Source organism: Hydra vulgaris, chromosome 04, assembly GCF_038396675.1.
Source record: "Hydra vulgaris chromosome 04, alternate assembly HydraT2T_AEP".
Classification (NCBI taxonomy): Eukaryota; Metazoa; Cnidaria; class Hydrozoa; order Anthoathecata; family Hydridae; genus Hydra; species Hydra vulgaris.
Genome location: NC_088923.1, coordinates 28,591,521 through 28,663,609, shown reverse-complemented (window position 1 = coordinate 28,663,609; position 72,089 = coordinate 28,591,521). Strand labels below are relative to the sequence as shown.

The 72,089-nt window shown below is 28.8% G+C and overlaps 6 protein-coding genes across 7 annotated transcripts in view; 1 reads left to right on the top strand and 5 right to left on the bottom strand.

The window, feature by feature from the left end:
- Positions 1 to 3,795, top strand: part of LOC100211029 (V-type proton ATPase subunit H) — a 44,067-nt gene extending 40,272 nt beyond the window's left edge. The window contains exon 14 of the mRNA XM_065795991.1: positions 3,587 to 3,795. Within this exon, the coding sequence (XP_065652063.1) occupies positions 3,587 to 3,620 (34 nt within the window). The 3' untranslated portion in view covers positions 3,621 to 3,795. The remainder of the gene's footprint in view (positions 1 to 3,586) is intronic.
- A 5,406-nt stretch (positions 3,796 to 9,201) lies between these two features.
- LOC136079326 (uncharacterized) lies at positions 9,202 to 10,701 on the bottom strand. Its single transcript, XM_065795059.1, has one exon. The coding sequence runs from the start codon at positions 10,699 to 10,701 to the stop codon at positions 9,202 to 9,204; it is 1,500 nt and encodes a 499-aa protein (XP_065651131.1).
- Positions 10,702 to 10,732: 31 nt separating this feature from the next.
- Positions 10,733 to 11,773, bottom strand: LOC136079325 (serum response factor-binding protein 1-like). Its single transcript, XM_065795058.1, has one exon. The coding sequence runs from the start codon at positions 11,771 to 11,773 to the stop codon at positions 10,733 to 10,735; it is 1,041 nt and encodes a 346-aa protein (XP_065651130.1).
- A 1,129-nt stretch (positions 11,774 to 12,902) lies between these two features.
- On the bottom strand, positions 12,903 to 13,901 carry LOC136079324 (uncharacterized). The gene has a single exon (XM_065795057.1). The coding sequence runs from the start codon at positions 13,899 to 13,901 to the stop codon at positions 12,903 to 12,905; it is 999 nt and encodes a 332-aa protein (XP_065651129.1).
- Positions 13,902 to 14,410: 509 nt separating this feature from the next.
- LOC136079323 (uncharacterized) lies at positions 14,411 to 15,349 on the bottom strand. The gene has a single exon (XM_065795056.1). The coding sequence runs from the start codon at positions 15,347 to 15,349 to the stop codon at positions 14,411 to 14,413; it is 939 nt and encodes a 312-aa protein (XP_065651128.1).
- A 14,765-nt stretch (positions 15,350 to 30,114) lies between these two features.
- Positions 30,115 to 68,483, bottom strand: LOC100214596 (girdin). Of its 2 annotated transcripts, none has more exons than XM_065795989.1 (11): positions 67,934 to 68,483; positions 63,752 to 63,816; positions 61,815 to 61,968; positions 53,268 to 53,510; positions 48,748 to 49,155; positions 39,128 to 39,342; positions 33,909 to 34,538; positions 33,447 to 33,818; positions 33,137 to 33,361; positions 31,931 to 32,851; positions 30,115 to 30,798 (listed from the first exon to the last, which is right to left on the bottom strand). In XM_065795989.1, exons 1-11 carry the CDS (start codon positions 68,223 to 68,225, stop codon positions 30,679 to 30,681), a joined length of 3,645 nt encoding a protein of 1,214 aa, XP_065652061.1. In that variant the 5' UTR covers positions 68,226 to 68,483; the 3' UTR covers positions 30,115 to 30,678. The 2 variants fall into 2 exon arrangements, with proteins under 2 accessions (XP_065652061.1, XP_065652062.1); XM_065795990.1 differs by having other exon boundaries at positions 31,943 to 32,851.
- Between the last annotated feature and the right edge of the window lie 3,606 nt (positions 68,484 to 72,089).

Sequence of the window (72,089 nt, the reverse complement as noted above, 5' to 3'; positions counted from 1 at the left end):
ATAAAATTAAAATAAAACTAATAATTTAAGATTATGTATAAACGGACATATTTCCAATTGCAGAACTGGCTTATCAACTGATCGATTTTTTTCTCAAATTATTATGGGTTGCATAGACAGCTGGGCTACTTTTAATGGCACGAAACTTAACCATTTAAAAAGTAAAACATTATCTAAAGAAAGTCATCACCCTAATCAAGTGCAGAATATTAAAAAATGTTTGTTTAGTAATATTTATGTGTTCTTTGTATTGCCAGTACTTTATATTAGGTTGCTAGCCAGCACAATGGCCCCGCGATATCACAGAATTCCCAATGGGTTTAAAATTCCCAAAATCCAATGACTTTTTTTTTTTTAAATAACAGGACAATTTTAATAAAAATTCTCAATATTTTGTAGAACAATAACAATAAATATTACCAATATCACAAAAACAAAGAAAAAAATTTATTCCTGGCCAACACCCTGTGTATACTAGTGTGATGCCAGTACTGTTCTTACTTAAATCTAACTTACTTAAATTTAACTTCATAGAATGAAATTCTTGGTATAAAATGTAACAAAAAGTTTAAGATTCATTTATATGCATTTTTAAATAGAAAAATTTAGCAAAATAAAATATATATACTTTTACTTGGATAATAACTGTAAACATATCATTAAATATAAATTATTAATCAGTTAAATATTGTCAAGTTATTTATTAGATACAAATATAAAATGTCAAGTAGTATTTAAGCTACATCATACTTCCTGTCTTGCATCATGTCAATCTCAAATGTCTAAAACAGAAGAGTTTGCACTATAATAAAGTTGTAAATCGCAAATTTATATGAGTTCTAACTTGTTGTAGGAATTTGCCAAAGAACAAATACGCCATCTTAAGTGATTTTTGTAATAATTTACTATTAAAAGTTAGAACTACATCCTTTAAATATAAATAGACTTTTGATTTACACACATTTTGCTACAAGTATCCCTTTCAATGAATTGTATTTTATTTTTTCATCAAAGTTTTCAATTTCATATTAATATTATCAAAAAAAAAGTTCTTTAAAAATAGGTTAACCTGGATCTCAGATGAAGTGAGTTAACCTGGACCTCAGATGGAGTTAGTTAACCTGGATCTCAGATGATGTGAGTTAACCTGGCTCTCAGATAAAGTGAGTTAACCTGGATTTTAGATGAAGTGAAATTAACCTCGATCTCAGATGAAGTGAGTTGACCTGGATCTCAGATGAAGTGAGTTAACCTGGATCTCAGATGAAGTGAGTTAACCTGGATCTCAGATGAAGTGAGTTGACCTGGATCTCAGATGAAGTGAGTTAACCTGGATCTCAGATGAAGTGAGTTAACCTGGATCTCAGATGAAGTGAGTTAACCTGGATCTCAGATGAAGTGAGTTAACCTGGATCTCAGATGAAGTGAAGTTATATAAAAATGTTAAAGAGATTTTTTTTTTAATTTCCTGTTAAATCATGATATTTTAGGATACTATGACTTTATCCTCAGTCAAAATTTTAAGTAAAAACCAGTTCTACTAATGTTCTTTGAAAAATCTTGAAAATAAAACTTGAAATAACCTTAGATTAAAGGTTAAGAAATTTGGAGTTAATTCTAGGTTTCCTAACATTTTCATGTCTGGCCAAAAAATTTGTGATTTCTGGTTATCAAGATTAAAATCATCAACAGTTGATTAATTATTTTCTGAAATGAAGTCTTAATAAGGGGTTTAAGTTTGACAAAGAAAGGTTTTTGACATTTCTGCTAAAACCTTGAAAAGGATATTCTTACTTATTTATTACTTATTTTCACAATGCCAAGTTGTAAGAAATTGAATCTGTAAAAAAATGATTGTTGGTTTATCAATGTCTACAATACCTTGTTTTGTTCTTTGTTTTGCAACTTCAGTTGTTGAATCATGGAAAGTACTCAGCATCAGGTACTCAGAATCCGTCGCTTGTCCTGCTATGCCAAAACCATAACAATGGAAGAGTATACATATGCAGAAACTTCATGCTTCTTTAATTTGAGTTGTTTTATATCTTCAGGTAACTGTTTTCTATTTTTCATAATTGTCCCTGTAGTTTGTATGTTCATTTTGAGGAGCTCTTATGCAAGAGGAAAACTAGTATATAATCTGTCAGTGAATAAGTGATAACCACTACCTTGGGTAGCCTCTAAAAGCTCATCACACAAATGCAACACGATTCGACTTATAAACTGCATCATAGGTCTTGCCAAACTTTCAATAGTGCAATAACCATAATATGGTTCAAAGAAACTAATATAACCTGTTTCATTATTGGCTAAAACAAAAACATGAATGTCCCACTTTGTGGGTTTTGTGGATTGTACATGCGAAATGCAACTCTACCTTTGAATCCTAGGTACTTTCATCAATTGCAATGTTACGAGATGGGACAAAATTTCCAAAACAGGAACTTTTCATTTCTGATACAACACGATGCACTTTCCTTGCACATCTATTCAATTCATTAGATGGATTTGATGGTGAGGATACGTGCAGCATCCAATGCATCTGAAGAAACCAATTTCGAGAGAAAACTGCTGAAAAAATGACATGTAGTTCAGCCAATCACAAGAAAAATGTTTTATACTTTATTTTTCATTCAGAGCCATATTTAAAATAGTACCAAAGTAAGCATGAGTTTCTTCATATGTCATATCTTTCCATTTATGCCAAATAGAATTTGATTCCAAATCGTAATTTTCAATTTTTGACTTAGCATAACGATTAGTTTCGGTTACAATATCTGCAAGTAACTCGTCAGTAAAAAATAACTTGAAAAAATCTAGTTCACGTGTTAAGTTAATTGATTGCTGAGAGCCTACATTTGCTACTGTGAATAGCAATGCTTCAAATGCTGGAGTATCTTGCACTACTTTTGTCCATCCTATGTTCAAAGCAGGTCAATTATCATCAATTTCATTTAGTTCAATATCTTTCTCTGATTCTGATTCAGTCTCAGATTCACTAAAAGTGTATTCACTGTCGGTTTCAGGACTTGTTTCATCCAATGCCTTCAATACTTCTTCAGTTGTGTAACGTTTCCTTGCCATTTGTATATAAATTTTTATAAAAATTTAGTATAAGTAGGGTTAGACGATTAAAAAATGTTACTGAAAAGCACTAAGTTGAAAACACACTATAATATTACCAATTGAACCTAGTAAATTGTCCAAGTAAGCTTAAATAGATATTTTTTTCTATATAAACATCAACATAGTAGATGTCCCGTGGCACGGGACATTAGACCGAAACAACAATTTCATGATGTACCGTCACGCGAAACATTAGACCACAAAGGGTTAATGAAAAGACCTATTTATAAAATTTAAAAGTTCGAACTATTAGGAGAAAAAAGTTCGAACTTGAACGTTGAAATTTTTGCGTAAAGTTAGAACGTTCGAACTTCAACATGTTCGAACTTGAACACGTTCGAACAGTTTGTTTTTTTTATTAATTTTACATTTTATAATATATTTGTTTTCAACTTTCAATTTTTTATAGATTTTAAAATTTGACATTTGTAAATCGTTTTAATTTTTTTTTTTTTTTCAGGGAATTTCTTGGAAAACAAGTCAAAATCGAGTGAAAACATTTAATTTATTTATTTTATTTTTTTTGTACATTTTGAATTGTATTTTTATTCGCAAAATCTACAAAACGTTAAAAATGGTGATGTTTGCCATTTAAAAAATGGTGATGGTCATCATTTTAAACGTTTCATTTCAAGGAGAAAAAAATCTGAAAAATTATTTTAATTAAAATGCAGTTTTTCTTTAGTTTTTTAGAAAATTTGATTAATTTAGTTAATATAGATATATATTATTGTGTTTCCTCTTTAGAAAGAATCAGTAAAAATATATGTTTCCTCATTAAAGAATCATTAAAAATGTAAAACGCAACCACAGAAACGCAAAATATTAAAAAAGATAATATATAAATAAAAAATATTTAAAAGAACTTAGAGACAGAAACTTAATTATAACAACCAGACCCAAATGCCAACGTCATTATTTTGCAATTACAGCCTCGCTCCTTCTTTTTTTTTTTTTTTTTTTTAATTTTACGTTTGATTTAACTTTTATGTATGAATGGGGCATCCACAAAGTACGTACGCAATAAAACCCTTCTCCCTTAGATTAGGGTAATTTGAGCATCTTATTTATATGTATATAATTATTTGAACTTACTAAAAGCTATAACGTTTCTTATAAGAAACGCTCAAATTATTATGCTCAAATTACCGAGATCCTCGGTAATTTGAGCATACCACACACAGAAATTTTTTGGTATGCTCAAATTACCGAGATCCTCAGTAATTTGAGCATACCACACACATTAGAAATCTTTTGGTATGCTCAAATTACTGAAATCCTCGGTAATTTGAGCATTTTCATTCCATATAAAAAATTTGTGGCGCGAAGTTTTGATGTCGAACTATAGATAGTGATTTTTTTCTAAAGAAAAGTTAGCTAAGAAATCCGTTCCGTTTTTTTTCGGAAAACAATCGATGGGAACATTCATTTTTGTTTTATTTAAAGATACCATTTTTGTGCGATACGAGTATGCTCAAATTACCAAGTGTTTTTTGGTGAAATTACCTAGTTTAAAGTTCAAAGATTGTAGCAGTTATAATTGCTTTTGGAATAAAAGTAATAAATTTAATATTGCAACAATACCGAATATCTTTCCGTAGTTTAATTTCAAAAAATTTGGATTTTTATAGTTGACAAGTTTTAATAGAATTGAATAAGTTTTTTTTTTTTTTTTTTTTTGGCGTAAAAACAAAGTAGTGGAGCAAAAATAATAAATTTTTTTTTTTTTTTTTTTTTTTTTTTTGTTAATAAAAAACTACATAAATATATATTTTAAAAAAGCAATCAAATTATCGAAAATAATAAATGTAAAAAAAAGTTTTTTTTTTACATTTAATATTTTCGATATTTACATACAAATTATTTTTATATCAGTTTCGGTTCTAGCGCTGTTTTGTTCGCAACGATAAGAAATATTTTTGACTCCCAGTTAAAGTTGTATAAAAAAAAAAGAAAATAGAAATGAATCGGCATGTAATTTAATCCATTCAAATAAATGAGATAATTCTGTGTTTGAATTTATTTTTATTTTTTCATATTTATATTCGTTCAGTTTTTATTTCATAATTTCGATCAGTGGGGGAATGATAGGGTGTGTGGTTTGACCCGGTTTTACTCTATTATTTCAATAAAATGTGGGTATTTTAATGATAGGTTTTGTTAATAAAGAATCATTATATTCCATAAATTAGTTTTAATCGTTAGGTTAGCAATTTTACTCAATATTTTTTTTGAGTTAAAAGTGCTGGTATTACCAAGTTGCCTTGTATTACCAAGTTGTAAATTGAGCACTCTTGCTACTTTAATAAAACCTTCTTTTTTTGAAGAAAAATCTTTGGGTGCCCAAAAATCTAATTGGATCATAAGTAGTCATCCCTAAAGATTGTTTATTCACAAAAATTTTGGGTCCAGCATAATTGTTTTTAAAAGTATTCGAATTTTCGCTTATAGTGCTCATTATACACTAACCTACCCTACTTTTAAATAATATATTTACAACATTTTATCCAATATTTTTAGACACATTTAAACCGTCAAAGATTATTAGTAACTATTATAAACTCAAAAGGTAAATACCTAAAAACATACAATAAAATATACATGTGTACAGTCAAATTATAAAATTTGCAGTTTATTTCAATTTGCTTATCAAAAAACATCACATCTAGATTAGTTGATCTGTATAAGCTCTTCAGCTTAGATAAATAATCTAGAAGAAAATCGCAATAACATTTTTGAATTTAGAAAAAATCAAAGTTAAAAGTTGGTTCTTTTTACGTTTTAAATTTTATCAAGTTTTATATATACAAAAATTATATTTTGTTTTGCGCCTTATGTGATGTTAAAATATCTCTTTTAATAGTTTAAATTAGTCTTTTTAAAAGTGTTAATCTTTCATCTTTTTTTTATTATATTTAAGTATTATGTTATTCTTTTTAGAAACTTTTTAGTCTCAAAAGCGCAAATCTTTTTTAAAAATTTAAAATACCTGAAAATAGCATGAATCCCAGGAAAAACCTGGAAAACTGAAGGAAAATAATTTTTAAACATTTTACAAATTAGCAAAATATTTATAGGAGTATCTTCCTATCAAATCAAGTTCTAAATATAAATTTCGATTAACATGCGCAAAGTGAATAGAAATTTTCAGAGGCTGAACTTACAAAAAACGTCATTGAACAATCTTATAGTAAACCATGCTCAAAGGTTGAAACAAAAAATCAAGTTTAAAATGTAAATTTCAATTATCGTGAACAATGTGAAAATAAAGTTTCATATGCAGAAGCTACAAAAAACGTCATTCAACAATCTTGCGGTAAGCCATTGTCAAACGTTGGAATAAAAAAACCTTTGCAAATACCTAGGCTCACAACCAATCAACCTCATGTACTTCCGATATAAACAAATTCAAAAATTCCAAAAATACAATAAACGATGTCGATGATCCAAATAATTTTATTTTAGTTGGTAGAAATAAAAGACCTTTCCAGTCAAGAAACAAATTTTTCCTCGGAAAAAAACATAAAATTGTCCAGCCTGTTTTCGGCACTAAAATTTCAGAAAAAAAAGCAATAGTTGGCCAAAGAATAGTTCGTTAATTTGAACTTTTTGTCAATCAAATGAAGAGGGTTTAAAACTCTATATAAAAAACTCTCTCAGCCATATCAGTTAATTTAAACAAAGAAAATCAATACAACAGATATTAAAAAGTTTCAATTAACAGCTCTGACAAAACAAAATATTCAACCCTGCTCTATGGGATAACTATATAATAGTTAAGCATTTATTTTCAAACATTGCCCAAAATCTGGAAACCAATTGAAACCAGGAAGCTTTCTATAAATAAAAATGGATTCAGACAGCACATTAATGGAGAACATAAGTAGTATATATTGAGAGTTCTGGGCCATGCCGTTTTTAACCATTAATTCATCCACAATTTCAACATCAATTTTAACCATTAATTCATCCACAATTTTAACAAAAATTTTAACCATTAATCTATCTGCAATTTAATTATTATTTTAACCATTAATCTAACCACAATTTCAACAACAATTTCAACCAATAATTCAACCACAATTTAATTTATTATTTCAACCATTAATCTAACCACAATTTAATTTATTATTTTAAGCATTAATCTAACCACAATTTAATTTATTATTTTAGGCATTAATCTAACCACAATTTAATTTATTATTTTAAGTATTAATCTAACCACAATTTCGATTCATAGTATATTTAATTTTTTATCTTCTTCACATTCTCCTGGTTCCTGTTCTGCATCTTGTTCTGTTGTCTTGTTTCTTAATATATAGTGACCATATGCTAATGTATGAATTCCATCTTCTAATACGACTCTTTTATCATCTTCTGCACTTAATGCTACTTTATTAATCTCTTCTGTATAAACTTCATGTGCATGTGATCTTATAATATTCATTTTCCTAATGTGCTCTTTTCTATTAAGTAAACAATCTTTATAATCGTTGTGTGTTATATAGTTCTTAACAACATTTCTCTTTACACCTTTACATCTTTTGCTTTCTTTTTCATGAATCTTGTATGAATATAATTTGGATCTTAATCCTACAAATTCTTCAATTTGTTTTCCTCCTGCTTCATCTTTGAACATTCCAAGTACTTTTTTATTTAATCCAACTTTAAACCCGTTATTAATTGCTGGATGATTTGGAACAAATTCACTAGTATCAAATTTACTTTCAATATCGTTTTTTATTTCTTCATAAAAATCCTCTGTTTTTATTTCATATGCTAATGAATCTGTATCTGTGAATAAGAGTTTGGCTTTATCAGAATATTTTTTCTTTATATAATCATAATGAAATTCATACATTAGAGTTTTGCTCAAATCTAATATACACATTCCTAAGTAAATTGGCTTGTTATACTTTAATTTGGTTCTCTTCATATGAATCGCTATTAAATTTTCATCAAATATTGTCCTACTTTCGTAGTTTGGTCTTGATGCTAATTTAACAGCTTCATCTCTGTTTGTGACTAACCTTACATCAACTCTTTTTTCAATATTTTCCATTGTTTTTTCAAAGACTGAATTGTTCATGAGTTTAAAGAAATCTTTTTCAAATTCATTTGTTGCTTTATGGATTTTTGTTATCTTTAGCCCTAATCTTTCATACAATTTAAGATTGGTATAATGTACCACATAATTTTTCTTATTATTCAAGTTTGGTATAAGTTTTTCAACTTTATCCACTTTGACTCTTTCAGGAGCAAGTGGATAGTCATTATGTTCATCATGAAGATGATCTGGATAATCTAAATCAACTTCAAGTATACATGGAACTGATCTCCAGTTTTTCAATTCATCTTGATCCATCCAACCAAATCCATGTGTAGGAAGTGGTTTACTCATAGCCCATCCATATAGATTATTAGCATCTAGATATTGGATAAATTGTGATGGTTTAGTTTCATCATAATTATCCATATATTTATTATTAGATTTTCCTAATCTATTTGATATCGTACTGATTCCACCTCTTATTCCATTCTTTATCATGAGGATCATATCATAATCACTCAACAGTTCTAACTTTACTTTTGTTTTTCTCAATGCAGCCTCCCAAGCTAATCCTGGTGATGTATAATACCAAGCTGGATCTAACTTATAATTTTTCATGCAAACATCTCTTTCAAAACAAAATTTTCAAAGACATCAGCTAGTAAAAGGACATCTGAAACATTATACAAATTATGATAATCTCTAAATGATCTGCATTTAAATTCCTTCCATACAGTTTGCGCATGTGTGTAAGCATCATCATTAATTCCTTCATCATTTAATTTAGAAAAGAATGATTCTTTTGGAGGTAGTTGTGCTTCATTAAATTTATCAATAGAATCAACCCAATCATAAGGGTACACACCTTTTTTCATTAACAAATCTAATTGTTTCCCTTTATAAAATTCTCCAATATTTTTACATTGGTCTTTTGTTAGATTTTTTGATAAGACATCTAAACTAGATGGCATAAATCTATAACTGTCTAAGAAACGAATCTCTCGTTTAATATCAACAGTCTTATCCTATTCTTCAATATACTCTCCAACTTTAATCTCTCTAGAAAAGCTAATATACTTTTCTTCGTTGTTAGGTATACAACTTAATTTACCTCCTGATAACTTCTTTATGAATAAGTGACTATCATAACCAGATAAGTTATGAAATAGTACTGGGAAGAACTCTGGAATCCTATATGTTAAATTACAAGTTTTATGAGCAGCACCTCTGTATTTTCCAGTTAAATGACAATGATCTCGCGCTCTGTCTTCTCCTAAATATTCTTCACAAATATGACACTTTATTGCTGCATCATATGCTTTCTTGTTTTTACTTGTAAATATCATAGGCTTCTTAAAATCTACTTCATTACAAATTTTTATAATATCTTCTTGTAGATAATCTATAAATATTTGAGCAATATCATCTTCTTCACTATTTGCAGTATATGTTACTAATCTATCTTTGCATATACTTTGATTATAACATTTAATATAGTAACAGAATGAACTTGGTATATGTTTTTGATACTGCTTCGTATAGGATTCATCTGGATTAGGTGTACAAGTATTGATAGGTTTAATAAAACTTTCAAAGTCTGCATATATTACAAAGGGTACTCTCATCGATTTATAATGCTGTTTAAAATACATTGTTGTTCCTGGTTTTGGAAGTTCAATACGAACTGAATCATGTGCATCACAATACAATTTATGCTTAGATAAATATTCTTCTGAACTATATCCTAATAAGCAATTTCTACAATAGTGAGTTGCACCATTTCTTTTTGATGTTTGCGTTAAAAGTAATCTACTTAAATTATTTATCAAGCTGTAATGGTTAGATACTTCAGATCCATTCGGAGTGGTTTCATCACCAGTTATTAACAATAAATCTATTAAATGTTTTCGACCACTATTATGTGATAATCGCAAAGGATGAACATGAAAGTTTTCATACCCAAATACATTCACACTTATATCTGGATTGATTTTCTCAAATAGATCAATTTGTTTTAATGAAACTGGAAGTTCTATTTTATCCCAATTTATTTTTTCAGCTTGAGTTATAAGATCATTATCTACTCTTTCAGGATGATTATCTGTTGGATTTAAAAATCTAGCTATACACCACTTAAAGCATTGATTATCTTCATTTTGCATATTAATGATTGCTTTTTTAGCTGTTAATTTTTTATCAAGTGGAATATAAGATTTAGCTTTAAGTGGATTATACTCTATAATATTTATATCTATTTTTTTAATAGAAACAAATGTCCAGTTTGATCCTTCCTGTTGAAACAATGATAAATTTTCTAAAATTTTAGACTTTGATGTTTCATAAAGTTTATCTAAATTTGTAGCTTCTAATATAACTGTACTATTCGATGCAAATTTAGGAGTTACAATTATATCGTCTCCAGTTAAAATACTAGTTTTTTCCATTTTACAAGTGGCAACTATATTCACTTTAGATCCTCTATTTTCATTTAGTACTTTAATTGCACTATTTTTAGCAACATTCATAAAAGTTTCAAGATCATATCCTTTTATACCTTTAGCTGAATATTGTTTTGTTATTCTTAATAGCTGTTTGAGTTAATTTAAACTCAACTTGTTTTTTAGTATCTATTGGAGGCTTTATTGGCTCTGTTTTTTTTTTAATCTCAGATTTTGTCTCTTCTAATTTTTTCCTAATCTGATCTGGTATATATGGCTTAACCATCTCTACTAAGTCGTTATAGCTATTTATAAGATATAAAATTTGTTCATCTATCCTATTTTTATGTCTAGGTGCAGGAATTGGTCTTTGAATTACAGGAACTTGTCTAGAAGGACGCATGACACTTGGACGTGGTGCAGGAATTGGTCTTTGAATTACAGGAACTTGTCTAGAAGGACGCATGACATTTGGACGTGGTGCAGGAATTGGTCTAACAGGCACATGCCTTTGATTAACATTTCTAGTAGTATTAAATTGTCTTTGTATGAATGGTCGTTGAATATAAATTGGTCTTTGATTGAAATGACGTTGATTATTAAATTGTCTTTGATTAAAAGTACTAGAAGCAGGAATTGATCTAATAGGCTCCTGTGAAATAGGTCTTTGAATTACAGAGTCATATCTATCAGGAACATATCTATCAGGATGCATGACATTTGGACGTGGAGCAGGAATAGATCTTTGAATTACAGAGTTATATCTATCAGGAACATATCTATCAGGATGCATAACATTTGGATGTGGAGCAGGAATTGGCCTAATAGGCTCCTGTGAAATAGTTGATTGGGATAATTCATTAATAAGATCACTTTTTCGCTTTGAATAGTAATATTTAATTCCTTGATTTTTGGCGATTTGTCTTAAATCTTCTACTTTTTTGCTACTCATTTCCATTTTTATGCTCATAGGAACAAATCTATCTGGACGATAGACATCTTGACGTGGAGCAGGATTTGTTCTGGTAGGCTCCTGTGAATTAGTTAATTGCGATAATTCATTAATAAGTTCGCGTTTTGGCTTTGTATAGTAATATTTAATTCCTCGCTCTTTGGCGATTTGTCTTAAATCTTTTACGTTTTTGTTATTCATTTCCATTTTTATATCCATAAGATTTTTATTTTTTATAAAAATAAAATTTCTTTATATCATTTTTTTCAAAAAAAAATTTTTCTTATCAAAAATTTTATATGATAAGATCATATGAAATTTAATATTTTATAAATTTAATATTATTTTTTTGGTCTTTTTATAGCGGTTTTGTAAGATTCACATTTTTCAAAAGGATCTGAAGTAGATTGCACAAATCCTTTTGATTTTTTCCAATATAATTGACATGAAGTTGGTTTAAACATTTTATAAAATTCCATACCTTTATCTCCCATTTTTATATATCAATCTTTTTTTTTAAGCGCTTTTAGCACATCAAAAATCTAAAGATTTTTTTAATTTTTTAGAATTGAGTACTTCAATCTTATAACCATCCTCAATCTTTCCATCATGTAATTCAAAATAACCAAATCCATGTCCAGTTTCTTTCATAGCCATATATAATGATTTATATATTATTTCTTCTCCTGTTTCTATGTTTGTGAGTTTAATAGTGACTGGTTCTTTCCTAATTGTTCTTAATCTTTAATATTTTGGATCAATTTCTTTTTTTTCTTTTTCTTCTTTTACTTTATTTAATCTAGGTCTTCCTACTGGTTTTCTCTCACGAACTTCTTTTACTTTATTTAATCTAGGTCTTCCAATAGGTCTTTTCACATCAGTTAATTCTGTTGCTTTTGACATGATTGCATCCTTATCAATCAAACCATTATCTATAGCAAGCATTAATAATGTGACATAATTTTTAGATGTTTGTGAAATGTTATTTTCTTTTAATAAATTTTGCAATGCTGTCCTTGTATAATACATTTTTATTATATAAAGAAAAAAAACTAATTTACTTTCATCTGATTTAAAATTCACTAATTTATTACTAAGATATTACTACAGCATATCCTATCTTATATTGAGGAACTGCTGTATTAAAGTTCATTTTAATTTGTGTATCTATTACTGATGATTTATATCTTTCTGGTTGATTACTTACATCAATAACAAATATATGGTACAAATCTTTATAATCAAGAGGTTGTATGTTACTATGAGTAATCAACTCGTTCATTCCATAATATTTTTCACTAAACACAGCTGCATCTCTATAAGCTCTTGAGAATTGTTAATTTGGAAATGATAAGCTGTAATCAGTTACTGGGTATTTATCAGAACTTAGCATAACGTAAATATTTTTCAAGTCACAATGATCGAATATTGCTGGATTAGTTGTTTGATCTCCATTTTTATTTGTTTGAAATCCAACAACAATATATCTTGGTCTTTCACTAGATGTTTTTACACTAAGTTTCCAAGTAGTCGATAAAGTTTGTGGAATTTCTAAACTATCACATTGTCTAGTTCTAAAAGCAACTGGAATTGTTGCTTTAGATGCTATAATACTTAAAAGTTCATTTTGTTGTGCTAGAGCTGGCTGTACATGCGGCATAAACAATGTCACTCTTTGGAGGTCTACTTTTCCAGCAGCTACAGTAGCTCCTCTAAAAATAGCATCATCATCAGATTTTCTAGTAAGAACTATTGTATGTTTAAATCCATAAATAACTTTATCATAATCATCACAGAATCCGAAGATATGCTTTAAAGGTACGCAAAATGAAAATGTACCTTTTGCAGTTGGTTTTTGAATCAAGTATCCTTGTCTTGCTGCAAATCCTGTGTTTTCTGCAATGACTGCTGTTGATGTTGAATCTTTATACCATAATTGATTCAACCCTTGAGCTGATTGATAATCGTTCGGGTATTTAAGCATCCCTAACATTGTAGTCATTTGCCCAGGATTAAAAACTACTTCAATATCTTGATTAGATAATTGATAAGATATTTGACTAAATAGATACATAATGCCATTATTTGTGAGAGCTACTGCATCTGCATTAGCATAAGCTGTATTATCAGCTTTAAGAAGTCTTCCTTCAAACAACAGATATGCATCAGATGGTACTAAATATAAATCGGATTGTTCAATATTTATTATAATATTTCCAGTATTATTTAGATTAGGTCGAGATGCTGGATCATAATCTCGATAATAATATTTTTCAATTGATTCATCTACGATTGGTGTTTCTGTAATATTTAAAATTGATTGAGAAGTTGTCATTTTTTATATAATAGAAAAAAAAAATTTTTTTATATACTCCGAAGGCCTCTTCCTTTTTTACTATATCCTCTATTCTAATAGCATTCTTACGTGATACTTTACCTTTCAACCCATTTCCATTAATTATATTATTTAAATTTGTTACTGCTTCATCTCCTGACTTTGCTATTTTTGATAATATATCCTCACTTTTTTTACTAAGATTAACTTTTGGAGCTACTTTATTAATTAATTTATTTCCTTTTTCAATTGTACATTTTTAGCAGCTTCTATTGCTGATGTTGCAAGTTCTTTTCCTGCTGATTTAGCAGCAGTTACTGCAGTTTTTCCTAAATCAGTAGCTGCAAGCTTTTTAATCATAGCTGATGATACTTTTGTTACATTTGATGCTGCTGCTCGTCTAAACATTTCTCTTAGAGTATCAAAAAATCCACTACCACCAATAACATGTTTTTTCACAAATCTTTTATTTTGAACAATAATCATTTTTAATTAGGGAAAATTTTTTTTTATATTGCAAGATTATTCTGTATTGCTTCATACTTACCCTTACTTAATACACCTTGTCTTAATAATTCATCGCTAATTGCAACAGCTTCATTTCTTGATGAACTATTACCTGCTTCCCATGCAGCTATACGTAACTCAAGCATCTCAACTAGAGCATTAGGATCACTAGGAAGAATTACAGTTTGTGTTCTTGTTTTTTTAACTCCAGTTCCATATTCAACTTTTCTCTTCGATAATATAGGAGTCCATATATCTTTCCAAATTGGAGATATTAACTCATTATATTTTTCACTTCTAGATGATCTTACTTTACCTTTATTAGTAGTAATTGCATCTGTATTTATTAATATTTCTCGATAATTTTTAAGATCCTCATTACTATATACATCTTTATTAGGTTTAAACTTTGTTACTAATTCCCAAAGGCCTGGTGTACCATCATATTTCTTTCCATCAACAGTTATATCATCATTATTAATTGTAATTCGTTTTTTACCAATATATAGTTCATCTCCATTTGAATGTATACCAAATATAGGATCTGTAGACTTTTTACTTTTTGTATACAATCTAAGATAATTTGTTGCAATTTTTCCAAAATTTAAAATATTAGGTTTTTCTTGTACTTTGGAGTCAGTAAGTGTTTTCACCATACCATCAGGAGGAAGGAGGTCTGAAGGACCCATGCGAAGTTTAGCAAGATCCTTTTCAGGATTTGAAAAAGTGAGTGCTAATTGATCTTTCAAATTAGATATACTATTATTTATTCCAGATTGACTATCAATTAATGGCCTATATAACTTTGATAAATCCATCTGTAAGTTATAGTCACCCACCTTTTCAGCAATATTATCCTGTTGTATTTTTTTCTTAAGATATATGTATTCTTTTACAAGTTGATCTCTTTTATCTGGATCTGTAAATTTAAATAACGACATTTTTATATATTTAAGAAAAAAATAAAACACATAACACAAAAGATGTTATGTGTTTTTAATTATTTTTTATAAATGATATCTTTAATTTCAAAATCACTACAATTAATATCAATATCTTCTATCAGATTAAATATTAAATCAGACAATAGTTTGTTTCTTGTAATTTTTTTTTCTTTAAGATTACAATCTAAATTATATACATATCTATCAACTAATCTACATTTTTCTTTCTTACTAATATTTTTCCATTCTTTATATGATTCTTTATTCATATTTTCAACATTACGATAATCATTATCTTTATAATATTTAAACTGAATAAGATAATATAGCTTATCCCTAGCTTCATCACTATACTGAGTAGGTATTTCAAAGTTACCTCCATCATTAATTAGCATATTATTTCTTATAAAGCCTGCTTCTCTAAATAATAATTTTTCTAAATACCTTTTTTTATTCAAATCATTTTCACGCTTGCTACATTCTAAAAAGAAAGGGTAAAAGTAAAACATATTTTTAATAACAAGAAAGAATTTACTTAAGTTATTTTATTTTTTTAATATTTTCAGATTTATTAAATCTCATTTGTAATAAATTAATTGCCTCCTCTCTTCCTTAATTAATCAACGATATTTTAGTTTGTTCATCAATATCTTTTTTAATTTTTGATCTAATATCTTCAAGCATAACTTAAAATTTTTCAAATTCGGTAAGTATCAGCTCAAATTCTTTATCATCTATTTGTCCGTCTACTAAAGCTTTAGAAATATGATCCATTATTGTATTTAATTTTGAATTTGCAAGTATTTTAATACTTTCATGTTTTTGTGCTTTTAAACTTAATTTTTTATTATATTGCCCTCCTATCAATGAAAGAGCTCCGATTGCTAATGCTGCTCCTTCGCATGCAATAGCTACTGGTGCTGCTACTATTGTAGCTAAAAAACCAATACCAACAGTTCCAAGTGCCATTGTACTTCCAATTAATGCAACATCAACTGCTGAAATTATTTTTATTGCTTTATTATACTTTTTACTTAATGTAGATCTTTTTTCTCTCTCAATTTCAATTTCTTTTTGAATTTCACTTATTTTATTCAAACGGTATACAGTAGCACTTACTTGAGTTTCTGTTTCAGTATATTCGTTTGGTAAAGACGGATATAATTTATTTATATTAGATTTAGCTGAATACTCAATTTTATAAAGCAAATAAAAAATTTTTATAATAAATTTATAAAGCATAAATCTCCTTTATTAATTGTTACATCTTCAAATGAATTATTTTTAATGATAATAACTATATCATCTACAGACTCTGATATAACAGAATTTTGTAAAGATAGCAATTTTAATTTAAGTTCATTTTTAAGTGAAACTAATGCAACACTATTACCATTAATTTCAATACCTAATTTTAATGAAATACTTTTTTGAGACATAAAATCTAATTTAATATCCTGCTGTGCAAATATTTCACATTTTGTACCATTTATTAATACTGTAGGATGATCTAATTTTTCATTAAATTTAAAATGTGAATTAGATGCATAAGTATCAACCATTGGCATCTTATTTATAAATTTATGTATTGGATATCTAGACATGTTTTTACATATATAAAAATTTATTTTATATATGTTAATATTTTTTCATGGGTTCAAAGTACTTACTCCGCATGAGTCCGAAGGACTTAAAAAATTAAATTTAAAAATGGAATATTAGCAAATGGTGAATTAGGACCTAATAATAGGCCTTTACCAGTCTTTTCATATCCATTACCCCTATTCAAGTATAAACCATCTCCTAAATTTCCTCCTTTATTCCATGGTGATAGATAGAAACCTTTTCCTAATTTAGTAAATTTAATTCCTTTACCATTCATCTTAGTATATAATGTTTTAGAAATACCATTTCCAGCAATTTTATTAATTAAATTGTTTCCAGTTGCGGCACCTACTCCTGTAAGTAGACCTGTTGCAAGTGATGGTATAACTTTTGATGCTAAAAAGCTACCAGCTGATGTTAGAAAAGGTAAAAGTGCTCCAAGAAATCCTCCTATTTTAGAATTTTTCCTATTTTAAAATTGTGTATAAGTTGAGCTTTACTTAAATTAATAACAACTCCAGTACCTTTTTCATATGCACTTTTAATTTTATTCAATTGTCTTTTTGTTACAGCTAATACATGCTCACCATTTAGATCTTCATACGATAATTTGATACTAGCATTGAGTTCTTTACTAACTGCTTTTTTAATTTTTTTCAATTGCCCTTCTGAAATATTTACTTTAATATTAGTGTAATTAGTTATTTTTATAACTCACGAAAAAAAAATTATAACTTACGAAAAATACTATTAGCATTTGTAAATGTTCTTTCAAGGATAGAATCTTGTCTCTCCCTTATATAAAATCTAATATCTATTTTTTCTCCTCGTAAATTCAATAAATTTCCATCTTGATCAGTTATTTTAGTTTCCATTTGAGAAATTTGCTTTATATTTACTGGCAAGTAAATTAAATTAGTTGGCTTTTCAACAATTTTATATCCAGGGCCTACATCTGGAAAAAATGAATATGTAATAGTAGATGTTTGTCCATCTAAATAAGTTGCTCCTAATATATATTTTGTTGTCCCGCAAAAAATTTCAAAAAGTAAAGATAAGTATATTCTAAGAGGCCATAACCATAAACTAGAACGTCAGATGGTAAAAAACTGCGAGGAGCGGTATAACTTTTTTTCAAATAGAATTGTCGCCCCATGGAATGCGCTTTCGCAAGAAGCAGTGAACGCTCAATCCATCAACGCTTTCAAAAACAACATAAGAAAGTAACTTTATAGATACAATTGCTGCTTTGTCTGTAGCTTCTGTATCTCCATGTTCGTCACCATAGGGGGGCCTGGTGTAGCACTTCTTCATCAAATTATAAATAGATTATTGTATTTGTATTTGATCACTGAATAATAATAATAATAATAATATGTGACGTAATACGAATACTATTCACTTTTAATATATTTACAATATTTTCTGATTCATAATATCCAGATGAATATACTCGATATTCAAAATCTAAAAGCGTTCTAATTGAGTTTGGAACTGCAAAATCTACTTTATATCCAGATGGAATATTTACAGTTGAACTTTATGTATTACTATTAGCTCCAATTGTAATAGCTGCAGCTCCTGATATAGTACTTCCTTTTTAATCATAGCTAATTGAATATATATATCTCCAATCTCGTAAGCTCCTACAGGAATATATATATTAAACCAAGTTGTTCCGTTGTCTGAACTATATTTAAAATTGTTATTTGACAAATCAATATTCGGAAAACTGTAATACGTCTCTAAACTTACTAGAGCCATTTCATATTCTCTATCAGAAGGAAGAGATATGCTAGATGAGAATCTAGTTTTTATTTTACTTTCATTTCCACTAACATGTATACATGGCATTTTTTATATAAAAGAAAAAAATTATTTACTAAAAAATTCATTCGTAAAATAAAAACTATCTAGCCCACTTCTATATTTTCCATTATCTATTTTAGAAGATAAATCTATAACAACAAATCCATGAGGTTCTGACCAAGCAGTTTTACATAATTTTTTAAACTCCTCTATTGGCATATCACCTATAACATGATCCCTATAAATATGACTTAAACTAATCGAATCTTGTTTAAATAAGCAAATAAAATTGGAATTTTCTCTTATAGTTTGTCTAGGTAATCTAAAATAATTTTGTGAAAGATAAAAACAATCTACATTACTATGTCTTCCTCTTGTATAATATTCCTCACACTTATTTTGGTTTGAAAGCAAAATATCGTCGAATATTATTAAATTGTTATTTTTTGAATCAAGATCTGCAGGATCTGGTATATCATCTCCTTTTTCAAAAAAATTACACTCAATATCTGATTTTTCTTTTATATTTTTTGAAACTTCTTCAATCATTAAATCTGGATTTTCTATTTTGTCTTGATATTTAAACAAATTAAGAATAACTTCTTTTGGTAATTTTTCTTCAAAACACTTTTTTATTATCTTATACTCAACTTGATATAACGACTTTCCGTAAATTTGTAAATTATTATAATCTAACCAACCAGGTCACAAAAGTAAATTTAATAACAAAGTAGTTTTTCCACAACCTGACTTTCCAACAACTAAGCCTCTTATACTTCTAGGGAGCAACTTGCTATTATTTCTCTTATTTTTATTTGCATTCCAGGATAAATCAATGATGCTCATTTTTTATTGGAAATACAGAAAAATATTTACATAATAAAAATGTATTGCTTCAAATGTAAAAGAAAAACAGATACACTAAACCTACAAAACGTTGTTAGTAAAAACAATAGAAATATGTTACGTGGAACTTGTAAAGTTTGCGGAACAAAAAAAACTCAATTTGTCTCAGCTTCGAAAGGTGGAGATTTAGTGAATTCAATTAATTCAATAACTAAAAAAATAAAATTACCATGGGCAAAATTTCCTGGTGAAATGCATTTACCTGGAATGAACTTTGCTGGTCCTGGTACTAATTTATATGAAAGACTTACTTCCACTGATGCATATAAAGAATGGAGTAAACCTATAGATAGAGTTGATAATGCTGCTTATCATCGTGATCTTGCTTATCAGCACTTTACAGATACTACAAATAGAAATTTAGCAGATAAGATGATGATTGAAGAAATGGATGCTATAAAAAATCCAACTACACGTGAAAAAATTGCAAGAGGTATTATAAAACCTATTATAGCATCTAAAGCAAAATTTGGACTAGGTCTTTCAGACCCAAGCGGAGTAGGGCTGAAAGGTCCAAGCGGAGTTGGCGTCCAAAAAAACTACAATCGATCAGTAAAAAAGACAAGGAAAAAAAATTAATATGGACTAACGAACTTGCAAACGAACTTCATAAACCTGTTATAAAACATTTTAAAAAAAGAAAAGTGATTGTCAATGGAATTGATAAAATATGGGCTGCTGATTTAGTTGATATGCAATCTTTATCGAAATTCAATGACGGTATAAAATACTTACTCATGGTTATAGATGTATTTTCAAAGTATGGATGGATTGTTCCATTGAAGAATAAAACTGGACTTGATGTTGCTCATGCTTTAAATAAAATATTTAATGATAGAAAGTGTGAAAAATTGTGGGTAGATAAAGGTAAAGAATTTTATAATAAGTATGTAAAATCGTTTGGGATAGATATATATTCAACTGAAAATGAAGAAAAAAGTTCTGTAGTTGAACGTTGGAATAGAACCATGAAAGAGAAAATGTTTAAATACTTTTCAGCTAATTCAACTAGAAGATATATCGATATTTTAGATGAAATGGTAAATAAATATAACAATACAAGACATTCATCAATTAAAATGACGCCAGTTGAAGCTAGTGATAAAAAGAATGAGAATATTGTTTGGCTAAACTTGAACGTAAATACACGATCAGGACCAATGCAACCTAGATTTTCAATAGGTGATAAAGTTAGGATAACTAAATAGAAGAAAACATTTGAAAAAGGATATACACCAAGATGGACTGAAGAAGTTTTTACTATATCAAAAATTCAATACACAGATCCACCAACTTATAAAATAAATGACTATAATAATGATGAAATACAAGGTACTTTTTATGAACAAGAATTGCAAAACACAAATCAGGAAATATTTAGAATCGAAAAAGTAATTCAAAAGCTCAAAGACAAATCATTTGTAAAGTGGTATGGGTATCCTGATTCGTTTAACTCTTGGATTGATAATAAAGAATTAAGAAACTTATGGAAATATTTTATAAAAATTTTATATATATAAAATGACAATGAAATCTCCACGTGAATTAAAAATCAAATCTATATGTAATAATAATAAAATTGTAATAGCCCTTAATAATTCTGATATAGATTTAATAGAAGTGGCAATAGAAGAAGCAAAAAATTTATACGAGAATGACTATGTTGAAGATGACGTAACTATCGATGTCTTATGCGTTGAAAATATTGATGAATTTAATTCAATTGAAAATTATTGTAACAATGTCATAAATATAATAAAATTAAGTAAGTTATAAATTACAAAAAAATTTATAACTTACAATAATATTTTTTTTCTTTATATAAAATGGAAATGCATATGAAAAGAAGATATAAATTAAAAACTTTATTGAATAGAAAAAAGGGTAAAATAACAGTTTTAACAAAATATACTGATAAAATGACACTTAAAAATAGAACAAATGATCTCATAAACGCAATAAAAAAATATTACAAATTTTACCATGCAAAATGTATTGACAATGTCGAATTTAATATCATCTACAGCCAAAAAATTGATAAATATGATCCGCATAAAGGATACTATAACTTAGTTGAAATCTATATATGAAAAAAATCCTTTTTCATATATAAAATGAACAAATTTATAAATGTTGAAGGAATAATTCTACCTCATTAGGTACAAATTTTCAATTAGAAAAAGCAGCAAAAAAACTAAAAATAAAAAATTTTAGAGGCGTATTTGTAAGAGATCAACTACCAAAGAAAATGAATAAAAAAGAATGTGGAATAGTAAATACAGGAGATTCAAGTACAGATGGGTTTCATTGGATCTGTTGGTATAAAGTCGGTGACAAAAAGTGTGTCTTTGACTCTTATGCACAACCTCCACCTGTTGAACTTGTCGATTATTTTAAAAATAATGTCTATTATAATAGTGAAAGAGATCTCTTTCACTATTATTTTTTTATTTGGAGACACTTCATTCTGTGGACATTTGTGCCTTTACGTATTAAAAAAGCTTGATGAAGGAGTTGATTTTCAAGATATTATTAATAAATTAAATTAAAAAAATCTTATATATAAAAAATGCCTGTTGATATATTCGGAGGAACAACAAATTCAAAAACAGTAGTTGATGGATTAACAATGACTCAAGCTAATAGCACATTTCTCAGGAGAGATGGAATGAATAATATGTCTGCTAAAATTGATATGAATGGTAACACAATAGAAAATCTACCAACTCCTAGACTACTAAATGATGTTGCTACAAAAGATTACATCGATCATATAGTACCTGCTTCTCACATTGTAAAAATAGTACCTGATTCAAGTTTAACATGTCTTGGATCAAAAAATCAAACTCTTCCACCGAGTTCAGGTGATGATGGAACAGTTGTATACACTATATCATTTAATAATAATAGCAGTGGTATTCTAAGAAAACTATGGCTAGCATTATATAAAACAGTTACTACTGGACCAAGTGTTGCAGGTAACGTATTTATTAAAATATACGCCGATGGTGAACTTCGTATAGGAAATCATGCTTATACTACAGTTAATACTGGAATGGATGCTACTGGTCTAGCTTGCGATTTTTTGTGTTCCCCACTTGGTGGACCATTTTATGCTAACTCTTTGCAAGGATGTAATATGCACAATGCTACTCAATTTGGAGGATATTTTACATTTGATATGCCATTTAAACAAACTTTAAAAATTGAACTTTATAACGCTACTGGAGTTATGGTCGATTATTGGATACAACCTTTTGTTAGTAGAAATCCATCATTACCACCATACATCTCAGATCTTAGTTTACGATCTGATGTATTTAGATATACTAATACATCTTATGGTAAAGAATATATTTTAATGGACACTGCAGGATTTGGTAGAGGAATCTATCTAAAATATATTAGAATGCATGTTATTGGCGTATCTGGAAATTGGTGGGAATCAAGAGTGCGAATGTATGATGGTAGCGTTCCCCCTAAACATACTAGCAATGCTATAACACCTTGGACTCCATATAATTATGCCAATTATTCAATATCTGGTGGATATGTAGATGCATATAATCAGTCTAGTACTAGTACATGTATATTCATGTCATCTGGATTAGAAGATTTTTATCTCACCCCATGGAATAGTGCTAATCTTTATTCATTTAATAATGAAGAATCTGGACTATTAGCTCAAGTAGACACTAATGGTGCTCCAACACCTTCAATTACATCTACAACTACTATCTCATTTTATAGACATTTTAAAGATTCAATGCCTGCTGTTGGAGCTGGAAGAAGATTAGTAGTTACATTAAACTCTGGAGATGAACAAGTAGGACAATCTGGAAGTTTTCATGTCATTGGAGTACTTTATTATTACAGTTAAGTTTTACAAAATAAATTTATTTTGAAAATAATATAAATAATTTTCTTGCATATATAAAATGGAAATGAAAAATGCTAATGAAATATTTATAACTCCTGAAAAATTTAACATTGAAAACTTATTTGTAAAAAAAGTATTTAAAGCTGACAAACCCGTTCCATATCAAAAATTAAATCTTGCATATAGATATGCTAATGGAAATGAGGGACCTGTTCTTATAAAAACATTACCTTTATTTTCATATGGTGTTTGCGAAAATAAAGATATGAAAACGAATGAACTTAATGGTTATTCACTTTCTTTAGTATGCTTTGATGAAAAAGAAGGTAAAACTGAAAAACGACAAAAATTTATTGAAATGATTGAAGCTATTGAAGAATTTTGTAGAGAACAAATTGAAATTTATAAAGATGAAATAAGAAAAGGTGGGCGAAAATCCCAAGTTAATACTTCAAATTTAAAGATTTTAAGATATAATACAGATAAACCAAATGCACCTCCAGTAATATATGGAAAGTTATTTACACAAAAGAAAAAAGATTTAAGAATAACTTCACTATTTTATCGTAAAAATAATAAATCACTTGCTGAAACTTCAGGTCATGATTATATAAATCAAAGATGTAATGTCGTTGGATGTTTAAAAATTGAAGGTATTTTTATCGGTTCAATGATTGAATCAATACAAATTAAATTACCAGAATGATGATGATTCTGACAAAGAAGAAGAATGAAGAATGAAATTCTTTTTATAAAATAGTTCTATATTTTATAAAAAATGAGATTAAACATGAAGTTAGAACATTATGCATATAATTAAGATAAAAAATTAAATATACTATGAATCGAAATTGTGGTTAGATTAATACTTGAAATAATAAATTAAATTGTGGTTAGATTAATGCTTAAAAGAATAAATTAAATTGTGGTTAGATTAATGGTTGAAATAATAAATTAAATTGTGGTTGAATTATTGGTTGAAATTGTTGTTGAAATTGTGGTTAGATTAATGGTTAAAATAATAATTAAATTGCAGGTAGATTAATAGTTAAAATTATTGTTAAAATTGTGGATGAATTAATGGTTAAAATTGATGTTGAAATTGTGGATGAATTAATGGTTAAAAACGGCATGGCCCAGAACTCTCAATATATACTACTAACATACTTCCGATAACATTTAAATTATGTACTTTTAACTGCCATGGACTTAAATCAAACGTTGAATATACTGAACCATTGACAACTGAACTTTTGATAACTTCTAATGATATAAATTTTATTTGCAAACGTTGGTTATCAAAATTTAGAATATACCATTATCAAAAATATTTGTAAAAACACTCACATTTCATACTTCCACCAGTAAAATAAACACGAGCATGGTCGACCATTTGGTGGAAATGCGTTTTTGTTCGAAAAAATTTGTTTTAAAATATCATTATTCTATACGAAGATGACCATATTCTCGTAAGAAACTTTGTTAAAAAAAATACAAACACTATAATTTTTTTTCTTTCTTCTTTTTGTTCAACCATATCAATAAAAATTTACAAATGCTCATCATAAATTAATAGAATTTGGTTAGGTGTCACTTTTATAGTTACAAACTAGTTAATGGAGTGACACCTAAAAAACATACAAAATATAAATAATAGAGAAAAAAAAGAAAAGATTGTTAAACAAATAATAATGATATATGTAATAGTTATAGTAATAATACATATAATAATAATAATAATATTAATAATAAAGTATCAATAATATGAAGAATAATTATAATACAATATAAATTGTATGTACATATCATAGATAATAATTAAATATAATAATGGTATTTATCTCTCTTCATTGCAAAATCGTCGAGTCTTTGGATGAATACAAGAATCAATTAGATTAAAGGCCTTATTATTAATTATGAAAGTGTTGAACCAGTAGACATATTTGTACTTGGTGATTTTCAATCGTTTCCGACGGAATATATGAATTACACAGATCTGCGACATAAAAATTGTGTCAAATTTAATAAGTGATTTTTATAGTATTTTCAACGCTGAGTTGAAAATACTATAAAAATCACTTATTAAATTTGTGAAAATAGTGAAAAAATTCCCTCACGTACAGTTATTTCACAAAGTGCTTGTCTAGTTTTAGCTTTCTCGATATTTTTTATAAATAACTCAATACATTAGTAAGTTTGAATTTTGGTTTTTAAGATCTCCACAAATTGTTATTTAGCCTAAAGAACAAGTTGTTTTATGGACAATGGCTACCAGAGGATGTATAAACTCACCAGATTGCATCTGCTACATTTGTGGTAACTATACCATTAATCAGCGACAAAGAAACATCTCCGATTTTGTTGAAAAGGTATATTTTGCCTATTTTGGTATAAAGTTAGGCGATCAAGATAAATCTTGGGCTCCACACAAAGTTTATTCAATATGTGTTGAAGAGCTCAGGCAATGGTTTCAAGGTAAAAAGTACGTTATGGAATACCGTTACGTTATGGAATACCAATGATTTGGGGGGAGCTCAAAAATCATAGTGATGACTGTTATTTTTGTTCTTGCAACGTACAAGGTTTCAATGTGAAAAACAAAAAGGATATTTCTTAACATTAAATCAGCCATTTATCCTATTCCTCATGGACCTTGAGTACCAATACAATCTCCTCCAGATTCTTTGGATGATAGTTTAGATGATCACGAGACATTGGCTCAGCAAGGTGATAGTGAAGAAGACAGTGATTGCTACGATTCTGGCACAACCGATCCCATTCCATTCTCACAATCTGAACTGAACAATTTAGTTAGAGACCTAGGTCTTCCTAAAGACTTGGCAGAAGTTTTAGGATCTAGATTGAAAGATAAAAATATGTTGGCTCGGGGACATTCTTTTCTTGGTATCGATCAAGGGAAAAGGAATTTTTATATTTCTTCTCTCAAGAAGCTGACCTGGTATTTTGCAATGATGTTTCTGGACTTATGGCATGTTTTAAAATAGAATATGCTCCTGATGAGTGGAGACTTTTAATCGATTCATCAAAAAGAAGCCTTAAAGCAGTACTTCTGCACAATGGCAATAAGTATGCTTCTATGCCAGTTGGACACTTGGTTTACTTAAAAGAATGTTACGAAAACCTTGAACTGGTTTTAAACAAACTCTGCTACGAAGACCACAAATTGACACTGTGCGGGGATTTAAAAGTTGTTTCAATGCTGCTTGGTCAACCAAGTGGCAATAAAAAGTTCCCTTGCTTTCTCTTTGAATGGGACAGTCGAGACATAAAGCAGCACTACATAAAAAAAGTTTGGTCCTTGAGAAAAACTTTAGAAGTGGGGGTTAAAAATGTTGAAAGTAAAACCTTTGCGGATCCCAAAAAGGTGTTACTTCCACCAATTCACATTAAGTTGGGGTTGATGAAACAATTTGTTAAGGCTTTTCCAAAAGAAGGGGAGACTTTCAAATATCTTTTTGGGAAGTTTTCTGGTTTATCCGAGGCAAAGCTAAAGGTAGGAATCTTTGTCGGACCAGACATTAGAAAACTTATGAGAGATCCTAATTTTGTGGACAAAATGGAAACAAAAAAAAAGACAGCATGGACATCCTTTAAATTAGTTGTTACCGGTTTCCTAGGAAACAACAAAGATCCAAACTATAAGACCATTGTCACAGACATGCTCGACAACTTTAAGAAGCTGGGCTGTAACATGAGCATTAAAGTTCATTTTCTCCATTTACATCTTAATCACTTCCCTGCAAACCTTGGTGATGTAAGTGAAGAGCAAGGCAAAAGATTTCACCAAGACATAAAGGAAATGGAAAGAAGATATCAGGGAAAAAGGAACGTCAACATGATAGTGGACTACTGCTGGATGTTGAAGAGAGATGATCCTGAACGAATCCACAGCCGGAAAAGCAATAAAAAAAGCTTCGACAGAAAGCAAAAACGTTATTATAAGGACTTATAAGCTGAATGAGAAATGTAAGTACTCTTGAAATATTGTTTAGAAGATGATTTATTATGGAGTAATTCACTCCAACTCAAAATGGCTGCAATGTTATTTACAAAATCGTAAACAAGGAGTACCATATGACTTAACATGTTCCCCATTTGAATCAATAAGTTGCGGAGTTCCCCAAGGATCATTACTTGGACCTCTGTTGTTTTTAATTTATATTAATGATATTTATTTGTCTTAAATACTTAATTATATTATTTTTGCTAATGACATTAATGTTTTTTTTTCTGACTCAAATTTAAAAAACATTTTTTTTAAATTATTACAATTTTTAAAAATATTACAGTCCCCACACAGAGAGGAAGGAATGTTAGCTTAATATGCGCCATTTCAGTTACGGTTTTGAAACAAAGGTTGATCGCCTTTAATACTGCTAACATGAACGAGTGGATCGAACAAGATTTACGACCAGTTTTAAGTGATCGAAGATATGTTGTAATAATGGACAATGTGCAATTCCACTATTCGTCAACTGTAGAATCGGCATTTGGAGAATTCTTAATTGCAATGATGCAACCACGACCTAATAATCCACAAGAAATGATTAATTTAAGCATTCGCTTATATTAATCATTTCTTGTGGATTATTAGGTCGTGGTTGCATCCTTCTGAATAAACTTTTCATCACACCAAAAAACTCCTCGATAGTTTTAAGTTGAGGGCTGTAAGGTGGTAAAAACTGGATAGTACAATTGTTTTCTCGAAATGCCGATTCTACAGTTGATGAATGGTGGAATTGCACATTGTCCATTATTACAACATATCTTCGATCGCTTAAAGCTGGTCTTAAATCTTGTTCGATCCACTCGTTCATGCTAGCAGTATTAAAGGCCCCAACCTTTATTTTAAAACCTATACATCCCGTAACTGAAATGGCACACATTAGGCTAACATTCCTTCCTCTCTGTGTGGGGACTGTAATATATGGGGAACTTCCCAACAATGCATATCCATAATGTCGTGAATCGTGCAAATTAAAACCGGTTTCATCAATATAAATCAGATCAGAATTTTGTAAAAAAGAAATATGATTGCAAAAGGTGAGCCTTGTTGCTATTACATGAGCTGAATTTCTCGCAACAACGACCGATTTAAGCCTTTTACGGGTATATCCCATTTGTTTTAATTCTCCTTTAATTGTAGTTATCGAGCATTTATGTTCTTCGGGCATTAATTCTGCAATGTCGATCGTAGTTAATGGATTATTTGCATTAATTAATAATCCAATTTCTCTCTTTCTTTCAATATTATTTCGTGCCGCTCTACCACGCTTTTTAGGCGCTGTATTTTGATCTTGTTCAAGTTTTCGTAGTTTTGAATCGTCCCAATTGAAAAACCTGTTGCATTTGCAATAGATCGACTTGATTCGTTGCTATACATCATTCTTTTTATTGTAGAAATATTTTCTTCGGTTGGAGTATTGTTTTTTGTTTGTTCTTCTTTTTCGACATTCGAATGATTGATGTTTGTGTTGTTTTCGTTTGCCATTATATTTTGTGATAATAATACTAAAATATTTTTATTACGAAAAAAATTGTTGACGCGACGAAAATAATTATGGACGCGACGAAATGAATTGTGGACGATACTGTATTATTATTACAAATTCTTTATTATGAGCTTTTTGAGAATAATCCAATAAATGATAAAACTTTTCTTTTATTAATACCATTTTTTAGCATTGGGGTCATCCATAAATGATGTCAGCGTTTTTTCTCAATTTTTCGACTCCCCCTCTCCCCTTTGTCAAACTCTGTCAATTTTTGGCCAACCCCCCGTTATATATGATGTCAGTTTTTGTGTACTCCCCCCCCCCTAAAAAACAATAAAAATGCTTAAAAACCATTGATTTTTTTTCTGACTAAATTATACATTTATATAATAATAGATCTCATCAAATTATATTACATAACAGTCGATATCTCATTAAATAATCAACTAAGCAAATAGTATTATATATCTTTAATATAATAAGGTTGTTGAAGTGATCATCGATTGAAACACATTTTACTTTGAACCACTTTATATAATCCGCTAGGGAGCGAATAACGAATTTGAATTTTATATACAAAGAGTTTATATTTCTAACATAATTTGATTCGCAGTCAAATGGCAATATATTAATAAAACGATAATTTTTATTTTACGTTAGTAATTGTTATTTATTTAATGTCTCTGTGCAACTTATTATAAGAATTTATAATATTATATTATAAATAATTTAATCAAATATAATAGCAAATTCCCCGCATTTAATTTTAATTTCCCCACAAACAAAACATCATTTCTATACCATTTAGTAGATGTAAATACCGTTAAAATCTGCTCATTAAAACTAAAAAAATAATTTAAATTAACATCATTTTGGCCTCAACACCCCCCTCCCAATTAGTGACAAACTTTCCAGCACTCCCTCCTGCCCTATATTTACTGACATCATTTATGGACGACCCCTTACATGAAAAGTTTTTATAAAACGTATACTTGGCAATAATATACGTGCGTAAAACACTTATACTAAAATAAAAAACACGTATATTAAAATAAGAGATAAGTTTAGTCAAATTTGTTTCTTGTAAACATTTTATAAAACATTTATAAACTTTTAAAATATAACTATTAATATATTACAGTAAAAATATAAAAATATATCGAAATTCAGTTTATTTTTTTAAAAAAAATTTCCTTCCAAATAAGTTATATTAATTTAACGCGATAGATTTAACTAGATTTTTTAATAATGCGTAACTTAATGCGTTATTTAGTCACGCAAGGCATAAACGCAATTATGCAATTCAAATCCAAAGCGTAAGTTTTAAGTCCATAACACAATACACAATTTAGTGCCTTAGTAATGCCGTCATGAACAGATGCGCAATATGCAATTTAAGCGTCGAAAATTGTTGAAAATCTTGGTAAAAATCGCTTCTATTCTTTTTTGCCATTAAAAAAAATTTTTGAATACAAATTAATATTGCAAAATTTAGCAGAGTAAAAACGCGTTCGTACAAACTTTTTACTTCTACTAGATTTTTTAACTCAAAAAAAAAAAAAAAAAAAAATGCAAAATCGCAGTGTGATTAGTCCGGAGGCAACCCACGATTAGTGGGATTTCTTAACTTCACCAAGCCGTATTATCTTTCTTTTAGTTGTGATGATTGATGGCATAACTGGTCGTTTTAAAGGGACTTCCGTTTCACCTTTCACCACATCATTCGAATTCTAAAAAACATAAAGCCATTTACTTACACTTTAAAATACTATTTTAATTAAAACAATATAAAATTATCTTAAACAGCTTATTAAGTTTGTGAAAACTTTAATATTTATTTTATATAAAAATTATAAATATGATACTTTGTATCATGCTCATAATACTATTTCTTATTTTATTGGTTATACTTGTAAAGCATCCGCATTTGTTTGTATTTTTAAAATCAATCAAGCATGCAAATCATGAAAACTACTTAAATTTTAATGAAGAAATTAAAAATTTCTAGAACGTTACTTTATTTCATAATTTTAATTTGTTTTTAAATATATAAACTTACTAAAATAGATAAGAAAACCAAAGCCTGACACTGGTAAAGAAGTAGCCGATCAAAGACAACATAAATATTTTGAAGATAAAGATTTCAACATTTTTAATGTCAAAAAAAAAAGAAAAGAAAAAGCAGAGGAAACTAGCTGAAGTTTTTTTTCAAAAGTCAATGTCATTTTATTTCCATTTTTTATAGCTTTTAATGCCTTGCCTAATATTAAAAAAAAAAGCAACTGCACATTAAAATTTCACACTATTATTATTACCCTGTCGGCATTAAGATGAAAAAATCAGTATTGATAGAGAAGATTTGCTCCAACACAACAACAATAAGAAATATTTAGAAAGATACTAAGAGTAGAAACTAATAAAACTTTCCAAAATGTAGAAAACAAACAATATTCTAAAAATGAGACTTCTTAAATGAAGGAAAGCAATTAGTGCAAATAGATATTTATTTGTTTAAAAGCAAATTGTTTCGAGAGAAAAATTCTGGAGACGAAACTATTAAAAATATGTTTTAGATCATACTAGATAGCAACATGCTAAATAATTTCTGTAGATAAAAGCATGCTAAATAATTTCTGTAGATAAAAACATGCTAATTCCTGTGGACAAAAACTTAGAGACAATTGTAATTAAAAGTGTACAAAAAAATGCTCAGCAAAAATATTTCGCATAAATTTAACATGAACATAAAGTAATAGAAACTTTGAATAATGCAACAAAAGTTAACTTACGCACACAAAAAAACTTTACTAGGTTATTAAACAAAGAAATATCACTAACATAGTATATTAAAAAACAACAAACCTGATCATTTACCGAGATATCCAATGAGTTACTTCTACCTCTCTGCGCGACCTCAAACAATAAATTATCAAGACCAGACAAATCTATGCTACTAGAGCTACTTGTTGCTGAGTTATTCTTGGGGGAATCCAATAACTTGGAAGAAAAGTTTGTATTTTTTAAAGTATCACAATTTTTTGTCTTATCTTTAACCAAATCTTCAAGTTGCTCTAACTGTTCATACATATCTTCTTCCAGACCATGCTTTGTACTATCATCTTTATTATTAAAGCCAGTAGCTAGTCTTTCTCGAGACAAATCTTTAAGATTATATTGAACATTTTTTTTAGGGTTACCCAACAGAGTTGAAATTATCGAATGGTCATGATTTTCTTCATTAGATGAATTTGGACTATGAGAAGCAGAATTACTATTTGAGTTCCTTTTATATGTTTCATCTTTCTGTTTTAACTGCTCTTCGTGTTCCTGCAATATATTATAAAATTCTTCTGTAGTTACAGTTAGTTCTTTTGATGGCTCGAAAGACTTATCTGTATTTTTTGTATCTCTATCTAATGAGCTGATGTTAAAGTTTTTAAAAACAAAAAGATCATCACGTTTACGCAAGTTTGTTTCATTTTTTGAATATACTCTTTTAATTTTTTCAGAAACCATTGCAGCAAGATTAGCCTCAAGCAATTCAACTTCTGCAATTAATGCATTAACACTGCTTTCTTTTTCAAGAACCAAAGCCTGCAGTTCTCTGATCTTTTCATCTTTTTCTTTAATTTCTTCTGTTAGTGGAGAAAGTGCATTCCCAATCAGCAACTCTTCATCTAAACGATCGCTTTGAAAAGAAAGTCGTTTTAAAGAAGAGCGCATTGTTGAATTTTCCCCAAACAAATCTGAATAAATTTCCAACTTTTGCTCCAGTCTTTTGACCTTAAAAATATAAAAAAATAATAATAAAAAAGCACCTTATTTTTTAAATTTATCTATGGTTTGATACCTGTTATGGTTTAGACAGTTTTCTATAATATTAATTTCTTATTTATATGTGAAATTATGAGTTAAAACAGTTTATTATAAATGGATGACACCTGTTTCGTAGTTCAGGACTGAATATTTTTATAGGGCCATTGTCCTACCAAACTCTCTTTATATTCTTAAAAAAATATTTAAAAAATAAACACATAAAAAAAAAAAAGTAATCTGAAATATAAATACATCATTTTGTAGATCATGATTAGATATATTCAGTTGTTGCATCTCTTTTTCTATTCGCTGATTTCTTTCTTCAAGTTGACATATTGTATCAGCCATTTTGTCAAGTTTACATTGCATTGTTTCATTTTGATCAGAGTACCATTGTGTTGTCGCTTTCTCTTTGCTAATTTCACGCTCAAGAAGTTCAACAAGCTCTTCTACATCCCTGAATTGACGAATCTTTTCCTTTATTAATATAAAAAAATATCACATTTGCTAGAATATAATAACTTGATGTAAAATTTCATTTTTAAGATCAAAATTAACTAACTTGTAGTTCTTTATTTTGTTTTTTTAATTCCTCTAAAGTATTATCTGTAGAACTTCCTTCATTACAGTTTCGAAGAGCTTCACGTCCAAGAATATGGTTAGCTTCTTCAAGTCCTTTTAGGCGTTGTGTACATTGCTCCAGTTTTCCATTTAAATTTCTAATTGTTGATTCAAGAAGAAGATTAGTCTTCTCTAACTCTCGAAGAAATTCTTGTTGCTTGCAATTTTCCAAATTAACTTCATCAAAACGTGTTTGCAATAAAACATTTTCTTGTTCAAGTGCATCTAATCTATCATTATCTTGAGAAGGAGCTCCCGAATCACGCTCTATAGAATCTTGCAAATTTTGTATTTCAATATCTTTTTCCACTATCTAAAATCAAAATTGAAAAAACATTTATATAAAACCTAAAAACATTGTTAAAAAAAAAAAATTCAAATAATAAACTAAAGAAATAATAACCTTTTTTTCCAAAGACTTGACTTTTGCTTCAAGATACCCTTTGTTTCCTTCAATCATAGACAATTTGGCTTCAGTAGACTGCAATTTCAATCGCAACATCCGAGAACTATCTCCACATTCACAACAATCACCACCAGGAGCGGAACGAAAAGTATGCTTAAAATATTCTTCTTCCTCTTGATACTGAGTCAATTTGTATTCTGCATCTTGTTGTCTGGATGACATGCGAATTTTTTCTTTTTCACATTTTTTTAGTTTCCTATGTAGGATTTCAATTTTTTTTTCAAAATGTTTATTTTCTTGACGAAGTTTCATATTGCGTCCATCTAAGTCTGCAAGTTGTGTTTTATATTCATTATTTTGCTTTTCAGCAACATTCAAGTTTTCACAAAAATCTCGAATTTCTTTTAAAAAATTATCATTTTCTAGTTCAAGTTCTTTAACTCGTGACTCAGTATGCACTAATCTCTCTTCAAGAGTGTTGATAAATATATTCTCACCAACACGCATATCAGTAGCTGGTTCATTTTTCAATTGATCATTCATTTTAATATCTGTTAACCTACGAACTTGTAACAATGTAAACTTTTCACCTGTCAAATCCGAAATTTCACGATTTTTGCGTAATACCTAAAATTATAAAGAATCAATTAATATATTTAATACCTCAATTAAAATGCAAATTATATATCATTATATATAGTTTCTAATTAATGATGTTATCAGTTGTATGTGTGCACGTGTATGTATGAATATATATGTATGTATTTACATGCATGTGTGTATATATATATATATACATATATATGCATATATATATACATATATATGCGGTAATGGTGTAGTGGTAGAGGGCTCGCTTCATAAGTGAGAGGTTCTGAGTTCGATTCCCACCATGACCCTGGTAATACCGCGCTCAACTTGTTTCTCTTGCTTTGTTCGTAAAGGTTCGTGTTTCGGAGTTATAGAGTTGAGAGAGGGTTATAACCACAAGTAGCCTCCTCATCTGTAGTGGCCTTCTTGGCCTTGGGGAGGTGAATTACAAAAAAAATAAAAAAATAAATATACATATATATATATATATATATATATACACACGCACACACACAAACAAATACACAATACTTAATCTTTATGTTAGGTCCCGATATCCTAATAGTATTTTTGTGCTCTTAAGGTAAAAAAGTGCACTTTATTTTTTTAGAAAAAGAAAAAAATGAATATTAGTAATAAAAAAAAAGATTGCTGTCACATGCCAAAACCTCAGTCTATGTAACAGCACTCCGTTGCAGGTCAGGCCATTTGATGGCTAATGTCTGTACTGAAGCCCCTGCAACTTCCTATTTTTTAATGGCATCATCCACATGCATCTAATGTTGCATTTATATATATATATATATATATATATATATATATATATATATATATATATATATATATATATATATATATATATATATATATATATATGTATAAATTAGTAGAAAATCACTCATCACATTTTACACAGTGTTACATCAAAAATGAATAATCAAATGAAAAAAATTTAATTCATACCAAAAATTAAATTACAGGAAAATATAAATGTCGTAATTAATGAAATATTTCAGACATCTGTGAAACATGTTGACACTATTATAAAAAGAATTCTGTACAACTGTTTTACTTCTGCTTAAGATTATTTTTAAAGCTTTAATTATTTTTAGAGCTCACTAAATTTTATAGTTTTTTAAAAGAAAATTATTTTGATGCCTGCATTTAAAAATCAATTCTGATTTTTTATTTGATAAACATTCTTGGTTTTTCGCATGTGCAACCCTCTGAATTAGAAAAGGTCGGCAATAAATTGTCGATCTCAAACTGTTAGAGGTTAGCATTAAGTCAGCAAAAAAAAAATTGACATAAAGAGGTTACCATAAAATAAATGAAATCGGCAATTTTTTGCCCACCTCAAACACTTTCAGGTCGGCATTGCCGAATGCCGACCCCAATTCCGAGGGTTGCATGTGTAATTATTTTAAATTTTTCTTGTAGACATAATGTGGATTTTCGGAAATATTATTATACGCAGGTTTTTACAAACCTGCGTATAATAATATTTTCTTCTGTTGAATCTTATCTTTTGCAAAGTTCACCAGACCTACATGCTCTTCGTCCGACTATTTGAGTTCAGCTGTCTCATCTTATGATCTTAGTGTTGATGGTTATCTTCCTATAATTTGTAAAGAGTTCAATAGTCATATGCTTGGCCTGGGAATTTACATTCATTGGAATTCACCCATTTGTCGGGAAACTACATTTTAATCCACAGACTATTCTTTTATGTACTTTCGTTTAGCACCACTTCACTTATTTGTTTAGCACCACTTCACTTCGCCTTTCTCTTTGTTCTATATCGCTTTCCTTTATCTCAAGACTGCACTCTTTTCAATGATATTTCTGATTAAATTGACCAAACCCTTTCTCTTTATCCTTCAGCCAATACTTTTGTTGTTGGTGACTTTATGGCTCATCACTTTGAACAACTTGGCTCCAGTGTCAGTGACTCTGCAGGCATTAAAGCCCACAACTTTTGCCTTTCTCAATCCCTAACTCAAATAGTCAACTTTCCAACTCGCTTTCCAGACAACCCGAATCATTTACCTTCTCTACTCGACTTATGTCTTGTTTCTGATCCTAGTCAGTGCTCAGTTTCTCCACATCACCCTTAGGTGCTTCTGATCGGTGTGATCTCTCTAAAACTAATATCTCATTCTTCTTCATCATCTGAATCCTACTATCATCGTACCTCTTACAACTACCTTAAAGCTGACTGGAACTCTTTCTATGATTTTCTTTGTTATGGCCCTTGGGTAGAAATCTTTTGCCTTCCTGTTGACAAATGTGCTTCTTACATAAATTCGTGAATTCAGGCAGGTATGGAATCTTTTATTCCCTCTCGACAATTTCAAGTCAAGCCTCACTCTTCTCCATGGTTTTCCTCACATTGTGCTGCTGCAATTGCCAATCGAAACCGTTACTTTTTTTGTTTATTAATTCACCTCCCCAAGGCCGAGAAGGCCACTACAGATGAGGAGGCTACTTAATTGTGGTTATAACCCTCTCTCAACTCTGAAACACGAACATTGACCAACAAGGCCGCTGCGTGGAGAAAGAAGTTGACTTTCCAAGAATCTGTTTTTTAGATTCCCCAAAAAACAGATTCTGTTTATTACTGCAAGAAACCATTGCAAAAAGGTTTTTTCTAATGCCAAAACCCGCTATTCTCAGATCTTGAAATCTCGTATTTCATCAAAAAAATTAGACCCTCGTCTAATTTTTTTTTCTCTTCAAAAAAATTCTGGAGAGCGATCTCATTCGTCTAACTACCATCCCATTAGTCTTCTTCCTATCATAAGCGAGGTTTTTGAATCTTTAATTAACAAACACTTAGTCTCTCATCTTGAATCTAATAACTTACTTTCTGATCATCAATATGGATTTTGATCTTCTCATTCTACAGCTGATTTGCTAACAGTAATAACTGATAGGTTTTATTGTCCATTAGATAAAGGTAGAGAGGTTAAGGCCATCGCTCTTGACATTTCAAAAGCTTTTGATAAAGTTTATCATACTGGTCTTCTCCATAAGCTTTCTTTTTATGGTGTATCTGGTAACGTATTTAAGATTATTGAATCCTTCCTTTCCAATCGTAGTATAAAAGTTGTCCTCAATGGACAACACTCTTCTTCTTATTCTCTAATTTCAAGGGTTCCTCAAGGTTCAATCTTTGGCCATATACTCTTTTTAATTTACATTAACGATCTTCCAGATATTCTCACATCTAAGGTGGCATTATTCGCTTATGATACTACCATTTATTCTTGTCATGATAAGAACCCAACAATGATTGCTTGGAAGGGTCATTTGAGCTTGAAAAGGATCTCACTTCTGCTACAGCATGGGGCTCACAGTGGCTGGTGAACTTTAATTCAAATAAACTCAATTTTTTTAAGTCAATCATTATCTCAATAATTTAGATCTTCCTATATTTATGAACAGTAATGTACTTGATGAGTCATCTACCCTTCATCTTCTAGGATTAACTCTTGTTTCTGATCCTTCTTGGAAACCATATATCAAAACCATTGCAAAATTAGCATCTGCGAAGGTTGGATCTCTTTATCGAGCTTGACACTTTCTTACTCCGGATTCTATTCTTTATCTATATAAATCTCAAATCTGGGCTTGTATGGAAAACTGTTGGCATATCTGGGGTGGAACTTCTAATGATGCCCTTTCTCTTTTAGACCATTAGCACATCGTCGTAATTTTGCTTCTCTTTCTCTTTTCTACTAATACTATGTTAGGCATTGCTCTAAAGAGCTAGCGCCTCTTGTGCTATCTATTAAAAATCATTCTTGTGTTACTCCTCATTCAATTAAGTCTCATCCTTTTTCTGTGACTGTTCCTAAGTGCTCTAAAATCTCTTATTCCTCTAGTATTTTTCCTCGAACATCAGTTCTTTGGAATTCACTTCTTTCATCTTGCTTTCCTGATTTATATAACTTGCAATCCTTCAAGTTGTTTGTCAATCGTTATCTTGCTTTACAACTTTCATCTTTTCTCTTTCAGTAACTTCTAACTCTAATGAAAGGTTGCTAGCAGCTTTGTTGGAAGCGAAGATGTTTAAAAAAAAAAATGTATGCGTGTATGTATGTCTGTGTGGTGAATGTATGTATATGTATGTGCATCCCAGCCAATATCCTATCAGATCCACTAACTACTCACAACCCTTCCTACCAAAGCTTCTTGGTTTCTTATTCTTTAGACTAATTTCATGTATCTAACTAATTAAAGAAGTTTATTACAAAAAGTTTATACCAAAGTATTAATACTTTTTTTTTTTTCATACACCCTGTACTATTTTATGTTTTATTTTATATTAAAATTTATGTTTACTGTTTTTGTCTATGGTAAATTACACTTGTTTCTATATAACATATATAACATTATATAACGTATTTATATAACGTATTTATATAACGTATATGTATATAATATAGGTATACAACATAGTATATATGTATACAACATAGCATATACGTTTACAAGATAGTACAGTACAGAATAATATAAGTAAATTGCTGATCATCGCAAAAATAATTTCAACATGTTTAAAAATGGTTAATCAAAACCTCTTCTTAACTGTGGTTAATAAATAAATAAAAATAAATTACATCATTTTGTAAACTAGAGAGCTTGCGCTCAATCTTTTTCATTTGAAATTCTTTTTTTGCAAGTTGTGATTCCAAAGCAGATTTTAGCTGTTGTAGTTTAACATTGTCATCCTCTAGGTCTTCAATGTTACGATCTCTGCGTTTAATTTTTTGACGAAGATTATCACAATCTTTAGTCAACTTTGTCACTTTGTCTTGCTCTTTTAAAAGGTCTCCTTTTAAAAAGAAAAAAAAATAATTGTAGCCACGAAACATTGAAAAATAGGTTCTGAGTTGCTTAACTTAAAAATAAATAATTTTTGATGATGTAAATAAGAGATTAATGAAAATAAAAGATTCAAAACAAAATAACACAAGTCATTTGTACTAAAACAAAACAACAAAAGTTATTTGTACTAAAACAAAACTACAAAAGTTATTTGTACTAAAACGAATATTTATATAGCAATAAAGAAAATTATAAAAGAAAATATGCATAGTAAGGTGTCCCAGAAACTCCCCCCCCCCCCAAGATACTCTCAAGTTTTTCCTATTTTTAGAGGATAAAAATCAACGAGAATAAAAATATTAGTCAATAAGTGGATATCTGAAAAACTTCAACTTTGGATTAGTTTCTAAGGAACTTTTTCCTCTTATTTTAAAAAAAAATTAAACTAATTGATTATGCTTAAGTTGAATAATAAAATCATAAGTTATTATTAGCATGTTTTTATATTAATATTTATAATCATAACATTTTATATTTTTATATTTATAAACATAAACATTTATAATAATATTTTTGAAACAGGGTTGTATAAATAATATATGTAATATAAATAAATATATAAAAATAAATAAATATATTTATAAACATAAACATTAATTTTTGAAACAGGGTTGTATAAATAATATATATAATATAAATAAATATATTTATAAGGATAAACATTTATAAACATATTTATTTTTAAAACAGGGTATGCTTACGCAAAAGTTTTAAGAGGCTCAAAAACATGCTTAAACTTACAAAAACACAAGCTTTCTTTTATGTTTTGTAAGAAAGACAAAAAACCTTTTTCTGTTCTTATACATACATATTTTTGTTTTTACCAAAACAAAAAAAAACAAAACACAACAACTTCATTCAAAGATTTTCATGCATCAAATAAGCATGAGAATTCCGGTATTAATTGAATTGTGCTTATTAGGAGTGTCCACTCAAAATTTAAAAAAATTCCAGCATTTATCACTTCATTTAGATATGTTTTTCCGGGATTTTGTTTCTGAAACCGATATCTTTTTCCAGCATCAGTATTAAGAATACTTAAATTCCAACACTAATGATATTTCCAAAGTGATACAAAAATTATCTAAAGGACAACCGCTGTACTTATATACATAAAAATATGTAACCTAAAACTAAATACTACATAAATTTGTGTACTACGACTTAATTGAAAAAAACTGCAATAAATTAAAAAAACATTAACACTATAAATACTATACTTAACACCATTGAGAATTATATATTCAGAAAAAAAGACAACAAAAGCAAGGACACTTTTTAATTAATAAAATGAATTACTAAAATGAATTAAACTTGATGAAACTCTGGAGAGTCTGTCATAACAATGACTGAAGCAAAAATTTAAGCAATCAACTTAAAAAAAGCTAAAAGCAAAAACAAAACATTCATGACAGCTAACAAATAACTATTAAAAACAAAGAACTACTTGTAGGCTTACCAAGTTTCTAGTTACTATATCAAAAAAAAACTCTTATGGAAGGCACAATCAATTTAAAGCATTTTTTTATCTTAGTTAAGATTAATAAATTGCAAAATTTCTCAATAAATCACAAAATCAGAAAACTTCAAAGGAGAAACAACTTAAGATAATAATAACAATAAGATATACTGAAATAAAATAAGCCATTTGTTAATAAAAACTAACTTAACCATTTTTTTTTTCTTATTTTCAAGTTATTCAATTTATTTTTCTACTTAACAGCTTGTTTAGTTTCATTAATTTTTTTTTTAATCTATTCCCTTTCTTAACCTAACTTTTTTTCTCTGCAATTTCATACCCTCTGTAATCTTGTTTTACGCCATAAAAATAGCAACATTATTTTACAACCTTAACTTTTTGATTTAATTTTTTGATGTCAGCTGTGTCGAAGGTGATATGCATCACTTTTTGTTCTTGCTCTGTTTTCTCTTTCTCTTTTTTAGCATTATCCAACTCAATTATATATTTTTAATAGGCTGATCAAAAAGCTTGACCAATGGTGCTGTGATTTGGATTGTGTACAGTTTTAAATCATTTGTAATTAGATGGTCCTTTACAATTCTCCAGGAAATAATACTTGAAAGTGTCATGTCTGTTTTAACAGAAGAATTGTTTATGCTAAAACCATGCTCAACAGAGGCCTGGGCATGACTAAGTGTTACAACTAATTTAATGACAAAAGACAATTTGATGTAATTGCTGACAAGCACGTTGAAAATAAAAGTCGTCAAGATGATCCTTTAGATGAATAAACTAAAAGATTCTTGCTTTATGGCTTTGACTTCATTATCCATAAAATCTTCAAACTTAGATAACACCAAGTCACATTGCTGTGGTGATAAAATCCTTAAACTCATGAAGTATTCAAGTAAAGTTTTCAAATGATCAACCAATTTTTTTTTTGTCACTCCATCAAGATATTAGGGTCAAAGATACTGAATGCTCTTATCAATAATTCAATGGAGATTTGTCACAAAAGCTTTTCACCGTTGAAACAAGAAATTTCTTGGCCACCTTAACAAACTCTTTGCTTTGAGACAACGTTATCAAATTATGTTTTTTCAGATGATGTAGTTCTTCAGAAACATAAAATCATGTGTTAAGGTTTTCATCAGGTTATTAGTCAAAGTAAGATCCAGGTCTTCAACATTTTACAGCTTCTTTATTTTTCAAGGTCATCTAGTATTGCAATAACTTCAAGCATCTTTATTATCATTTCCTTTACATTTAAGTATAAAAATGGAACTGTTTGACAGTCTGGTATTTGTTCAGAAAAGGTTCAACTACATTTGTAATATAAGCAAAAAAATGTAACTTGAGTAGCATTAAGTGATCTTGAAGTGCCTTTTTCAATGTCTCTTAGCTTTTACATTTTGGTTGTTTGGATTTAGGTAAGACATTCCAGAAATTTTTTTTTTTTTTAAACATAGTCATATTGGTTCTCTTGTCAACACTTTTGTATCAGCAAAATTGTGAAGCTAACGCACTGCCTGGAAACAGCTGCAAAAACATGGCTTAAGCCATCATTTGAATGTTGAGAAAAACCACTATCCATATTTTTAAGCTGCCAATTAATTTCAGCCTTAGTAACATTTAGTTTTTTTACACACAAGTCTAATGTCTTTTGTTTTTCTGTAATTGACTCATTAGAGTCAGAAAAGACAGATGGTAAAGAACTTTTCTATTTTGGTTTTGCAAAGAATCCTTTCACTTTTCTTAATTCTATATTGCGCTTTGCTTCTTTTGCGTGATCTGTCAAGGCAGAGCGCCCACTTGAAGAGAGTTCTACTGACCTGTGGCAAACCACACACCTTGCTTTAGTATCATCTTTAAGATCTTTCTTCAGCTAATCTTTAAAGTTATCATCGTTCAACCAGTCATCTTTAAATCATCTTTGATGCTTCATTTTTTAAACTAATTCCATATTTATACTAACTAAAATAACAATACTTATCTAAAATAAAAATATAAAATTTTAAAAGGTACAAATACTGTTAGTAAGATTTAAAATAACCTTCAAAAATCAATAACCAAACACAAATTAAGCTACTAAACAGCAATTAAAAAAAAATAATCCAGTTTTTCCAGCATCAATGTTGCTTAAAGCACTAAATTTTCAGTTTTTCCAGAGTGTTTATTTAAAAACAACCTTTTTTCTAGTTTTTCTAGCATAGTGGACACCTTGTTATATTATGCAAAACATGTGTAATTTAGAGTAAGGCTCGACAATATACTTGTTGTTTGCTTATTTTAACAAAATCTAAACCTTGACATGTTTATTAACAAAATCTGAACCTTGATATATTTATTAACAAAATCTGAACCTTGATATGTTTATTAACAAAATCTGAACCTTGATATGTTTATTAGCAAAATCTGAACCTTAATATGTTTATGAACAAAATCTGAACCTTGATATGTTTATTAACAAAATCTGAACCTTGATATGTTTATTAACAAAATCTGAACCTTGATATGTTTATTAGCAAAATCTGAACCTTAATATGTTTATGAACAAAATCTGAACCTTGATATGTTTATTAACAAAATCTGAACCTTGATATGTTTATTAACAAAATCTGAACCTTAATATGTTTATGAACAAAATTGGAACCTTGATATGTTTATTAACAAAATCTGAAAATTGATATGTTTGATATGTTTATAAGCATTATACTTATTAAAAAAAGTATGCCTACTTTAGTCTTGGTCAATTAAAAAGGTAAATTTAATTACTCAGTTTTGGGCACACAGTTTTGAAACTTTTGAGATTATAAAATGAACAAATGTTATATAATTTATATAATATGTTATATAATTTAACACTATTTTAGTAGTTTTTTTTTAATGGGATGTCTGTGCAAGTAAGCTTTGAATAAAGGAGAGGTTTCTTCTGAAGTAACCTATCAATCGGTTGCCCATGAACCAGCTCCCCAGCATTGAAAATGTGCTTAGATATATACAGTATGTTAAATCTTCAAGGTCTTTGAAGTTTAAATCTACTAAGCCTGTTATAGCTTCTTCTCAAAGGTTTCCAGGCAAAGATCTTTGCAAGGGTGGATTATGTAAAGATCCCAACTATAGATGTGTCTCTGCTCTTGTTATGGATATGTAGAACAACCTGGTTTTGTAGAATTAATTATTTCTGAAGCTGCTGTCAGGTATAAAATTATGTAAAAAAAACAAAAAAATAGTTAAATACAAACATAAAAAAAGTAACCACACATAGGTAATTTGTTAACTTAAGAAATAATGTTTTTTTTAAATACTTTTATATTAAGGGATACAATTTTGAAGCTCCGTACTAAGTATTGCAAACTCATCCATTTAAGAAATCTAAACTAGAATTTCAGCATTAGTAGATTTACCAAGATGCAGGAGGATTTCATACAGGAGAGTAACAAACTCTTTGACATATCTGTGGGAAAGTTTGAGGAGAAGATCCAATAAGATCAACTTTGTTCCCAGGATTTGATTCTAATGCTTGTTCCTCTGCATCCAAGTCAAAAGTTAAAGTTTTCACAGATGAAGATTCTTTCAATGAATTGCTTCAAAGCTCTGATTCTATAGTAAAAGCTAAGATAAACAAATGATGATTATAAAGTTCTATTAATTTTGAGTAAATATTCTCAATATTCCTTTTTTCAAGTTTCTCTGGCAACACATTGGAGTTACAAGTAAAGTACTTTATGTAAAACTGCAGAAAGCCTGGCAAAGCATTAAGAAAAAGATGGACAAAATTTTTTTTTTAAACATCTTCACTTCCATCAAGGCTGCAAGCAACCACTATTGTTGTTGTATTGTTTAGAGTTGGAGGATAAAGGAAGAGAAAAGATGAAATTTATAAAGCAAGATAACCATTAACAGACAACTTAAAAGATTGCAAATTATATGAATCAGGAAAACAAAAAAAAGGGAGCTAATTCAAAAGATTTGATGATCGATGAAAAAAATTGACTAAAAGGAACTTTTAGAGTACTAGAGACTAGCACAAGAGACGCTAGCTCTTTAGAGCAGCACCATTATATTTATAGAAAAAAAGAAAGAGAAGCAACATTACAATGATATGACAACCGTTAAAGGTTGGCTGCAAGAGCAGATTCAACTATGTTTACAATGTGTTTTTGCACCTTGTCTAAAAGAGAAATATTCGAAGATCCGCTCCAGATATGACAATAGTATTCCATACAAGGATGGATTAGAGATTTATAGAGATAAAAAATAGAATCCAGTGTAAGAAAGTGGCGAACACAATAAAAGATGCAACCTTAGCTGATGTTAATTTTGCAATAGATTTGATATATGATTTTCAAGCAAGATCAGAAGTACGATTAATTACTAAAAGACGAAGGATAGATGACTCATTGAGTACATTACCGTTCATAAATATAGGAAGATCTAAATTATTGCAATAACGATTAGCTAAGAAAAATTGAGTTTTATCTGAGTTAAAGATCTCCAGCCACTGAGTGAGCCCCACGCTGTAGCAGAAGTGAAACTCTTTTCAAGCTCAAATGTCTCCTCCAAGCAATCAGAGAGTGTTGGCTTCTTATCAAGACAAGAATAAATCATCAGCGAACATTACCGTTAATGTAAATTAAAAAAGCATAGGGCCAAAGATAGAACCTTGAGGAACCCCTGAAATTACAGGAAATGAGTGCTGTCCATCGAGGAAAATTTTTATACAATCGAGAAGATCCTCAGGTTTGAATGGAAGGAGCAATAGGTTGGATCACTCCTGTACAGTATTGCAAGAAAGACCTTAAAGTTTTGCAAAAATTTGCATTGACCACAAAGACATTTAAAAAGGGGGACTACAAGAAGCTCTATAAACAAGTTGTCTTCTATTTAGGAGAAATAGCTTTTAAATAGATCTAAAAATAGATCTATTTAAAAGATTTTCTCCTAAATAGAAGACAACTTATAATATAAGTTGATTATATGTGTTAATGACTGCACAGAAAAGAATATCAGATTGATTAGGACTTTTCAGGCTAAAGGTCAGATGACATGAAACAGAATCTCATGCTTGTAGCCAGAGACAATAGAAAGTAACTTAGGAAGAACTTGACAATGAAGCAACTCAAAAATGTTTAAATTTTTAAACTGGAAATATATACTTTTAAGAGTTTCATTTGCAGAGATTTCATTTTTAGAGAGTTGCGTTTGGAGTTAAATAAAAGTTGAAAAAAAAGTAGCCTCCTTAACGTTAATTGTGTAACCCTCTGATGACTTGTATTTCAGTTTTAAATCAGTTTTCTTAAAACTGATTTAAGTTTAGTTCTTATGATTTCAATTTTTATTTCAGTTCCTAATTCATATTTAAATTCTATTAATTTTTCATCAATTTTAGACACTATATTAACTTATTAGATATCATCATAAAAGTTTTAAGACAGCAATATTAAATTAATTTCCTAATGTAATATTAAAGAATGTAAATACAAATAGTTGTAAAATATTCAATTGAATTGAGATGACATTTTTTTTGAAACTAAAAGAAAATATGCGAATTTTTCTTACATTTTGGTCAAATGAGTGTTTGGGTTTAAAGTGGTACAATCTATGTATAAAGGATATTTATTATAACAAATAATAAAAAAAAAATTTCATAATTTTTAAATGTTTATTTTAAATATGTTTATGTTTCAAGGGGCAAATTAAGCAATTACGACCTTGAAAGTATCAGGTTGGGTGATTTGAAAATTAATGTGTGTGTACTTTTAAGGCCACAGGTATCATATAAAAATGTTTGTCTTTAAAGTTTGTTTATTTGTATACGCTTTTGAAGTTGATTAAGTTGTTATTTACCTTACTTCTATTTTTTTTTTTTTTTAATGTTGGCATTAAGTACTTTTATCCTGCATTTGTATCACCTGGATTAACAACTGTTTATATATATATATATATATATATATATATATATATGTTTCAATATTATAAATAATATTGAAAACATAATAATGAGAGTTTTATGAAACAACTTTGCTATTTTTGTTGCTATAAACTTGTTGTACAAAAACTTTCTGGCAAATTTGAGTTAATTCGCCCCTTGTGTTTATATATACCCTTCTCAAAATTTAATTTGAGAAGGGTATATATAAATATAAAAAACATTGCTCAATATGAAGAATTATTCTGTCACCAGAACATTCCTCAGTATGAAGAATTATTCTGTCATCAGAACATTGCTCATTAATAAGAATTATTCTTTCATCAGAACATTGCTCATTAATAAGAATTATTCTGTCATCAGAACATTGCTCATTAATAAGAATTATTTTGTTACCAGAACATTGCTCATTAATAAGAATTATTCTGTCATCAGAACATTGTTCATTAATAAGAATTATTCTGTCATCAGAACATTTAATTTAAGAGCTTCACTTTTTGATCATTTTTTGATTTCAATCAATAAATCTTCATAATGTTAAAACCAAATGTAAAAAATTTTGAACTTGAGATATTCTAGGTGGTCATATATCAAAACGCCTTCATATTTATACCATATCTTTGTCAAGAAAGACATGAACGAAAAAAAAAAAATTAATTGCAATTAAACTTTGGAATGAATTTTATTTTTTATCTAACTTAGTTGCGTAAGTTGTTTTTAAATAAAGTTTTTGAAAATGCTTTTTGAAAAACAATTGTTTACAACAAACATGTAAGGTAGTATTTTATTTTATAAATTATCCCATTTCACAAAATTATGAATTTTAAATTTATTTTTAATGTTGTAATTTAATTTTAATTATTAAAAATAAGTAAATACTTTTATAAACAATAACATATAATACCCCATTGAAAAGATAAAGTTTTGAATGAATGACTTTGCTGAGCTATAAGTGGAAAAAAACTCAGTTTTTTTCCACTTAAAGAAAACTTGTTTTGTTTTGTTTTTTTACTGAAAAAAACCTGTTCTAAGAAAACTTAAAGTTAACAATCAACCTAATTTTTTCTTTGTTTATTTTTAAAACTCCAACTTAAATAAATACTTTTTATTCTTTTTATTAGAAGATACGTTGCAAACTTTCATACTTTGGTGAAAGCAAAATAATTTAATTGCTCAATATCCAAATTAAATTCTGATTATTTTTATCACTCTAAATTATTTTATAATATTTTAATTACTTTATAAGTTTTACAATTCTATTTTAGTAGTTACTAAATGTTTGTGAAGTTGTGTTGCGTTATAAAATATAAATATATATGCTATAAATATAATATATAAATATATATACTCGTGTTCTTAACTTCCATTACAGGCCCCAGCAAAAGGATTTTTTGATGTCAGATATGACACTTTCAGACATTATGTTAACTCCAAACTTAAGAATGTTGATGCTTATGGTAAATTAGAATGTTTTGTAAAAAATTGTGCTGTGTTGAGCCTGGCAACATAATACCCAAAATATCTGTCTCATCTACCCCAAATGTGAGGGTGATGTGTTAATAAATATATTTTTTACTATCTTATACTTAGTTTTATTTATTTATTATTATTAGTTTATTTAATTGATGGATTTTAAATTTCATCTAATAAACTTTTAGTATTTAAAAGTTATGACCATGTAAAGCTTCCATCCTTTGTAAGTCGAGACTTCCATCCTTTGTAAGAGAGTTTTAAACTTTACATGGTCAGAACTTTTAAACATTAAAAGATTATTAGATGAAATTCATGAAAGTGTTATATCTGAAACATCAAAAACCCATCTGCCGCGCCCGCATTAATTAAACAATTAAAAATTCTAAAGAACAAATACTATAGAATTGTGGTTAAAAATTTTATATATAAAAAAGCAAAGAAACCCCACACAACAGAACAACATATGTAACAACATAAAATATAACCTTTAATAAGATCAAGAAGTTTAAGTTTATCTTCTTGATGTTTATTACACTGTTGAGATGTCTGTAACTCTTGTTCTATTTGTGATAGTTGATTCCTTAAAACTTCTAATAATTCACGATCATTTTGCTGCAAATCCTCAGCAAGTTTTAAACGTGCTTCTGTTGAGCGATTTTCTTCTTCAAGATGAGTATAGCGTTGACGTGCTCGTTCTAACTCTTTTGCAAGAGTTTCATGATGGCGATCAGATGAGTCAGATACATAAGAAAGTTTATGAATTTCACTTTGTAATGATTTGATTTGTTGTTCTAAGTCTTCAATTCGTATATTTTTACTTTCCAATTCTAACCTACATTTTAATGCTAACATATTTTCATGAGCTCGAACACTTGAAAGTTCCAACTTAAGACCTAGAAGATATTTATGATGCAATATAAAAAACTCTATGGCATAGGTATTGCACTGTACAATGTACAATGCAATATTTATAATATTTAAGACAAAAACAATGGATATAATAACTAATATTACTTATAAAAATAAAATTTATTAAAAAAAAAATTTTTATGCAACTTTATAAAATAGTAGTAAAAATCGACTATTTTTCTTTCAGGGAAATTTTTTTCAAGCCAGGATCTACCTATAGGATCTAGACAAATAAAATAAAATAATTTAAAATAAAATAAAACTTTTTGTTAGAAGTGAAGATGTTAGAAAAAAAATTAACTAGCTAAAAAAAATTATGACGTGCATAAGACAATATTTATACATGATCATCCTGCCCCACACCAATGATAATCAAGTTTACCCCACACCTTCCAAATTAGAAAAAACACATCTAATATTCTTTGTATGAACTTTTACAAATTGCAACGAAGATCATACCTGATAAGATTTTTTATTATTTGATGATGTATTTTTTGCGATTTTTTATTTATGCCTAATTTCATATTTTCTTGATTGTAGCGCAAAGTCATGTTACAACATGACTTCTCTATTCTAGACTCTACTCTCTTCTTTATTCTATAATCTATTCTAATATTGTAACGAATACATGAAATATGTGTGTTATGTATGACACATGACCTTGACAGCACTTTTTTGTATATTGAAAGACGATTAGAAAGTAGGATATTAGTAAAAAGCAAAAAGAAACTTTAATGTTTTTAAACTTACACTTACAATACAATTCTTTACTACAAACTCCTTCCTCCTCCTTCCTTCTTCCTTCCTCCTCCTTTCTCAAGATAAGAAGTTTTTTGATGGTAGCAATTATCATTTGACCATATTGGTAAAATTTATTACCAATTTTTACTTAGCCAAGAAATTAATAACTTACAAAATGTTATTTTTAGGTTATTCTGATTGTGACTATGATGCACCTAGTATTACTGACGAAAATTCTATTATGTTATAACTTCAAAACAATCGACGATGATACAGAAAACTTTTTTAGATTTTGGAATTAGCAAAGAAATTTAATAAACAATAAAAAAGTTACAGTGAGCAAAGATTTTGTAAAAAACCTGTAAAATGGTGTTATCAGTTAAAACATGCACTCAAATCTTTCCAGTAGAATTTCAATTGTAATATTTATTTAAAAGAAAAAACATTTATTAATATGAATAAATAACTGGGTGATTAGCATATAATAATGGTTACCCACTACCCTATAACTCTCTATAAATCACTTTCAACTTTCCTATAACTCTAAACGACATTAAAATAATAATTTGAGTATATAAATGCATTTAAGTAGAAATATTTTTAAAGCTTTTCATAACTTTATGAAATGCTTTATTTATGCATTAAATTAATTAAATATTAAATAATAATTTGTTTTCATGAGTTAAAATGATATTAAATGTATTAAGAGCAAATTTTTTTCTTATAAATAAGCTTTTTTATACTTAGAGCTTATAGCTCTTAGGTTTATAGAAAATTGTATTGATAGAAATCAAAAATATTTAAATTTGAATTCCATTGAAAAAAAAACAACATCGAAATTCATTAAACAAAAATGCAAAAAATACTTTTTTAAATGCAGACCTTCCAAATTCAGTGGTTTTACCATAGGTCACAACTATGACATTTGATCATAATAAAAATTTAAAAACTTGCAGTAGTGGTGAAGTGATAGAGCGCTCGCTTCATAAGCGAGAAGTTTCAAGTTCGATACCCACCAAGTCCCTAGTAGTATGACACTCAACATGTTGCACCAAGTTGTTGTTCCAACAAGGCTGCAAGCAACCAATTTTTGAGTTCAAATTACTGAAAAAGTTTATAGAAAAAGATAACGATTGACATATGACTGAAAAGATTGCAAATTATATGAATCAAGAAAACAAGATGAAGGAAGCGAATTTCAAAGAACTGATGTTCAAGGAAAAAAACTAGTCAAATAAGATTTTTTGGAGCACTTAGGAACAGCCACAGAAAAAGGACGAGACTTAATTGAATAACAAGTAACACAAGAATGAATTTTAGTAGATGGCACAAGAAACGCTAACTCTTTAGAGCAGTGTCAATTATAGTATTTATAGAAAAGAGACGCAACATTACGACAATTTGATAATGGTTGGAAGTTGGCTGCAAGAGCAGGTCCAACTATGTCTACAATGTGTTTTTGCACCTTGCCTAAAAGAGAAAGGGCATCATTGAAAGATTTGTCCCAGATATGGCAACAGTTTTCCATACAAGGACAGATTTGAGATTTATAGAGATAAAGAATAGAATCCAAAGTAAGAGAGCGTCGAGCTCGATAAAGAGATGCAACCTTAGTAGCTAATTTTGAAATCAATTTAATATATGGTTTCCAAGAAAGATTGGAAGTAAGAGTTAATCCTAGAAGATAAAGGGTAGATGATTCGTCAAGTACATTACCATTCATAAATATAGGAAGGTCAAATTTCAACTTCAAATGCCTCATCCAAGTAATCAGTGAGTGTTGGCTTCTTTTTAAGACAAGAATAAATGGTAGTATCATCAACGAATAATGCAATCGTAGATGTGAGAATATCTGGAAGATTGTTAATGTAAATTAAAAAGAATATAGGGCTAAGGATAAAACCTTGAGGAACTCCTAAAGTTACAGGATATAAAGAAGAGTGCTGTCCACCCAGGACAACTTTTATACTATGATTGGTAAGGAAGGATTCAATAATCTTAAAGAAGTTACCTGCTACCATAAGAAGAAAGCTTATGGAGAAGACCAGCATGTATAACTTTATCAAAAGCTTTAGAAATGTCAAGAGTGATGGCCTTATTCTCTCCGCATCTATCTAATGCACGATAAAGTCTATTAGTTATTACTGTTAGCAAATTAGCTGTAGAACGAGATGATCAAAATCCAAATTGATGATCAAAAAGTAAGTTATTAGATTCAAGATGAGAGACTGTTTGTTAATTAAAGATTAAAAAACCTTGCTTATGATAGGAAGAAGACTAATGGGATGGTAGTTAGACAAATCAGATTGCTCTCCTGCGTTTTTTGAAAATAGGGATAACAGATGCCGCTTTCCAGCAGGCTAGAAAACAAGAGTCTGATAAGCACTTGTTAAATAGTTTTGAAAGTATAGACGACAGCTTCGGAGAACACTACTGCAAGACTATAACAGGTATGTTATCTGGACCACAAGCTGCAGAAGAGTCTAAGCAGGAAATCACTTTAGCTACAGAAGCTGAAGTAAAACGAATGTCAAGCAATGGATCAACCTGTTTGTTGGCTATATCAAGTAGAACGCAACTAGTAGAATCAAAAGATGAAATTGATAAAAAGTTTTTAGCAAACAATTCAGCTTTGCCTTTAGGTGAGGTGACAAAATCTGAACCATACAAGAGAGGTGGAATAACAGATTTGCTCTTATTATAGATACTGTTAAAGATTCTCCAGAAGTCATGAGAGCCAAATTTTTGAAATGAAATACAAGATTTCGTGACCTAAGAATAGCAGGCTTCGGCATTAGAAAAAACCTTTTTACAATGGTTTCTAGAAACAGTAAACAGACGCCTGTTTTCTGGAGAATTGTTTTTGTGATAGATATGGGAGTAATGGTTCCGATTGGAAATTGCAGCAGAACAATGCAATGAAAACAATGGAGAAGAACGAGGCTTGATTTGAAATATTCAAGAGGGAATAAAAGGTTCCATGTTGTTTTGAATTCAAGAAGTTAAGTAGTAAACACATTTGTCAGCAGGAAGACAAAAGATTTTTAACTAAGGGCCATCACGAAAAAAATCATGGAAAGAGTCCCAGTCAGCTTTAAGATAGTTGTAAGAAGCATGATGATATGGGGATTCTGATGATGAAAAAGATTGAGATAATACTTTTAGAAAGATCAAACCATGATCATTAATAACATCTATTCAAGGTTTAGGCTCATTGCATATTGTTTTTTGATCATTGTTCAATTTATAAAATCTAGTTTAAGGTAATGCAACAAAACTTGTCATTTTATAACAATAAACTTAATTTATAATTAATAAATAAACTTAAAAAAATACAATATAATACAAAAATTACCCTCTATTTCACGAATCAAAGATTTTATCTGTCTATCTTTGGCAGCTTCACTAGCTCGGTAAATATCTTGTTGTCCCTCAAGCTCACGCTCAAGATCCAATATTTTTGAGCGTGAAACTCTACGTTCATCATTCATACGCTTTTTTGTCTCAGGATTAAGATCATCAGCAGGATACTGAATTTCGACATAATCATCTGTGTCATCAGTAACACTAGGTGCATCATAATCATAATCAGAATAGCCTAAAAACAACATGCTGTCATCTATTAATTTTTAAATAATTTCTTGACTAAGTAAAAATAGTTAATATATTTTACCAATATGGTCAAATAATAGTGGGAAAAAAAATTCCTGTGAACTAATTAAAATAAAATTTTTTTGAATTATTGAAAAATAAAGGGTTTAAACTTTGCAGACAACTTGATATGTGGCTCTGCAACCCTAATTGAGTTTTATATTAAAAAAATGAAACGGATTTAAATTTTTTTTTTTTTAATCTTATCTTTCTAAAATTATTTTTAGAAGTTTCTCAAGACTTTTTTCAATAGAATGACAAACATACAATCTTAAAAGTAATGACAAAAAGTTACTGCATACAAACATACAATCTTAAAAGTAATGGCAAAAAGTTACTGCATATAAACATACAATCTTTAAAGTTACGACAAAAAGAACAAACATGCTCTAAATCATCACGACAAAAAGAACAAACATGCTCTAAAACATCACAGCAAACTTACAATCTCTAAAACATCCAAACAGACTACTAACAGCAGATAAACAAGAACAACACCCTCAACCACCATTTTAACATTTATACAATCTGATAGTCATTTATGCAATGAAATGCTGTAATAAAAACAAACACTGTATTCAACAAATTGATGAAAAAAAAAAAAAAATCAAATTCTCTTGGAAGAAAAACCAAATCTAAGGCTGCAACAATATAAATCCTTACATTTGGCAAGCCTTGTCTAAGGAATGGTCATATCTACTATATTCAACATGGCGAAGTCCCTGATGCATAGCAAGAAGCAAACATACTAAAACAAAATATAACAAAAAAAGGAAAGACCACTGAACTACTGTCCAATCAGCGTAACATCTGTAGTTTGCAAGATACTCAAAAAATTACTTCAAAAAAGAATAGTTAATTACTTTGCTAATAACAAACTATTCTGCAAAGATCAACATGGTTTTTCAATGATTGATGATCCATTGGAAAAATTTGAATAAACCACAAAATACAAATAAAATACCACCTGACTATATTTCGACTTATATCTTGAAATTTATATATAAATGATCTTCAAATGAATCTAAAATCAAGATGTAAACTCTATGCGGACGATACTAAGTTATTAGCCCCATTTCAATCTGGACACAAGATTAAAGACTAAAACACATTACAAATTGACATTAGCTATATTGCAGAGTGTGCAAAAAAGTTGCACATGCGCCATAGATATATGTGCTATAGTGCACATAGGATGCAAAGGTCCACAATATTCCATGCTTCACCACAAAAACCACAACAGGGCTCAACTTAATGGTTGGGCTCAATTTAATTGTCCGGCTAAAACCTAAGATTGTCTAATCAATTTACAAAGTAATCAGACATTTTGACAGACAGGAATTAAATTCTAAAAAATAAAGCTTGGACAGGAATGGCGTGCGATCGAAGACTATTGCTGACCAAGCAAATGATTTTTTTTTGTTAAAAGTTAAAATTACTTTTTGTTACATTTTTAATTGCATTTAAAAAAAATTACTTTGAAACTTATCTTTTAAAGTGTTTAATTAAAGTTAAGCAAAACGCTTTTACAAATTACTTCAATTGATTGTTTAATAAATAAAATTTTTTTATTTAAACTATTGAAAAGTGAAATTAAATTATTAAAAAGAAAAAAATCTAATATTTTAAAGATGTACAAACATTTAATGTTAAAAAGTTGCAAAAAAAGATAGTTTAGAAAAATAACGTCTTTTTATAATAGTCTCTCTCTCTTTATATATATATATATATATATATATATATATATATATATATATATATATATATATATATATATATATATATATATAGAGAGAGAGAGAGAGAGAGAGAGAGAGAGAGAGAGAGAGATTATTATAAAAAGACGTTATATATACATATATATATACATACATATATATATATATATATATATATATATATATATATATATATATATATATATATATATATATATATATATATATATATATATATATATATATATGAGTTGCAATATTATATTATATTATAAACATTAGCATTTAGCTAATTCCTGGTACTGCAGGTAACAGTAACATATATACTAATAACTCTAGTTTATCTGTTGAGCACTCTTTTACAATATTATACATGATAATATAAAGATATTTGCTTTATTCATATATGCACATGTGTGTGTGTGTGTGTGTGTGTGTGTGTGTGTGTGTGTGTGTGTGTGTGTGTGTGTGTGTGTGTGTGTGTGTGTATATATATATATATATATATTTATAAAATATATATATATATCATAATTTTTAATCATTTCATGCTTTAATTAGTCAAGTTTAAAAAATTTTTTTAAACAATTCTTTGTAAAAATAGAAACAAAAAAAAATAAAGTAATGAAATCACGGGAAGATTTAATTTAAGTTTTTCATAATTTAAAGTAACTTAAAAAAATAATCTTCTGAAAGATTTTTAGAAAGACATTGAAAAATAGTTTCAAATGTTTAAATTTATCATAAAAAATACATACCTAAAAAAAAAATCTAAACATTTAATTTACACATAATATGCTTATTTTAAACGATCATTGTAATTAATTTTTGATTTTATTTAAAGCCTTCGCATAAAATTAAAAATAGATCAATGATTAAAAGTTATTTGTAATGTAATAATTTTTTTAATTGCATTTAAATTATTAAAACATCAAAACAGCCATTATCAAATTGTAAAAAAAATAAATAAGCATTGTCAGTTACAGAGTGAAAATTTAAGTCTATCTAAAAAAATATTCTAAATAATTAGGAAAGGAACTACAACTTCACTAGACTAACGTTAAATAAACTGAATAACATGACAAAGATTTTGTTTGCATAACGGTTTCGTATAACTGTAAAAATTTTAAAAATTTGATCGGACATTGACTGACCCAAACATGTTTTGATTAGACATTTTGTCTGGGACTTTATAAAAAATTAAATTGAGCCCTGCCACAACACCATTAACCCTACTAATATCTGAACAAGATCTTTGTATTCAAATTAATGAAAACCTAAAATCCAAACAACAAGTTATCACAGCTGCCACAGATGCCAGGACCTTTATATGGAAAAGGCTTTATACAGCCAGCATTTGGAAAATGCACTTGCAGCATGGTGTCCAAACACCAAACACAACAATAAAACTTAAAAAAGTTCCACAAAAAATAACAAAAATCCCTCATGTCCTAAGGGATTGTCCATAAATTACACAATGCTAAATTATGCTAGTAAACAAAACCAAAAAGATCAAAAGTTTCCTTCACAGAGCCTTAAGTTAAATCAAAATAGCACATCAAGCCTTCCCAGGAAGCGCGTGTTGTTGCACTTCTTGTTCATCATGTTTAAAGTTATTTTTTTAGACAACTTGACGTTTTTATAAAGTAAGCCATTTGAGAACTTGCAGCACATAAGAAAATATAAAAACATATAAAAAACTACAGACAATAAAAAAAGCAATAGTCAAAGAAAGGAAACTAGTACTATACAACATAGAATATCTAATCAAAAAAACTAAAAAATAATTGAAAATTAAAAAAAGGACAATTTTTACAAAAAAAATTTAAAAAATATACCTAAATATTATACTGTTTTTGTTTTCTTTTTTTTTTAGGACTTTTGTTATTTTCCACTGCCGTAATAATACAAGCCAAGATAGAAAGCAGATAAGAGCATAACGAAAACATTTTTTGATATACAATTTATTCACAGCTTTTGTAAGTCAGTATATATTAAGGAAATACTTTTTTGTTTGCGCTATAAATAAGGACAATTTTAAAATTTGTTTTTCAAATATTTTTGCTAAATTATACTGCTTTTATCAGAGCACAGGAAAGCAAGAAAACTAATTGAAAAAGAGAAAAATTTATTTGCAATTTATTTTTATAAGAAAAATTTATTTGCAAAATATACTTTTTTTATTTTTTAATAAGTTTTTCAAGAAAAATAATAAAGTCATTAATGCTAATGTTCAAATATAAAACATTTGGTTGTTTTCACTACCCCATTGATATAGTCTGCACTGTTGTTGGAATCTCCAAATTGTACCTTTAAATGCAAGTTTATTTCCTGATGAACTTTTGTTATCGACACTCAAAAATCTGCATTGTTATATTACTGAACTTTTTTAATGAAAATTTAGGAGCCTATTTAACACTTTTTTTAAGTTTTTAAATACATTTTTTCAAACAGAGCAATCGTTATGTTCATTATCTCTAGTAATTCGTCTTAACATTGAAAATTGGGCAATGTAAAGGAAACAATTTCAAACAGACATCAAGTATTGTAAATACATTTAAAAAAAAAACCATGGTATTCTTTTGTTTATTTTCTTCCGTCATTACAAAATTTATCAATCAAATAATATATTTCACAAATAAATAGAAATTTATTTTCTGATTTTCCTATTATATAAGAATTGAACCTGTCATTTCGAAAAGGACATAAGTCCAAAACTTTTAACAGTTAGTTTATAAGTTTGAAATAAAAATTTCTGTATGATTTATGTTTTTTTTTATAAAAATAAAAAATATATAAGTTATATACGTTCTTTATTTATCTACTTCAATGTTTAATTTCTTTAACAACCTAGACATTATTTTAATAAAAATCATATTTTTGTTGATTTTGAAAAGTTTTAGTAAATGAACTCGTGCCCTTTTTGAAATGACAGGTTCAATTGAGAAAAAACGTCAAATATAGCGGAAACATATTTAAAACTTAAAGACGAGAAAACGAATAAATGTAAGAAAAAAATATAAACAAAGTTTCCCATAGTTCTAGAGTACATAGCAAATTAGTTTTGTAAAAATCGTGAATAAATTGTATACCAAGTTTCAATTGTTGTTATAAAATTATAAAAGTGTTATTATAAAATATTTTTTTTCCCTTGATTTGTACCATTCTGTAGCTAAAAATAACTTAAAAAATCTAAAAAATAACTTAAAAAATCTACCATCCTAAAAAATAAATACAAAAGTTGTATAAAAATTTCTTTTTTCAATTTTTTTTTTAAATTATTTAAAATTTATTTAAAATTTGATTTTTCGTTTTAATTTTGTTTCCTTTTTTTAATATATTTTTTTTTCGGGTGGCATGGCATATTAAGTTTAGTGAAAACCCCTGCGTAAAAGAGCCTAATAATCCTAATTCTGTTTTTTAAACAAATTTAGTGTTGTGTAATTTATGAACAACCCCTAAGAAAGTATACTTATAAGGACAGACTCTTACAACCCTAGAAGAATGACTCATAAAAAGAGACCTAATCCAACCCTTTAAAACCAAACAAAAGTTTAAAGATGTAGACTTGTGGATTCTCTGCGAAGCCAACTGCAGATCATTGCAGCAGACTTAAAAGAGAAATAATTACAAACTGTAATCAAAGAAAAAAATTTTTTACCAACCAAAGTGCGTTAATTTAGAAAAAGCTTATTACATTGTCAATTCCATGTCAACCAACCAGTTCAAGAAAAAGCTAGATTTGTACCAGAAGCTACTATAGCCAAGTTGCATTGTAGCTATCATTACTATATATATATATATATATATATATATATATATATATATATATATATATATATATATATATATATATATATATATATATATATATACAGTATTGGACAAAACATTTGCAACCAACATCGAACAATGCTAAAAAGTGTTCCTAATTTTACATGTCTTAAAAACGAAACGAACTATACTATTACAGCAAACAGTTCAGGAGTCTTGAGTTATAGCATGCCATGACATGAGCAATCAGCTGACAGATGACAGCACACAGGCAGAATTTCGTTGACAAGTGCCATTTTGCAGCGGACAAAACAAGTGCAACTTTTTTGGTTTGTTTCATTTTCTTAAGTCTGGTCCGTGTCAACGTCACGGAAGTTTTTTAATAATTAAAGGAAGTATCCAGAAGTTTCCAGAAGCATGCAGAAGCTTCTAGAAGTTTCCAGAAGAAGCATCTGGAAGCATCCAGTAGGATCCAGAAATATCCAGAAACATTCAGAAGCATCCAGAAGCTTCCAGAAGCATCGAAAAGAAGCATCTAGGATCTTCCAAAACAGGTTCACACAGGTTCATTTTACTATATAGGAGACATGTAAATCGACATGTAATTCAGTCAGTATATGGAAGTCAATCAGTATTATCAAGACAGTTTATAGAAGTGAGTTTTATCAAAGTGTTTTATTGAAGAACATCAATACAAGAAGTGAAATACAACAAGTGTTTCATTACATCAATACAGTCCACATCCAACCAAGACGTTGTGTTCCACAGAGCATTATTGTATCATCACAAGGTAAATGTAACACGTAAGCCTTGAGAAGCGTGATTATTTATTTTTATTATTTTTATGACTTCAAGTGCAAAAATGGCTCCCTAAAGTCTTGGGTTGAAACTAAGAAAGAAAATTATTGGCGATTACGTAAGTGGAATGTCACAAAAAAGTATTTGTGATAAATATCGCGCGAAAAAATGGACCGTATCAAGACTATGTTCCAAATATCGTTCTACGGGGAAGTTGGCAGCAGATAACAAAGGTGGAAGACGGTGTTCCATCACTTCTAGAGAGGATTCTATGATCGTCAGATCCGTCAAAAAGGATCCCTGGATATCATCAGTCGAGATACAAAAGCAATTAGAGAGCCTGTATCGGACCGAACAATCAGACAACATGCTGTTGAAGCCGGATAGTTTTCTTGACGCCCTGCAAAGGAACCGCTGATTTCACTAAAAAACCAGAAGAAAAGACTCCTGTTTGCTACATCTCATATTGACTGGAATGTGCAGAAATGGCGAACTGTCTTGTTCAGTGATGAATCAAAGTTCAACATCATTGGGAGCGATGGCATTTACCGTGCACTTCGACTGGCCGGAAAACGCCTCGATTTACGTTACTGCCATAAGACCGTGAAGCATGGTGGAGGCAATGTAATGGTTTGGGGGTGTTTTTCTGCTAACGATCTAGGTCCAATACATCGAAACGATGGAATAATGGACCGTTTCATGTATAAAAATATCCTGAAAGATGTTATGTTACCTCATGCTGAATGGAATATGCCAATAAAATGGGTTTTTTAGCAAGACAACAATCCGAAACACACTGCAAAAGTAGTCAAGCAGTGGTTTCAAAACAACCACCTATCGGTGATGGATTGGCCGCCTCAATCTCCGGATCTTAACCCTATCGAGAACCTGTTTGAACTGCCCAGGCCTTTTGGATTTGTTCAACTGTTTGAACAAATCCAAAAGGCCTGGGCAGCGATTCCACAAAGTTTCATTGATCACCTGATTGAATCTATGCCTCGAAGATTCAAGGCTGTGATCGACAACAATGGATTTGCCACGAATTATTAATAGCGAAATACAGATCGGTCAACATTTTGTAGAGTTGCACTTGTTTCGTCCAGAAGGAAGTCAATTTTTTTTTAATACTTTTGATTAACTTATTAATTTTCTTGTACAAATAATGAACTTGGTGATGAATAAAACTTGAAGAACTTTGTCTCTAAACAGCTACATAGTTATTTCTCTAAATTGAAAAAATGCAGCTCTTTTATATAAAGAAACTTAATTAGCATTATTTGGTTGCACTTGTTTTGTTCGATACTGTATATATATATATATATATATATATATATATATATATATATATATATATATATATATATATATATATATATATATATATATATATATATATGCACGCACATGATTATATGTGTGTGTGTGTTGTATATATTATTATAATATATTATTATATATTATAATATAATATTATTATACTGTTTAAAAAATTTTTTAAAATATTATTTTGAGAAAGTTTTTATCAAGGTCCGTGGCAATTTTTTGTCGACCTCAAAGACTTCTAGGTCAGCAGTTAGGTTGGCATTGCTAAATGCCAACCCTAGTTCCGAGGATTGATATATATATATATATATATATATATATATATATATATATATATATATATATATATATATATATATGATATATATATATATATATATATATATATATATATATATATATATATATATATATATATATATATATATAAGGGTTTGGGTTGGGGCAGCTATCATTTTTTTAATATTCTTTGTTTTCTTCTTTTTCCAAATTCATTTAGATTTAAGTCAGCATTTTTACAGAAAAAAACCTTTTTGAAGAGTAAGTAAATTCAAACTCCTTATTTTTTAGTTTGTATCCTAATTTATATATTTACCAAGATATTTGAATAAAACTATTAAAAAAATTTATATAATAACCATCAGTATATTCACTAGTTAAACTGCATAATGAAGAATTAGATGAACGTATCATAGGATTCGATTGTGTTAAACTTTGGTTAGGATTCCTTCGACGTGTTGATCTTCTTTGATTTGTTAATGGAGGTGTGCTGACATCTTCATTACAGCTATCCTAAATGTGAAATTTTGAATTGATTTATAATTAAAAGTTTAGAAATATTATATTATAAAAGATTATTGATCCACTTAATATTTTATTAATGGTCATTTTGTATCGTCAAACAAAAAAAAAGTTTAAACAATATTATTAGAAAATACAATGAGCTTGTGAGAAAAATTATTTTTACTAAAACGTCCATAAATTCTTATTAAATTTTTACCCTATTTAGATTTCTTTCATATCAAGTTAAAACAAAGCTCGTATAATACTTTTTCTTTATGCAATATAGTTTTCGAGTTCTCTGAAAACATGTCTACAGACAGATAACCTCTATGTTTTTATGATAAGATTAGTTATTATTATATGAACATATAGTTATTATTATATGTTCATTAATACATGCTGCCACCCCCTTAATGTGTTCTATATGATAAAAAAACACTTGATTTAAAAAATGTTTTAGGGGTCCCTCAAGACCCTTGAACATTTAATGAGTTCTTAATTTTATCAAAAAAATTCTTTAAAAGTGTATCATGTTGGGTCTCAAATAAGGAAAACAAAAGGGAAAAAATTTAACAAGGATTTATGGTTGTTTTAGTGAAAATAATTTTTTTTTTTTAAATTTTTAAATATATGTTATATTTATTCTAATATGAACATGTAGTTGTTATTATAAATAAATTAATACATAGATTTACTCACAGATACTGTGTTTTTTGCTATAATATATTAAGAATAATGGATAAATTGGCAAAACACTTGCTCAGTTGTGCAATAAACTATTATATTAATAAAAATTTTAATATTTAAGAGTTTTTTAGTGGAATAGTTCTCTATTCACCAAAAAATTAGATTTTAGGTTTTTCTTTTAAATAGTTGTGATTTTTTTATCACAGATAATATTTCGAAGTACATTCCAAAGTTTAAGACCATAATGGGATAATGCTTGATTACCAAAACGATTAACACATTTTGTTTCCTTTAGTTTTAGTGTTCTTTCTGACATTTTAATGTTCTTTCTGACAGTAATAAATAATAATAAACAATAATAAACAGTAATAAATTAAAATGCATAACATAGTGGTGATTCCAGGATAAAAGATTTGTGCATTATTAAAAGGACCTTGAAATAGATTCTTTCTCTAATATTCAACCAATGCAAAATAAGAGAAAGTTACGGAAAAATGTGTTAGTTGTCTGGTGGATGACAACTCAAATAATAGTTATGCTTACATGAATAGTTATTATTATATGAACATATAGTTATTATTATATCAGGCCTTGTTACAAATGTTACCCTGTTTACGATTGATGTACAAAATTGTGATTTTACCTACGTTTTAAGCCATTAATTTACATTACGCCAAAACCTAATTATATTAATTTTTAAATAGAAGGGGGCTGAGTCCATTTAACCATTTTAGATGCCTACTGCAAAAACATTGTACTAAAGTTCAAATAATTTAAACAGAATTTAAAACAACAAAAATATTTCAAAATATAATAATAATGTATATATGGTACATAATTCAATAATATTATTAGAATAGATAATGCTAATATAGATGATGTTAGAATGGATGAATTATTCTTTATCAAATATTAAATATAAACATAATTTTTATTTAATGATTAAATACAATTAAAAAAAACACACACACACAAACAAAAATTGAAACCATTGGTTTTTTGGTTGAAAAAAAAAAAAAACTCCTGAATACATCTAAGACACTTCAAGGTAAGGATTATTTTAAAATCTCCAGTTACATTTTTTTAATTAGTATATTTGACTAACCTTGTCATCAAACTCTTCATCTTCATCATTTTGTTTATCTTTAATGACTTTATCTTCAAAAATTTCTAATAAAAGAAACAAAGCAAATATCAGCATAATTTTACATTGAATAAATACTTTAATTTCATCTGATCATGTTTAAACTTGATCATCTGATCTTGTTCAAACTTGAAACACAATTTAAGATGAAAAATTAATAGAATGTATAGAAAAAATAATTAATAACTTTAAGAGTTTAAATCTTTAAAAAGAAATTTTTAACATTATTTTAATTAATCTTAATATAAAAATATTTTCAGCCTTTTATGAGTATTTTTCAAAACTTCATCAAAAAAAGAAATCAGGGTTGCATGGTTTTAACCAAATGGTTTAAACCATTGGTTTAAACCAATTAAAAAAATGTTGGTTTAAACCAAATTAATGTTTTTTTAAAAAGGCTTGAACTTACAACAGAAAACTAAAACAGGGTTATGTTAACAAATATAACTAATCTTAAATATAGATATTTTTTTTAAATCCATGATTTTTGTTTTTGTTTTTTCATAGAATAGAGTCCTCAGTGTTCATATAGAACATAGCAGTAATAAATTAGTAATAACACTTATTTATCTGTTTTCTTCTACAGGCTTTTTCTCCTTCATTAGGTTCACAAAGAAGCATTGCTTCCTGATGAACTTATTTCATCAGGAAGTTTTCTTAACGATATATATATATATGTGTGTGTATATATATATATATATATATATATATATATATATATATATATATATATATATATATATATATATATATATATATATATATATATATATATATATATATATATATATATATATATATATATGAATATATATACAAATATATATATATATATATACACACACACACACACACATATATATATCGTTAAGAAAACTTCCTGATGAAATAAATATTTAAATGTTTAGCAAAACTATAAGTAGTTCTAACATAATTTATTGATACCACAAAAAATGTCACAAAAAACTGGGCGCAAATATGATATGATTTGGTTAAAGTACACACGAGTGACTGTTCCAGAAAGAAAGGGGTGTAGAGCAGTTTGTAATGCATGTAGAAAAGAAATGGAAGGTCAAATTCAAAGGATGCATGAACATATAAAAAAGTGCAAGCAATCACAACCCCATGAAATTATGGAGTCAATGGAAGATCAACAACTTCTTGAAGGTAGTTAAATTACTGCATTGCCATTTTAAATTTTAAACTTTCCCTAAATTGTAAACATATATATTTGAATTATCACGTATAGACATATTAACATAGAATAATTCAATAAACTGCAATTTCATTTTAAAGGTAACTCACCATCAAGGTCACAACAACAAATGAAAAGGTCTCAGCCCAATTCAACATCAGCTAATAAATATTTGAAAATAGATAAGTTTTTCACACAAACAAGCCTCAAAGAGAAAGATTTATTTGATCTGCAACTTGGTAGATTTATATACAGTACAAACTTTAGCTTCAGAACAGTTGAACACAAAGAATTTTATATATAAAAAATAAAAAATTTAGCAATATGCTTTATCCAGGATACACTCTACCTAATAGAACTCAAATTGGAGGAGAAATATTAGATAGGGTTTATGCAGAAGAAATTGAATGTAATGTATTGAATGGTAAAATTGTAGCCATGTCTTTAGATGGCTGAAGTAATGTACAAAATAAACCTATAGTTTGTATCTCTGTAATTACAGATAAAAATAACATTTTAGTAGAAACAATCAACACTTCTGGTCATTCACATACTGGTGAATATCTTACACAATTAGCAAGAGAAGTAATAGATTCTGTAATATGTAAATTTGGATGCACAGTAAAAAGCTTTGTGACTGACAATGCAGCTAATATGAAATCAATGAGACAAGTTCATGTCATCTGAAAGAGATATTATCATAACTTTTGGGTGTGCTGCTTATATGCTGAATCTTTTAGCAAATGATCTTAACATTGAAAATGTGAGCAAATGTTACACAAATAATAAAATATATAAGAAATAATCATAAAGCTGGAGCAATTTATAAATTAAATGGAGGAGCAAAATTGCCACTTCTAACTGAAACTCGCTGGAATTCTGCATGTGATTTACTTGACAAATATTTCAACAACTGGAGCATCATTTTCACAATGTTTGAAAAAAATAAAGACTTAGATCCTAGAAATAAAGCTGCCATGAATTTTGCAGATAAAGAGTTCAAGAATTTGTTACCAATAATATTCAAATTAAAAGCCAAATCTGCTCCATTCGATAAAAGCTATTTGTATAGTGAATCTGTTTTAAAAAATGCATCACCAATAGAATGGTGGAAATCTCTAAAAATTGTGGATTGTAACATAATGGATATTGAAGGTTTATTAAATGCACCAGCTTCTAGTGCTGGAATCGAAAGAATTTTTTTAACTTTTGGCCTTGTTCATTCTAAGTTAAGAAATCAATTGGGGGTAGAAAAAGAAGCAAAGCTTGTATTTATATATAGAACATTAAACAATGATGTATTGAATAATTTTGATGAAATATTACAGTAATATTGATAAAGAATATAGTTTACTCAAACAAAAAGCATTATACTTTTTTTTAATTTAAAAAGATAACTAAATACGGCATTATTTAACAAAAACCTAATTTTAACCAAAAAACCCATGGTTTTTTTGGTTTTTGGTTTTTTTTCAAAAAAACCGGTTTTTTTGCAACCCTGAAAGAAATCTCAAACTTTTAACGAATTAGAGAATTTTGATAAAATTAGCTATTAATTACTGTTTTCTTTCATATAAAACAATAATTCAAAATTGTATATTACTCATTGAAGACATTAAATTAACTTTTTTTTTAACATAGTTTAATTTACGACCTTAAAAAAGTATTAACACAGGGGCTACTAATCTAAAGTAGTTTTACCATTTTCTACCAACTACAAAAAAACAAAAACAAAAACCATTTTCATATGTCCTTTTATAGATTCTATATTATATTTAAAGTGACACTTGTAAAAGAAAGTATAATGACACTTGACAATTATAATGTTTAGTTGTATTTGCATTATAAATTATATATTAAGAGTCTATATTCAGTATATATATTAAGAGTATATGTATATGAAGAGTCACAATGTATAATAAATTAAAAAGATTATAAATTTATCGTCCTTTATTAAAACTTGTCATAAATATCAAATATCAGAAACTTGAGAGCCATATTAAAAATTAGGTGCTAAGATTCTTTGCACCTAATTTTTTTTCATTTCTTAACCACCAAAACTAGAGTAACAACTTTTTTTCTCAATTAAATTTACATTATTTAAACAATAAATTAAATTTTTTTGTAAATCAGTTTTGTTATGTCATATATACATTGATTATATATTGATTCTTAAATTTAAAATAACATTATGGAAATAACTATAGAAGTCTGGGGTTCAGTATTATATAATCTCCACCCCTATCAGGTGGTATTAGGAGAGAGGAGGGCAACAGTTATATTTTTATTACCAAATACTTATATTTACTACTTCTAAAATTACTGATTTTTATAAAATCAAGTTATTTCTAAAACTAAGCAAGAGAATGATACTAATGTAACAATAAAAGCAAACCAAATAATGTTAAAAATTTGGACATTAGTTAGTCATAAGCCTAAGGACGAATTAAAGGAAATGTTGAAATTTTCAGATTTTTTTTAACTTTTGGTAGTTATTGGTTGTATTTTGGTAGTAATTATTTCACACTTTTTAATAAATGTTTATAGCTATGCCTATGGACATCAAAATATCTTAATATCAATTCACCTTTTTAAATATAATTTGCTTTATTCATTGCAATTAAAACTGATTAAAGTTGATTACAACTAAAGTTGAACTAAAAATCAAAATATGTAAAAATAAACAGTATATTTTCACAATAATTTAGGGGTGTAAAATGCCATACACATAAATTATATCAGACATAAAAATGTTTAAATATGTTTGATGTATTTTAAAACAAACATTACTCGAATTTGCAAACTATCCATAACTATTTAACTAGCTAATATTACTTAATTGTAATAATAATTAATAATAAACTGCTACTATGTATTCATTTAATACAAAATTCAACAGAAAAAACATCCTATATTAAAAATAAAAAGGCATGCGCCTGGCAATAAACCTTTATTTTTATGTTGAGTTTGATCATCATTATCTGTCACTGTGCGAATTGAAATTTTACAAGTTTCGCCATTTATACATGAATTTATGAATTCTTCTGATTCTTCTTTGGACAACTGTTTTGTGTGCTCAATTATATCCCCAAAACAATGTTTACATCTTGTTTTCCGCCATTGCTGGGGTGCAAAAGTTTGACATGTTTCTTTTGTAACGTTATTCTCAACAAAATCACCAGCCATATTTGTTCTTTCATAGTGCTTATGTCTAACATAAAATCTGTTCCAGTGCGTCATCAAGTTTATCCTTTCGCCATCATCAGCCGTCCATTTAATTCAACAAAATTTTGTAAATATTATGTTCCTTTGTTTAAACAATGAAATTTGAACGTTTTTGGTATGAATCAATGGAGATTATTTGTTTTTGCATAAACATAACTTTTTTATTTTCTACATTACTTTACATAACCAAAGATCGGAGATATTGTGGTTAATCAATCGGCCATGACCCACCCGTTAATCGGAGTTATATATAATAGCGGTTTTTCTACTCCTATTTTGTAATAATTTAACAAAAACACTATATCAGCACCCATCTGCAAAACGCGCTAAGTCAAAAAAATAAAAGATTTGAGTTAATTCTATTTCCGTGTTTTACATACTTAAATCGATCATCTATTTAAATATTGAACAAATTAAAAAATTTTTTGGTCCTAAAAATGGGCAAAGAAAATATCTATTTCTGTTGATGCCCAACTAAAACTAGTTTAGTTTTTTGTTGCTTTCTCGAAATCAGTTTTTTTTTTCTTATTTTAAACATCTTCGCTTCCAACAAGGCTGCAAGCTACCACTAATTAAAGTTGGAAGTTACTGGAAGAGAAAAGATGAAGATTGTAGAGCAAGACAACGATTGACGGACAACTTAAAGGATTGCAAATTATATGAATCAGGATAGCAAGATGAAGGAAGCGAATTCAAAAGTGCTGACGTTTGAAGAAAAGTACTAGACAATAAGCGTTTTTGGAGCACTTAGGAACAGTCACAGAAAAAGGATGAGACTTAATTAAATGACGAGTAACACGAGAATGAATTTTGGTAGATGGCACAAGAGACGCTTCTCTTTTTTACGAATACTATAATGGGCACTGCTCTTTAGAGCAGTGCCCATTATAGTATTCGTAAAAAAGAGAAAGAGAAGCGGCATTACAGCGATGTGATAATGGTTGGAGGTTGGTTACAAAAGCAGAAACTATGTTTACAAAACGTTTTTGCACCTTGTCTAGAAGAGAAAAGGCATCATTAGAAGATCAGCCCCAGATATTGCAACAGTATTCCATACAAGCCCAGATTTGAGATTTATATAGATAGAGAATAGAATCCGAAGTAAGAAAGTGTCGCGCTCGATAAAGAGCGCGACACCTTTGCACCTTAGCAAATGCTAGTTTTGCAACTGGTTTCCAAGAAAGATTGGAAATAAGAGTTAATCCTAGAAGATGAAGAGTAGATGACTCATCGAGTACATCACCGTTCATAAATATAGGAAGATCTAAATTATTGCGATAACAATTGGCTGAAAAAAATTGAGTTTTATCTGTATTAAAGTTCATCAGCAGAAATGAGATTGAGACAGAAATGATTTTTCAAGCTCAAATTCCCCCTCCAAGCCATCAGAGAGTGTTGGTTTCTTATCACGACAAGAATGAATGGTAGAATCGTCAGCAAACAATGCCACCCTAGATGTGAGAATGTTCAACAAGTGCTTATCGGAATCTTGTTTTCCACCCTGCTTTCCAGCAGGCTGGAAAACAAGACTCTGATAAGCACTTGTTAAACAGTTTTGAGAGTATAGATGATAGCTCCGGAGAACACTTCTGCAAGACAATAACAGGTATGTTGTCCGGGCCCCAAGCTGTAGAAGAATCTAGGCAGGAAATCACTTTAGATACAGAAGCTGGAGTGATACGATTGTTAAGCAATGGATCAACCTGTTTGTTTGCAATATCAGGTAGAAAGCAACTAGTGGAATCAAGAGATAATATCGATGAAAAGTTTTTAGCAAACAATTCAGCTTTGTCTTTAACAAAGTCTGAACCATACAAGAGAGATGGAATTACAGATTTGCCCTTATTATTGATACTATTAAAGATCCAGAAGTCACGAGAGTCTAATTTTTGAGATGAGATACGAGATTTCATGACCTGAGAATAGCGGGTTTTGGCGTTAGACAAAGCCTTTACACAATGGTTTCTAGCAGTAATAAACAGACGTCTGTTTTCTGGAGAATTATTTTGCTGATAAATATGGAAGTAACGGTTTCGATTGGCAATCGCAGCAGCACAATGTGAGGAATACCAAGGAGGAGAGTGAGGCTTGACCTGGAATCGTCAAGAAGGAACAAAAGATTCCATGCCAGCCTGAATCCACGAAGTTGTGTAAGAAGCACATTTGTTGACAAGACAAAATATTTCTACCCAAGGGCCATCACGAATAAAATCACGGAAAGAATCCCAGTCAGCTTTACTGTAGTTGTAAGAGGTACGATAATAGGGGGATTCAGGTGATATAGAAGAATGAGATATTAGTTTTAGAGAGATCAAACTGTGATCAGAAGCACCTAAGTGTGAATGTGGAGAAACTGAGCACTGACTAGGATCAGAAACAAGATATAAGTCGAGTAGGGAAGGTAAATGATTCGAGTTGTCTGGAAAGCAAGTTGGAAAGTTGACTATTTGAGTTAGGGATTGAGAAAGGCATAAGTTGTGGGCTTTAATGCCTGCAGAACCACTGACACTAGAGCCAAGCCATTCAGAGTGGTGAGCATTAAAGTCATCGACAACAACTATATTAGCTGATCGATAAAGAGAGAGGGCTTGGTCAATATGGTCAGAAATAAAATCAAAAAGAGTGCAGTCTTGAGATGAAAGATAGCGATATAGAACAAAGAGAAAGGCGATGGAGTGAAGTAGTGTTAAACGAAAGCACATGAAAGAATAGTCTGTGGATTCAAACCTAGTTTCACGACAAATAGGTGAATTCTTACAAATGTAAATGCCCAGGCCAAGCATGTGACCATTGGTGTCTTTACAAATTAAAGGAAGATAACCATCAATACTAAGATCGCAAGATGAGACAGCTGAACTCAAATTAGTCTCACAAAGAGCAAGTAGGTCTGGTGAACTCTGCAAGAGATAAGACTCAACAGAAGAAAAGGTACTTCGAAGACCACGAATATTAGTGAATGATAGGTTTTGAGAACTTGGTGATGATGATGGTTTTTTGTGTTTTATAGTTTTTGGTACTTTATTCATTTTTAAATTTGATTGAAGAACTTGACTCAAAGCATAGATAGTACTCAGCACACTGTTTAATAGCGCAAGCAAAGGGCTTCATATGTGGCCTCCGCAATGCACGCCATTGGAATTAGCCTCTCTGAGAGCTACCACAGAGTTCGGGAAACCTGACTACCAGCCGGCCTCAGAACTATAAAACTAAGTTTTAGAGCTGTACCCTCAATAGGAGATAATAGAATAAGTTGCCTAGTCATAAAAACAGAGACACAGGCAAAACCCATGCATTGAGTCAAGAAGATCCAGCAACATCCTAAACTGGAAACAATGCATTAAAAATACATCTGCTCCAGTCTAATAGATGAAGAAGGGGTGCGAGGCTGGTAAACAGATAGAATCTATTTACCTCTTAAGTCTTTGCCTAGGAGGCCTTCTACAAAACAGTAGCCGGGTGCATTTAACATCTGCCCAAGATGAGTATTTTTATCAAGACACCATCTCTAGCTTTTACTCAACCAAGAGCCCCAAGGCAGGGGGTGTTTTAAGTCGGAGTTTGCAATTCCTAGTCTTTGCCTAAAAAGGCGTATTTTACAAGGCAGCAGGAAATAAAGCAGATTGTACTGGGTTACATGTTACCAGTTGCAGGATAACCATCGGTTTACTCGGACTTAGTGTGTTTTGCAAATGGGCTCCTCATATGTAAAATATTTTCCATATCTTTATTTATATTGTATGTCCCCAATTTAAAAAAAGGTTAACTGAACTAACTACCAAACTGAAACCAAATCCCAAATCCCAAACTTCTAACTGAACTAAATTTTCCAATAATTTCCAAATACGAGAGATTGACCATCTAACAATTTTTTTCGTTATT

What these genes read in the sequence shown, in the direction of transcription:
- LOC136079326 (XM_065795059.1), bottom strand. Translation starts at nt 10,701, where the DNA reads ATGAATGTTGCTAAAAATAGTGCAATTAAAGTACTAAATGAAAATAGA.
- LOC136079325 (XM_065795058.1), bottom strand. Translation starts at nt 11,773, where the DNA reads ATGGAAATGAATAACAAAAACGTAAAAGATTTAAGACAAATCGCCAAA.
- LOC136079324 (XM_065795057.1), bottom strand. Translation starts at nt 13,901, where the DNA reads ATGACAACTTCTCAATCAATTTTAAATATTACAGAAACACCAATCGTA.
- LOC136079323 (XM_065795056.1), bottom strand. Translation starts at nt 15,349, where the DNA reads ATGTCGTTATTTAAATTTACAGATCCAGATAAAAGAGATCAACTTGTA.
- LOC100214596 (XM_065795989.1), bottom strand. Translation starts at nt 68,225, where the DNA reads ATGACGCACTGGAACAGATTTTATGTTAGACATAAGCACTATGAAAGA. An exon ending in TCTCTAGTTTACAAAATGAT is followed by an intron (nt 34,539 to 39,127) that starts GTAATTTATTTT and finishes TTATAATTTTAG; the next exon opens with GTATTACGCAAAAATCGTGA. An exon ending in AACAAAATAAAGAACTACAA is followed by an intron (nt 33,362 to 33,446) that starts GTTAGTTAATTT and finishes ATATTAATAAAG; the next exon opens with GAAAAGATTCGTCAATTCAG.